Below are 72089 nucleotides of genomic sequence, written 5' to 3' on the forward strand. Positions count from 1 at the left end.
TCGCCACCGGTGCGAATCGCAAAATTCGTCCATTTGCGATTCCTAAATCACTATTTGGGATGCATCACTCAAAAACTACAGGAAATCGCTATTTTTTGCGATTTCTGAAAATGCAATGCATGAAACCTAAAAAAATTGCGAATTCGCAATTAGGAGGAAAATTTACCATGAGGTTGGACCTCATGGTAATTTGCGAAAAATCTGAAAAATGCAATTTTGAGCATTTTTCAAACTGTCATGTTGTGCACACACATGCCCTTAGGGCATGTGTGTGCACAACATATGTGCATAGATTGATTTCAGGGGTGCAGCAGGGTGTCCTTTGGACACCCCTGCACCCTTGAAATCGCAATCTCAATTTGTGATTAGCTAATTGCGAATCGCAAATTGAGATTGTCTTCCCATTCATTCCTATGGGCCTTTTGGCCCATAGGAATCAATGGGAAGGGAGTCCTTAACTGCGATTCGCAAATTGTGAATCGCAATTAAGGAAAAATAAGGAATCGCTAAAAAAAATTCGATTTTTTGATGCATTGCCGTTTGCGATTCCTTAATTGTGATTCCTCAATTTTCGCAATTAAGGAATCGCAAATGGCAGCAATGATGCATGTACCTGTATGTCCTTTCTCTAGAGGAGGACCTTCACATCTCTTTTTATCTGCATAGCTTTTATATTTCTTTTTGGCTTCTTCCAGATTTTTTATGGCAGTTTGGTGGACCTGTCTTAAGTGAGAGGCTACATCTCTGACTGCTGGGGCCGAAAGATCAGTTTGTTTTACTATCAAATTTAGATGACGACCATAGTTCAGATAAAATGGAGAATAACCAGTGGAGACGTGTTTTGCATTATTGTGGGCAAACTCTGCTGCCAACAAATAATCTGACCAGTTTCCGTCCTGCTTCAGGCGAAATAACTTCAGATACTGTTCTAATTCCTGGTTAACTCTCTACGTCTGCCCATCTGTTTCAGGATGATAACTGGTGGAAAACCTGGCTTCAATTCCCAACCCTTCCATAAAGGCCTTCCAGAAATGAGACTTGAATTGTGACCCCCCTGTCTGAAATAACAATCTTGGGAATCCCATGAATCTTCACTATTTGTGTTCTGAAATGAGTAGCAAGTTGCTTAGCAGTGGGAACCCCTTTTAAAGTCACAAAATGTGCCATCTTTGAAAATGTGTCCACTACCACTAGAATGGTGTTAAACTCCTGACTAAGAGTTAAATCTACTATGAAGTTTAGGGTGACTGTGTACCATGGATAGGGTGGTGTAGGCAAAGGTTGTAATAACCCCTTAGGACCTTGCCGTTCAGATTATCCCTGAGCGCAGATTTCACAGGTCTTGACATACTTCTCAATATTCTTAGTCATGTGTGGCCACCAATAAAGTCTTTTAACTAATTCCGCTGTCTTTGCTTCTCCTTTGGATGTATGATTAAACAACTACTGCCAAAACCACGAATACCTTAACCACGAAGGCTAAACAACGACCAATGCCAAATCACTACATTCTTTACAACGAATTCCTAAACCACGAATTAAACCACCTCGTGACACTATTTTAATAACAATACTTCTGTGTGTGATGGAAAATAGTAGTCTTTTGTGTGTTTTGTGCTTAGAGTTCTTTTTCACTTTTCTCAGAACTGCTTTTAAATATTTAGACGGGTATAGGAATAATGCCCTAATGACGTGATGTGTTCTGTGAAACATATGTTGTTGATAACGTTTTTTTAATGGAATATTTATTGAATTTGTACTTTATAGTGTGTGCTCAAGAATTCAGTTGAAATTGCTTTATGACTCGTGTTATGGCACTGATTAGGGATGTAGGGAAATATAAAGTAGGTTTTTCAAGCAGCTTCTGCCAAAAGCATTCGTTTAATGCCTTTGTTTTCCGAAGTGCCTGGGATGAAATCTTCTCTCAAACAAAAAGAATAAACTGGCGCACGTCCATCTGTTGGCCCCCCTCAAACCATTCATCACCGATTAAGTGCATTATATGAACGGCGCCTTCCTCCTGTAAACTCAGAAAATGGACTTCGCCTCAATGCATATGGCTGACATCTTAAGACAGTGTAAATACAATTCCGGCACAGCTTATTCCCCGATGTCTGTGAGCACAAATAGCCTCTACATAACCCCGAAGCCTAAAGTTCATGGGATGATTCATTAGCAATGCCTCTGCAGATACGTGCCACACATTACCAAGCTGGCAGGATGAAGGGGGTGAAGGTTGTGTGACAGAAGGAGCGGAGGGGAGAGACTCGTGTTTTAGGAAAGTCGTGGTAAGAAAAGTTGTGCATAAGGAAAGTCGTGTTTTAGGAAATTCGTGGTTCAGGATTCGTTGTTCAGGTAAGTAGTTATAAAAAATTCGTTGTTAAGGATGTTTCCCTTCTCCTTTGTGTCCTGCTAGCATACTATCATGGCACTCGTGCATTACTTGATTTTGTAACTCTTGGGTGGGCAAATACAAGGCTTCCTTATGATAAGGTAATTGATGTTGAATCTTTCTTCCTGCTTCTTCCTTGGCCCAATCTTGCATGGCTCCTGGACTCATGGCCTCAGAAATGTGTTCCTTAAAATCAATTGAGGTTGTGACACCAATAATACTTGTTCTCGGAATTATGGTTTGATTTTCCGTGTGACTCTTCTGATTTTCTGTGCCTAGTCTGGATAAGGCGTCAGCCTTCCCATTTTGAGCTCCTGGTCGGTAAGTGATTACAAAGTCGTAATCAGCAAAGTACAATGACCACCGCAACTGTCTTGGAGTGAGCAAGCTAGCTGATTTTAAGAATTTTAAATTGCGATGATCAGTGAATACTGTTTTTAAAGGCATCTTTAATGGCCAACAATTCTTTTTCGGTAATTGTGTGGTTAACTTCGGCGGGTGTCAGTTTTCTTGATCTGTAAGCGACTAGGTGTAACTGACCAGTTACCTTATAACGTTGAGATAACACCCCTCCGACTGCTCGATCAGAACCATCAGTTTCTACGTAAAATGTTTCCGAAGGGTCTGCATGTAGAAGTATCGGTGCGGTGGTGAAATCTCTCTTCAAAGACTTAAAAGCTGCTTCAGATTCTTTTGTCCATTCAAATTGAATTCCCTTTATGAGCAATCGTGTGAGGGGGAGTATTTTTCGTGTGAATTCACTGATAAATCTTCGATAGAAATTTGCGAATCCTATGAAGTTTTGGACCTCTTTCACACTTGCAGGGGATTTCCAGTCAATTACAGCTTTGATATTCCGCTCATCCATGTGTATTCCAGTTGGGGAAAGAACAAACCCCAAAAAATCCACCTGGGAAACATTGAATGCGCACTTTTCCAGTTTCACAAATAATTTGTTTTCTCTTAGTTTTTGTAAGACTTCTCTGACTTGTCCTTGATGTTTATTTTTGTCAGAGGAATAAATCAAAATATCATCAATGTACACAATCACAGATTGATCTCCGAATTCATTGAGGATATCATTAATAAAATGCTGGAAAGCAGCTGGGGCATTGCACAGACCATATGGCATAACTTGGTATTCGAATAACCCAAACCATGTTCTGAAAGCTGTTTTCCATTCATCGCCCTCGCGCATCCGAACAAGGTGGAAAGCCCCTCTCAGATCTAGCTTTGTGTATATTTGTGCTCCTTTTACCTGATCCAACAGGACAGAAATGAGAAGTAACGGATATCAATTCTTCTTGGTGATTTTGTTAATTGCGCAATAATCGATGCAAAGCCTCAAATCTCTTTCTTTCTTTGGCACGAAAAATAGAGGTGAAGATACAGGAGACTGTGAGGGTCGAATGAACCCATTCACCAAGTACTTGTCTAAGTACTCCTTCAAGTGCTGATGATCCTTTTCGGTCGGAGCGTAAACTGGACTGCAGGGTAAATTTGAGCCAGGCTCAAGATCTATTTTACAATCATATACTCGATGAGGAGGAAGTTGTTCTGCCTCCGTTTCGATGAATACATCTTCAAAGTCTCTGTAATCTTCTGGCATTTCCTGGGAGTTGATGACACACACTGATGCTCCGGTCAAACACAAGGAATGAGCTGGATTACACTCTTGAGTTTTTTCTTTCACTCCAAAACAGTTTCTTTGGCAGTAATCAGAATCCATTACTATTGTTCTGGAGCTCCAATTGATTGTTGGATTGTGCTCGATAACCCTTGGTAGACCTTGTGAGAAGTTGGCCTGATATGTGATGTCCACTATTCTAGTGGGCACCCTGTATCAGTCCAAACAACCCTCATGGTGATGGTTGTAAAGTCAACCTTATAGACCAGCTATCCTAGTGGTAGCATGGACAAGGCAGTCTTAGGCTAATACTTCAGAGAGCATGTGAAGCCAATTGTTTTACCAATAATAACCCCTTGAATATCAAATGAAAGGACACCACGCAAGGTATATATCAAATATATATGTATTTATTTCTGACACAACCCCTCTGCACTCTTTATGAGGTTAGAGTTCGAGATACAGAACAAGTTACTCAATAAGCATACTATAAGTTGCACAAATACAATTCTGCCCTAGGGACATCATGAACCATATACTAAAGAAGTGGTATAGGAGCCACTTCAGAACAGGTGAATAGGCCTAGGGCCTTCGAAATCGGTGGGGCTACACAGAGTAACCAAAGGTTAGGAAGCAGGAGTCCCACAGGATGCGTGTGCAGTGCTTAAACACACACGCGGGTTCTCGTAGACTTTCAATGGGAACGTAAAGTTTAGAAACTAGTTGATTTCGGACCTTCTGGGTGGACTACGGGAATACCCAGTTAAAGTAGGACACTTGGATAGTTATTACCCACGGGAGCACTGGAGTACTCGAGTTACCTCACCCTGGGAAGCCGGGTGCATAGGTGTGAAGTCGTGTCGGGTTTCGTCGTCGAATCCTATGGAGAGCTGCAAGAAGATGCTGCAGGCGACCAGGAGGAAGATGTCCGGGGGGATCCAAGGGTGGATCAAGGGAGTGAAGAACCTGAAAGCAGGGGGACAGAGTCTGGGTCACTAGCCAGTGACCAGGATGGAACCAGGACGGAACCAGGTGATGTCGAGATGCAATCAGGTGAAGAGGCGAAGTTTGTCTCTGCAGCCACGTGGACCAGGAGGCGTTGACGATGACCAGGATCTGGATACGGACTGTCCCATGAAAGCTTTTGCTGTTGGCAGTGTCGGCTTCCGGATCGGAGTCAACAAGCCTTGGCAAAGGCAACCCATGCAGGATGTGAAGATCGGCTTCTTGTACAGAACAGCAAGGTCTGTGGGGCTTCCCTTTTACAGGAAAGCAGGAGCAAGCCCAGAGCAACCAGGCAAGCAGCATTGATTCAAAATGAAGTCCTAAAGATGGCCACTAGCGTACAGGCTAGCAACCCCGAAGACGCGTTGAGGAGAAATGCAGGCACAGGCCCCACACGGCAGTCGTGGAGTGTGGAGGGCTGAGCTTCGGTGCACTTATTGCTCGGGGTTTGGACTTCTCAGGGTCCAATGCATAACTTCGAGGATGCCTCAGAAGCTGCAGAGTTAGCAAAAAGCAGGTACTGCAGGTTGTCCGGTCCCACGTCTCTCGTGTCTGCCACGGGTCTCAGCTTTGCTGTGGATGTGGGTCGGGGTCAGAGAAGTCTGGAAGTCCAGAGGCTGAGTCATTAAGTCTTTGGGCTCCGGTGGGAGCGTCGACAAAGCAAACCAGCAAGTCACTGATGGTGCCTGTTTGCACAGGGTGGTCACTCCTTGACCACAAGGGAGATGCTTCAGTCTTCGAGTTGCAGTAGAATGTCGAAGGTCCAGAGTTTTGTTTCAGAGTTTCAGATCAGGATAATCTAAAGTATCTAGACTCAGCTCCTAGCTTTATACGAATTAAAGGGGCTGGATTACCTGCTAGGTCCCTCCTATGGGGGGAACTGGGAAGGGGTTGGTTACACCCCTTTCCCTTTGTCCAGTTTTGCGCAAGAGCTGGGGCTGGAGTGCCCCAGCAACTGGTTTGAACAGGGCTATGCATGGATCACCTTGTGTGCACCAGGCAGTGTCTCATTTCATTCAACCCACCCTGCCCCAATACACTATAGCCTGTCTGGGAGGGTGCTAGCACCTATTAATGGTGGGAAAGGCACTCCTTAATTATCACATACAGTACTCCAAATTACTTTATAATCAACGAACATGATCATTCATGCGTGCTACAGAAGGAGATGCTGTGTCCAAACTGCATCTAGGGATTAAACATGCATTGAAATCAAGCGAGGCCGCTTGCCCTCTGTGCACTGTTGCAAAGTCCAGAATGGAAACTACTTCCCCAAATCTTATCAAAACGTATCAAAAAAATACAATGCAAATTATACTTCTGTTTTCATTTACGTGTTTTTACTAACAAATCATCAAGTATCATCATAGCATAGCATATAATTCATATGCAAGGATACATTAATGCATGAGTCAAATCAATCCAAACGACAATATTTGATCATAAGCGTTTGTATCATAACAAAGAACTGGTCATTTTTCTTGCCCTTGCCCAATGCATTTCGGGCCCTCCGGCCCTTCGTCAGGGGCGGTACCTAAAAAAGCAAAGAACATAAATTTTGTCACTGAACTGAGTGTGGTTCGTCAAAATGCAAAGTCCATAGCGAGTCACTGCGTGCATAATAAATACTGTGATAAAATTTTAACAAAAAATCAAGGTGGTTCAATTCCCTGGTCTGTTGCGTCATACTCACTCTAAGGCCAACTGATGCTTTGTGGTAAATGGACGTGTTCAGAAAATCAATGCGTAGGATGATATCAGCCACTCTGTGGGACAACACAATGCACCTTTGTCATAACTATGACCCGATAATTACGAATGAGCAAAAGACGCGACAATGTGCCTCACTACTTACTCGTAAAATAAGCACACACGTAGGGGTGCGGATTCTCACAAAAACAGCTGATCTACTTATGCAGAAACGAAAAGCTCGGAGACTTCTGGGTATATCACTCTGGCCACTACAAAAGGAAATCCATCTACAAAACAAAAAAGGAGGAATCACATATTCTAGATCAATGAATTCCATTTAGCCTGAGACATTTCTAAAAACGTGACTGTCGATATTGCCTGTCCGGGAGATAACCCGCGACTATCAACACAAATACAGGGAACTACTAAACGCACCTCTAAAGTTGCAGCTGCGCGGAACAATCGTTCTGCAATATACGGCGTGACGCTCTCCGAACGAAGAAAACTGCAAAATACAAACAAAGCTTAAGCGAGGCTGAACAACCTGTGTAAAAGCAGCGTCTAAGCTATCTATGTTCAAACGGCATCTACCTGTTTCTCGTGTCTGCCTCGCACTCAAAGTTCCTCGGGTCTAACCGCTCCTCTTCATTGTGATTCCCGGCACTCTGTGACCAGCCATATTTAAATAGCCGCCTCTAGTACCAATTGGCGCGATAATGACGTGGTTGCAATGCGCATCAATGTTCAACATAAACGACGGACTGGGACGAGACGGTGTCTCAAACCTATGTGCGTTGTGTAGACGCCATATTGGTGTGGTGCTGGATGTAAGCATGACAATGCAGGGGTGTATTTTTTTAAAACATTACCACAGTATTCAACAATACATGTATATAAAAAATTAAACATTACAGCAGAGGCTAGTAAAAGATATGCCTCGCGCGTTCTCATTCGTGCAAGTATCAAAGAAAACAAATAAAGTCTGCTCTGTCATTGATCCCTTTGGGATCTTGAGTCTGTAACTTTCTGATCCAAAAAATCTCACGCTGCAATAGAGTCTTAGTAAGACTTTTTCCAGGTGTGGGGATAACCATTTCGAGGATCTGGAATTTTAACTGGGCAATGGTATGTCTGTTTTTGTCCCAATGCACTGCCAGGCTGCTATTGGCATTCTTGTTACGGATGGTGCTTTTGTGTTCTGAAATTCGTATCTTTACTTTTCTCTCGGTCTTACCCACATATAATAGGCCACAAGGACATTTGATGGCATATATAACGTTGGACGAATTACAGTCCGCATTTACCCTGATGGGGATATTCTCACCAGTATGTGGATGTTTGACCGAATCCGTAACAATCACATTATTGCAGTGGGTGCAGTTCTGACATTTTTTCATACCTTTAACGTTTTCTACATTTCTCACAGTTTTTGCCTTCAATAATTCTCTGATGTTGCATGACCTTTTGTAGGCAAAAATAGGTCTGTCTGAGAACAGCCCTTTGAAATCCGTTTCATTGCTCAGCAGGTCCCAATGTGAATTAATACTCTTTTTGATTTCTTGTGAACTCGTAGAAAACTTGGAAACAAAAACCTGGCGGTGTAGTTGATCCTTGGTTTTTTTAAGCAAAAGTTGCTCCCTTGGTAGTTTCTCAACCTTGTCCTTAGCTGTTTGTAGTACAGTGATTGGGTACTTTTTAGACACATATTTGTTATGAATGGAGTTTAAATTCATCTGAAAAGACTCCTCTTGAGAACAAATTCTTTTAGCTCTTAACATTAATGAAAATGGCAAATTGTCAATCAGATTCTTGGAATGGAAGCTATTATATGCTAGAGCAGTGTTTTCATATTTTTGATTTGGCAGAACTCAACAGCACTGTTGGAACAGAAAATCACAGAGTTGAATTCATATGATGAGAATATCCAATTCACCCACAACATTGACAAAAAGGTTATTCCATACTTGGATGTACTAGTGAAGTTGAATGATGACACTTTGGAAACTGAAGTATACCATAAGGCCACAGACAAAAACACTGCTCTAGCATATAATAGCTTCCATTCCAAGAATCTGATTTTTAGAGAGAACAGCTGGGCTGTGGGTCTGATTAGCAGGCCCACAGCCACACTAGAGTCGAAAAACCAGTATATCAGAGCAAAAAGTGGGGGTGACCATAGGAAGCAGACCCTACTCTCCTACACAACCCCCCCCCCCCCCAACGCAGGGACAATAAACTAGTCTTGACCAGTTGAGTTTTCATGTTCTAAGTGGAAATATCTGGAGAGTCCATCTGCATTGCCATGGTCAGTTCCAGGTCTATGTTCCACTTTAAAGTCCATATCCTGTAGGGAAATGGACCACCTGAGTAGTTTGGGATTTTCACCCTTCATTTGATTTAGCCACAAGAGGGTCTGAATCTTGAAGTGAGTACCAAACAAGTATGGCCTCAGCTTCTTCAGGGCCCAAACCACAGCAAAGGCCTCCCTCTCAATAGCTGACCAACGTTTCTCTCAAGGGGTCAGCCTTCTGCTAATAAAAGCAATGGGCTGGTCTTGACCATCTTTATTCAGTTGAGATAGAACAGCTCCCACACCCAACTCAGAAGCATCTGTTTGGACAATGAATTCCTTGGAGTAATCTGGACTTTTCAGAATAGGTGTAGAGCCCATGGCCTGATTCAGGTCATCAAATGCCTTTTGACAGCTTACTGTCCACTGAACCTTTTTTGGCATTTTCTTTGAGGTTAAGTCATTAAGTGGAGTCACAATGGACCCATAGTTCTTAACAAACTTTCTGTAATACCCAGACAGGCCCCTAGAAAGCTCTGACCTGTGTTAGGGTGGTTGGAGGAGCCTAGTCCTTGATGGTCTGGATCTTGCTCTCCAGTGGTTGAACCTGACCCCCACCTACAAGGTGGCCCAGGTACACAACCTTACTCTGCCCTATCTGGCACTTAGTAGCCTTGATAGTTAGGCCTGCCTTTTGCAGGGCCTCCAAAACCTTCTTCAGGTGGATCAGGTGATCCTCCCAGGTGGAGCTAAAGACAGCAATATCATCTAGATAAGCTGCACAAAAGTCATTCAGCCCAGAAAGGACTTGGTTCACCAACCTTTGGAAAGTGGCAGGTGCATTCTTCAAGCCAAAGGGCATCACCACAAATTGGTAATGACCTTCTGGGGTTGAAAATGCTGTTTTGGCTTTTGCATCATCAGCTAGTCTGATTTGCCAGTAGCCTGCTGTCAAGTCAAATGTGCTCAAAAACTTGGCAGAAGCCAATCTGTCAATGAGCTCATCTGCCGTGGGTATTGGATGGGCATCTGTCCTAGTGACAGCATTGAGACCTCTGTAGTCCACAAACAACCTCATCTCTCTCTTACCATCTTGGATGTGAGGTTTTGGCACAAGGACTACTGGACTGGCCCAGGGGCTCTCTGAGGGCTCAATAACTCCCAATTCCAACATCTTTTGGACCTCTGTCCTTATACAGTCCCTGACATGGTCAGGTTGCCTGTAGATTTTACTCTTGACAGGCAGACTGTCACCAGTGTCCACCTCATGTGTGCACCAGTTTGTCTGACTTGGGGTCAGGGAAAACATATGCCTATAGGCCTGTTGAACTTGTCTGCAGTCCTGTTGCTGATGGTCGGTGAGGCTTGCCTGCCAAGGCCACTCAATCAACTGAACCATCATCAGGGTTCCGAGAAAGCAGGTCTGGGAGAGGGTCACTCTCCTCCTCCTGTCCCTCATCTGTAGCCATGAACAAGCCTGTGTCTGCCCTGTCAACATATGCCTTCAGTCTGTGGACATGAAGCACCCTGTGGGGGCTTCTGGGAGTCCCATGATCAACCAAATAGGTTACTTCTCCCTTTTGCTCAACAATAGTGTGCGATCCAGACCATTTGTCTTGGAGTGCTGCTGGGGCCACTGGCTCCAAAACCCACACTTTCTGTCCTGGCTGGTGAACAGTAACCCTGGGCGAAGCACTAGGCTACGCTCGCGGAGTTTGCGAAGTTTTCGCAACTTCGCACTACGCGAGCTGCACGTAGCACAGTGCGAACATGCGTAGTGCAGCGTAGCGTAGTGCAGCGGTCATTTTTTGCTTGTTCGTGGTCCTGAACGTCATGTTCGTGATCGTGAGCAAGCAAAATGACATCCCGGCGAGATTCTCAACGCGAGGAGGTCAGGTTTCTCATTTTTGAGTGGTCGTGCATGCTCGCGACCGCTCTCAATGAGAAACTACCTGTTCGCGTTGAGAAAGCTGCCGCTCGAGTAATAATCTACTCGAGCAGCAGAAAACTACAGCTCGCATTGTGCAAGATGCCGTTTTCAATGCTTGCACAGTGCCGGATGCTTGTCCGCACTGTGCAATCATTGAAAACACATCTTGCACAGTGCGAACATGCTACTACGCAGCTCGCGTAGTGCTACGTGAAGTTCGCGTAGTGCGAAGTGCACTTCGCGAAGCTTCGCGTAGCGCTACTTCGCGAACTACGCCCACCCTTAGTAAACAGTCAGCACAGCCTTTTGGTCATGCCAGGCTTTTTGAAGTTCCTGTCTAGCCTCAAGGTTTTTAGAAGCCTTTTTCATATACTCAGCCGCTTACAAAGGAGATTGCTTTGCCCTTGCTGCAACCTGACTCGGAGGTCTCTGGAGGAATCCCTGGTGTTCACTTATCACGACCCCCGCTCCGCGGGTGCCGCTCACTGGGCTGGAAACTTTGGCATTTGCCTACAGGGCTGTACTGAGGGACTGCGAGGACCAGCAGGCTTTCCCAATCACAGCTGCAGCCACTTCCCTCAGCGCCCATGCCCCTGCCTGCTTACCAGGATTGTTATTTAATCTCTTCGCGGCTCCCGTACCACGGGTGCCGCTTACAAAGGAGATTGCTTTGCCCTTGCTGTGACCTGACTCGGAGGTCTCTGGAGGAATCCCTGGTGTTCACTTATCGCGACCCCCGCTCCGCGGGTGCCGCTCACTGGGCTGGGAACTTCGGCATTGGACTACAGGGCTGTACTGAGGGACTGCGAGGACCAGCAGGCTTTCCCAATCACAGCTGCAGCCTCTTCCCTCAGCGCCCACGCCCCTGTCTGGAAAGCTTAAGACTGATCCCATTTCCCCGTGACGCGCGACCCACGCGGGTGTGCGCCGGGCGAAGCACGGGCCAAGGGTGGCCCCGTTTTAGCCCGTTAAAGAACGGAAAAGACCGGACCGGGCCTCCGCTCTTTCATCCTCCCTTTTCATCTGCTTCATTTTCTACCCAGTTAATTGTATTTGTATGCATGCTTGAAGGTATTATATTTCCCCTGTAGTATTGTTAAATTTGTTTGAAGTAAAAGGGAAATGTCTACCCGCGAGAGTAGGAGCAAAGCTGCATTGGGAGGGCCCCAGTTGATAGGTACCCTGGATAATTTTATTATACGGGCCAACTCTGTGATAGACCAGGGCATCAACTTAATGGAGCGAAGGGTGTCACAGGATTTAGCTTTGGCTAAAAGATCGTCAATGGGGCACATTGCATCTGCACGTACTCCTGAGCACACAAATAGACCAAATCTTGTACAGACACAAGTGACAGTGCATGATATTCCCCGCGTCACAGTAGAACCCCAATTACAAGTGTTGCCCCCACCGGACACTCCTACGATAAGTGCTCCAGACATCACATTTGAACCCATTTCAGTAGGGGTACTGGATGAAACAGCTAAGAGACAATTGATGGAGAGACGGGAGGGAGCAATTCCAAAAAGAAAACGAGCCAATAATAATTGCCCCGGCAATAGAAAAGCCAAAGTAGCGAAAGCCGGGTGCAGCGGTGGTACTGTTAGCAAGGATGGGGTAGAGCAGGGACACGATTCGATGGATGGGCAGGTAGTGCATGTAGATACACCAATTAATATTCCTGTAACAAGAGATCTATATGAAGTTGTAGCTAATGCCCCTGGTCCAATGGTCGAAATGGCTGGCCCCTTAGTGAACATCTTGAGGAAGTTGCTTGAAACTTTCCTTACCCCATTAGAAAATAGACTAATAAGTACTGAAAGCAAGCTCCATGTCCTGGAAAAGGGTGTAAAAATTCTGACAAGAGCTAGATTGGAAAAGTCGCCTGTTGAAACTTCTTTGACTAGTACACCCAAAGGCCAATCAATGAATAAATGTGTGTTGTCTGGGGAAAAACAAGATCTCAACCCACCCAATGCCCCCGGTAAGAAGTCACTAGAGAAAATACCGGTAATAAAAGAATACCCCAGTTAAATAACGGATGGTAGCAAAACTAATACCATCAACCTTAATGCTAACAAGGTCCCGATAGAGAAGGAAGCAAAGGGAGATATTACCATTAACCTCCCCCCAGAAGCTTGCCCCAATGTAGTGGTTTTGACAGGGGTTGCTGTACTGGACTAATCAACCAGGGAGCCTTTTTGGGCACTGAAAAATAAGGTATCCCACTGGCTTAATACCAACCGCCCTCTACCTCCACACCTAACAAGTAAAATTTTAATGGTGCGTAGGGTGCCATGGGTGGGGTATAATAGGAAAACAACCCATGGAGACTGCATAGTTGTGAATTTTAAAGAGCCTTGAACAGTAAATTACATTTTTTCATGGGGAGCGCAGAATAGTGGGAGTGATATAGTGACTAGACCGCTCTCATATTTCTACGCACCGGAGGAGCAGTATGACTGTGGTGGAAATTGGAGTAGGGTTAGCCACTCCGTGAGAGGTGGGATGGAACATGGGGGACATAGGTATATTGGTAACTGGGGAGGGCCTCCTACAACCAATAGGTTTAGCTGCTTAGAAGCAGTAGATTGACTATAACCTACTAGGGAGAAACTAGCTGGCACTCGCAGGGCTGCATATCTACCAAATATTAGGACTAAACGCGTCACTAAAATTGTAAAGGCCAGAGTGTCTAATGTGGGACAAGATAAAATTACCTCTGGTAATCATTGCAGCTCACAGGGAGAACTATGTTTCAGGAATACTGATCCAGGTGAGGATGGGTTGTGGCTAGACTGTGTTCAGGAGGATGTTGGACCTGAAGCTGTGTATGCCCAGGAGAAGCGATGGTGTAGTAAGGGTTCAGTTTCACACCTAGTAGAGATGACAAGCAAATATAGGGTGGGCGCTTGTGGGCTCCCTCCGGTAGATAAGGACAGGCCTGGTAACATAGGTACGGAGACTGTGCATAGGAGGGATGTCTCAAAAGCTCAGTACCAACCAAACAACTGTATCAGTAAAGTCCTAGACATGAGCTTAATATCCTGGAATATAGCCGGGCTCAGGAAAAACTTGAATGACCCAGACTGGTCTAATTATATAGAGACAAGTGCAATCTGTCTCCTTCAGGAAACTTGGTCACTTGACAGTCCCCATAGGGTGGGATACAAGACCTTTGGATTAAACGCAATTCCCTCTGTAAGAGGGAGACCCTCAGGTGGCCTTATCATTTGGATAAGTGTTACCTTGAAATAAAAGGTTGTAGTAATTGACACCAATTCCAATGATATTTTGGCTCTAAAAATTAGTACATATGATGGGAAGGTGGTTTATCTAATTAATATCTATAACCGACCCTCTGTATTATCTAGAGAGTCATTGACCCTCGGGGAGCTGTGTTATTTCCTTGATAGGTTGGTGGACAAGCACCCTGTAATCATTGCTGGGGATCTGAATTGTAGTTACGAGCCAATCCTCGGCCTTGAAGACATATTTGAGAAAAGAGGATAGTGCAAACAATATACCCTTGCTAGGAAATATAGACCCTGTACACTGCTCAGTTTTAGCAGTCCAGATAATGAAGCTGGCAGCTGAACACGGCTTCAGGGCATGCAATGGCCGCCTTCCAGCGGATATATTAAAAAAGCCAACCTTTCAAAGGAATAACTCAAAAAGTAACCTAGATTTTATAATTGTTTCCTTGGATATTTGGCACTATATGATCGATTTGGAGGTTAAAAACAGGTCCGAAAGCGACCATTATCCACTGGACCTATCACTTGACCCCAGTTTGTTCAATGGGGTCGGGGCTGGTATTGATAGTATTACTGATAGCCAAACAGCATGGCGTGATGAAATCTTAGTCAGTAACAATAGGCGTGTATTAAGATGGTCACACATACTGGAGCATGGTGAGATTTTGGCGGAAATTTATACACTCTTTGCCAATATGTTTTCCCCTTATGTAACTGCATCATTGGAGGCTGATAGCCCGGCAAACTTTATGGATGCCCATAATAAGTTCTTTGCACTACTTAAAAATTTAGTGACAAAATTGCCCAAAAAAGCGTGTCAAAAGATAAATAACCTATCACATAGTAAGCCTTGGCAAAAGACAGCCTCTTAGCGGCAGCAAAAAAAAAACTGCTGCAGATATTAGACAGGCAAGGAAGGACTATAAGCAGATACAAGAGGCTGAAAGAAGAACCTGGGAAGAAGCAAGTTGGGCAGATTTGCTGTTAGCTGCCAAATCAAAAGATAATGTTGGTTTCTGGAGAATGGTAGTGAATGGCAATCATATAGGAAAAATAGTAAAAGACGTATACCTAGATGAACAGACCTGGGTTACTCACTTCACTGAGCTATTCAAAAAACCTGTTTTAGCTATTACTGCCAGGAAGGATGCTCCATGGTTAATTCCTTCTACAACTGAACTTGATTTTAGCTTAGAGGAAACAGAAACAGCAATCAATGGGGTTAAAAATGGTAATGCACCAGGTCTTGCTAAGGTCCCAGGTGACCTATATAAACATGATCTATGTGTGTGGTGGGCCTCTTATATAAATTATTTATGTAACACACTGGCATCTGGGGTTGATTTTCCGGATAGTTGGAGGGGTGCTGAGATTGTTTTAATTTTTAAAAAGGGTGATAGGTTTGATCCTGCAAACTATCGTCCAATCAGTTTAATGGACATCTTGCAAAAAATGTACTCCCGGCATATCTTAGCCAAAGTCTTAGCCAAAGTAAACTTATGGTTGGAGGATAATTTGATACTTACCAAGTTTTAAGCAGGGTTTAGAAATAGTGTAAGCACGGTGGACCAGGTCTTTAGGTTTTGCTGTCTCTATTGGAAATACGTGCACATGAGGAAAGGTCATCTCTATGTTGCATTTGTTGACCTTAGAGCAGCATTTGACCTGGTTCCGCGAGATCTTCTCTGGGATACTTTGCATGCGCAAGGGTTGTCACCAGCTTGCTTAATCAGATAATAAAGTTGCATGCTAAGAATTTTGCGAAGGTACGTTGGGGGTCTAACGGGGAACTTACTCAGCATATTCCAATTGAGCGTGGGGTCCGTCAAGGCTGTGTACTGGCCCCAACGCTCTTTTCACTATATGTGAACGATATTCCCACACATCTCTCAGGCTGCACCAAAGACTCTCCTAAATTGAATGGAAAAAGTCCCAGCCTTGCTATTTGCAGACGACACCATATTGATTTCGCAAACTCCCAAAGGTCTTCAGGCGCTTTTATACTCTTTCAAACAGTATTGCGACAAAAAAGGGCTAGAGATAAATGTAAAAAAAAACTAAATACATGGCCCTTAATTCTAAAAAAACGCAAACAACAAACCTGGTACTTAATGGCCAAAAACTTCAATCAGTCCAGAGTTTTATTTATTTGGGGGTCTCCATCGATTCCAAATTTACATGGAAGACACAGGTCGAGAAGAGTAAATTAATATTAACACAGAATACCATCCCAATTATAAAGAAGCATGGTATTAACACTAGTAAAGCCATAACACCGTCTCTTGAGATATTTAAATTCAAGGCCCAGCCTGCCGCTTTGTATGGGGCAGAAATCTGGGAACCAATGTCTAAGAACTCATTTGCAATTTGTGAAAACAAATTCCTGAGAAATCTTGTGAAAATGCCGAATGGCACCCCTTTAGTTCCATTGATGATGGATTTGAATGTGAGACGTACAGACCATTATTCCATTCTTAGGTCCTTAAGTTATTGGGTGAGAATCTGGTCTATACCTGAACTCATAGAATATAGGAATGGTCTAATAGAAATCATGAGCCTAGACGTGCTAAATGTAAACCCTTGGCTTAAACACGTCCGTTTTTGGTTCAAGAAAATTGGGTTGCCTCAGTTCTGGGATACCCCGGGAAACTTACCCCAAAATGCTAAAAAATTAGTGAAAACTGTTTTTTGGGGATATATTGCATACATTACGGCAAATGAGCATAAAGGTGGAAAATTAACCAATAATTTTCTGGTTTTCAAGGATATTCCTTGTTTTGTGCATTTTCTTGACGAAATTGAGCCCCCACTAGCCAAATGCCTTTTTTTGAAGTTTAGGTATGGTATTCTTATGCACAATACAACCCTGTCTAGATGGGCTAGGGAGGCCAATGTGGAAAGTAATAATGCCACCAAAAGTGACGTCTGCACTATGTGTCAAGATAATGTCAAGGAAGATGAACAGCACATTTTCTTCTTTTGTCCTGCTTATGTTGTGGCTAGAAGGAAATGGATTAAACATTTATGTAATCTTCTAGGCGTAAGAACTTGTAAGGAGGCCCTTAGGATTGTTAAATCCAATACTAGAAGAACGATAGTATTTAGTATCAGTAGATTCCTTTTCTCAATAAACTTCACCCGAAAAAGGAATGGTTGTAATTGTAAAACTGGCTGTACTAAGTATATATGATTCTATTATCCTACTGCCCTTATGACGTTGTGCTAATTTTTACCAATGTATTCTATACAGTATTTTATGATACGATTTTCTTGCCCCTCCTTGTATTCTACCTCATATTGAAGGTGTTACCTTTTTTTAATATGGAATTGTTTTATACTTGAGATTTTAAACATACTGTTGATTCATGTATCTTTTATGGCTCGATTTGTGCCGAAATAAAGATGAAATTGAATTGAATATACTGAGCCATCCTGGAGCGGAGACCAAGTACATAGTCCACTATGTCTTGCTTAGGCTTTTTGAGAGGTAACTCCCATCCTTCCTTCACAAGACACAGGGGTCCTCTTACAGGATGCCCAAACAAAAGTTCAAAGAGGCTGTAGCCAACCCCCTTTTGTGGGACCTCTCTGTAGGCAAACAGGCAGGGCAGAAGGATGTCCCATCTTCGCCTAAGCTTTTCAGGTAAACCCTTGATCATGCCCTTCAATGTCTTGTTGAATCTCTCCACAAGACCATTGCATTGTGGATGATAGGGTGTAGTGAACTTATAGTTAACACCACATTCCTTCCACATAACAGTTAGGTACCCAGACATGAAGTTTGCACCTCTGTCTGAGACAACCTCCTTCGGAAAACCCACTCTTGAGAAAACTCCCAGGAGGGCTCTTGCCACAACAGGTGCTGTTGTGGTCCTTAGGGGAATAGCTTCGAGGTATCTGGTGGCATGATCCACTACCACCAGAATAATTCTGTGCCCAGAGGCTGTTTGGGGATCCATTAGTCCAACAATGTATATCCCAACTCTTTCAAAGGGAACCCCCACCACAGGTAGTGGTATAAGGGGGGCCTTTGTTGTTCCACCTGACTTGCCACTGGCTTGGCAGGTTTCACAGGAGTGACAAAACTCATTGTTATCTTCTGACATATGGGGCCAGTGAAAGTGAGGGACAAGCCTGTTCCAAGTCTTGTTCTGGCCAAGATGTCCTGCTAGGGGAATATCATGGGCTAAGGTAAGAAGGAAGCCCCTGAATGCCAAGGGTATGACCAACCTCCTGGAAGCACCAGGCTTGGGGTCTTTAGCCTCAGAATAAAGGAGCCCTTCATCCCAATATAATATATGGGTACCTGTAGCATTCCCTGCAGCCTCAGCAGCAGCTTGCTGTCTGAGGGGTTCAAGAGAGGGGCAATCTAATTGGGCCTGCCCCAGGTCTGCCCTTGAAGGTCCCCCTGTCCCAAGAAAATTAACCTGATCAGGTTCAAGCTCTTCTAGGACAGTTCCTTCTTGGGTCTCACACTCAGCTTCCTGGGAGGATTGCTCCTCAACCTGGGGCAAGGGGGAAGACACTGCCTTAACCCTTTTTCTCTTTCTCTTGGAAGGCAACTGGTCCATAGTTTCAGGATCCAGTGCCTGTTCGGTTTGACACTTTTTGGCTTGTGACCTGGTCACAGCAAGGGCATGTGCAGATATGCCCAGCATCTCTGCATGAGTCCTATACTCCACTTCAGACCAGACTGAAGTCTCTAAATCATTGCCCAACAGACATTCAACAGGGAGGTCTCAACTTACAACAACCTTTTTGAGGCCAGTTACCCCTCCCCAGGAGAAGTTAACAGTTGCCATACTATGGGTGGTAGTGGCATTGCTAACATTGGTCACCAGGTAATTTTCACCCAGTATGATCTGTCCAGGGTCCACAAAGTTAGGCGTCACCATGGTGACACTGGCACATGTGTCCCTGTAGGCCTGAGCCATCTTATTGTTAATTAAAGGTGTCTGCCTGTACTTGCCCAAGTTATTGGGACTCACAGTAGAGGACATAGCCATGTCCATATCACAGACAAGAACAGCTTGAGTTGGTACTCTGACTAGGCCAGAGTCCATCTCAGTTCCCAGGGTCAACCCTACTGCACCCTTCTGTTGAGAACTACCACTATTAGCTGCACTAGGGGGAACATTTGCCTTAGGGGCAATGGTGGTTGGAGCTGTCTCCTTTTTGGCGCAATCACTGGTCCAGTGAGTATTACTTTTACAGATATTGCACCAGGGTTTTCTTTGGCCATCTTTCTTTTTGGATTTCTTGGAACCCCCCTCAGTAGAAGCTTTTGGGGGACCTGTTGAAGACTTCTGGTCTTTTACTTTCTGATCCCCACACTTTTGGTCTGGCTTCTTCTGATCACCACCTTGGTTCTGGGTTTTCTGCTTTACCCTGGTTCTGACCCATGTGTCTGCTTTCTTTCCCAATTCTTGGGTAGAGGTCAGATCAGAGTCAATCAGGTGCTGATGTAGTAACTGGTTCTGACAATTATTAAGTATTTGTTCTCTCATGATCAAATTATACAATCCTGTATAGTCCTTAACTTTACTGCCCAGCAACCAGCCTTCCAGAGCCTTAGTGGCACAATCTTCAAAATCATTCCAGTCCTGAGTCTGTGCCTTCTGGGTATCCCTGAACAGCACCCTATACTGTTCAGTGGTTAGGCCAAACCCATCAATCAGAGCACTCTTCAGGACTGTGTAGTTGTTAGCATCCTCATCACTAACTGTGAGGAGCTTGTTTCTACCTTTTTCTGAAAAGGAGAGCCATAAGATTGCTGCCCACTGACTTTGGGGTACCTGCTGTACTTTGCAAGCTCTCTCCAAAGCAGTAATCCATTTGTGGATGTCATCCCCAACTTTGTAGGGTGGGACAATCTTGCTTAGGTTTCTATTATCATAGGACCTATCTTTATCCTTGGGGATAATGCTGCCACCAGTGGGTTCTAACCCACTTAACATTTGCTCTCTTGCAAGAGCAAGTCTCTCTTTGGCTAGGGCAAGTTCTTGCCTCTCAATCCTCAGATTGACTTCTATTATTCTGGCCTGATGTTCTCTTCTCTCAGAGGAAGTCATTCTTCTAACAACATCTGACCCTAAGGAGGCACCAGAGTGGAGAGATTCACTGGATAGGGATCTCCTTCTTCTGTGCTCAGTGTTAAACCTGCTTGCGGGGCTGGAAGGTACTAGGTCCTCTCCAGTCCCATGTAGGTTTAGATTAGCCTGGTTACCTTCTCCCACTAAGACCTGATTATTGTCATCCTCCCCAGAGTCCACCTCTTACTCACTCTCATCAACGAGATTGTGATCAGGGGAATCTTCTGCTGAGGGCTGTCCCTCATATGCATTAACTGACAGGCCTGTATTAGAGGCTTTCTGAGCATCATATTCTTCCATGAGCTCAATCGGGTGCTTGAGGGTAGGGTTGGAACCCTGTTTTAACCTCCTAGATGTGCACAAGTGCCTCAAATCATGGAAGGTTAGGGAATCATATCTGGAAGGTATCCTTGTAGGATCTACCTCCACTGGGAGAGAACTACCTGGTTCTGCTCTCAGAGACATGATCTAGTGAGGTGTGGTGTGTGCACCTACCTACACTAAGTGTTACCTACTAGAACCTCTCCAGGAGTTGTAGTCAGTAGAACTTAAGTATTTTAAGACTTGTGTTTATATGTGCCTCAAGGTACCTTAATGTGATCTTTCAAATGATATCTCAAGATATTATGGTAAAACAATCAGCAAGCTCTTATCCCAACTGCTGCACACCAATGTGAGAAGTTGGCCTGATATGTGATGTCCACTATTCTAGTGGGCACCCTGTATCAGTCCAAACAACCCTTATGGTGATGGTGGTGAAGTCAACCTTATAGACCAGCTATCCTAGTGGTAGCATGGACAAAGCAGTCCTAGGCTAAAACTTTAGAGAGCATGTGAAGCCAATTGTTTTACCTATAATAACCCCTTGAATATCAAATGAAAGGACACCACACAAGGTATATATCAAATATATATGTATTTATTTCTAACACAACCACTCTGCACTCTTTATGAGGTCAGAGTTTGAGATACAGCACAAGTTACTCAATAAGCATAAGTTGCACAAATACAATTCTGCCCTAGGGACCTCATGAACCATATACTAAAGAAGTGGTATGAGAGCCACTTCAGAACAGGTGAACATGCCTAGGGCCTTGGAAATCAGTGGGGCTACACAGAGTAACCAAAGGTTAGGAAGAAGGAGTCCCACAGGATGTGTGTGCAGTGCTTAAAAACACACGTAGGTTCTCATAGACTTTCAATGGGAATGTAAAGTTTAGAAACTAGTTGATTTCGGACCTTCCAGGTGGACTACGGGAATACCCAGTTAAAGTAGGACATTTGGATAGTTATTACCCACGGGATCACTGGAGTACGCAAGTTACCTGACCCTGCGAAGCCGGGTGCACAGGTGTGAAGTTGTGTCGGGTTTCGTCGTCGAATCCTATGGAGAGCTGCAAGAAGATGCTGCAGGCGACCAGGAGGAAGATGTCTGGGTGGATCCAAGGGTGGATTGAGGGAGTGAAGAACCTGAAAGCAGAGGGGACAGAGTCTGGGTCACTAGCCAGTGACCAGGATGGAACCAGAACGGGGCAGGTGATGTCGAGAGGCAATCAGGTGAAGCGGCGAAGCTTGTCTCTGCAACCACGTAGACCAGGAGGCGTCAACGATGACCAGGAGCTGGATACGGACTGTACCACAAAGGCTTTCGTTGTTGGCAGTATCGGCCTTTCGGATCGGAGTCAACAAGCCTTGGCAAAGGCAACCCATGCAGGATGTGAAGATCAGCTTCTTGTAGAGACCAGCAAGGTCTGTGGGGCTTCCCTTTTACAGGAAAGCAGGAGCAAGCCCAGGGCAACCAGGCAAGCAGCGTTGATTCAAAATGGAGTCTTCAAGATGGCCACTAGCCAACAGTCTAGCAACCGCGAAGACGCGTTTAGGAGAAATTCAGGCACAGGCCCCACACGGCACTCGTGTGGTATATAAATAAATAATACCGGATCTATTTTTGAATGAATGAATGAATAACAGATAGCTCAATAAAATAAGAGTCAAGATTCGAGGTAGTAGGAGTTTCTGCAGGTTTATTACAGCATAAGGACAGGATCAGGACAACCTGCAAAGGAACAGAGGTGACAGGGCCCAGCAGGACAACTGGGGCCCAGCAGCTGCCGGGGCTTGATCTGGGATGAGCGCGCTAACTTTTAATAACAATACATCAACTTATATACATAGCGCAAACACATAGCATTACATTGCAGTAGGCGTAGCAGTGGGTGGAGCAGAAGGCGTGACGGGTAGCAGTCGCGAGAGATAACAGTAAAAGTAGGTGTAACTGGGCGTATACATAGACATGTGGTGCAAACGTAACAGAATATGTCATGAATGGGCGGAATCATTGGAGGGGGCTACCTAAGGAGCCGGGACCTCTAACCTAATGGTGCGCGAAAACTGGCAATGACGTATTACTAGGAGAAGCTGGGGGCTACGAACTCTGTGCTAGGAGCAGAGACTAAAGTCTGGAGGGTCGGAGCGACATGTACCTAAACCCTATCTGGTATCTGATGTTTAGGGAACATGTTGATATAAACTAGAAGTCATGAGGGGAAAAGCTAACTTGATTCTAAGACTGGACCATGCATTATTCTACATGTAGTGCGTGATGAAGAATATTAAATGACCATTTAAATACAGTATTTCTCTAACATGGAGACGAGAAGGCTAGACAATGACGGAAACTATTGATGCAGTTCAGTAGCTTAGGAATGCAGAGAAGGAGGACTGAACTGATAGCTGGAATCATAACATACTTTTGGCAGACTCAGAGGCAGAGCCAAGCTGCACCGGGCACTGCGAGGCAGGAAGTAAGTGAAGGGTCGAGGATACAGGTGGGGGCTGTATCGCTCCTCCGCGAGGCTTTCAGGAGACAGGAGCTGAATCTGATGTCCGGGCACGTTTGAGGCCTGGAAACGGGGACTTTACAATGGAATAACGTGCACACTGGGAAACGTGGCAACGTAGCTTTACATAGGCCTGATATTCGTGGTATTCACGAGGACTGGAAACTAGCATACTAAAGGTGGACACAACTATAATTGCGTCATTAATCGGACATGGGGAATAACATATGCATATTGGTCATGCACACATAACATATGATGGATGAGGCGTAGGGACACAGAACATGGCAAAATTTACTTTTCCACATTCCCTCCTTGTCACTACGTTTCCATCAGGAAACATCAATTTTCATGATACCATCTATCATTTCATACAGTACCATTTGCTCGTCTCGAATTGTCTTGGAACGGGATTTAGAACGGGGCTTGGGACTAGGAATACAAGAGGTAGCACACATGCTGCAAATCGCAGGGCCACATTGTATACAGAGACAGCAGCTAAATATGATCGCTACTGCAATACCTAGAAAGGACAGGACTTTCCATCCCCATGCGGAAATTATATTCCAGAACCAACCGGACCATGTCCAGGTGCCTGGATCTTGGTGTAACAGATGGGCAATTTTATGGAGTCTGGTTATAGCTGAATAAACAGACGGCGCGTTATTTGGAATGAAAATGCAGCAACTAGATCCGATGACTCTACAGGCCCCGCCCCTATCGGCCAGTATGACGTCAAGGACGAGACGATTTTGCAAAACGACAAATCTCATAGCAGATTGTTCTTCGGTTAAGTTACCTAGAGCAGAGGCAGTCTCATTTACTACTGCTTCAAGGGTTCTTGTTAACCTACGGATCAGTTTACTATTCTGGACAGGTCCTACAAAGAAGAAGAAACCTTTATTGAAATCTGTATATTGTTCTAGAGTAGTTTCAGTATAATCGACAATTGGGGACTCCCTTCTATGTCTAATGTGTACTAGATGTGTGTTTCTGTGATAATCAGATGGGGCTAGGAAAACAGGTGGCAGTAGGAAAGCAATGTAACAGGTTCCCTCCCAATCGAGGGGCAGACGAACATATGCGGTCTGACCACAAATAAAATAAGAATGACGTGAAGCTTTGAAGATAGATTTCCTACTGTCACTATACTTGACAATAGTAGTACAATCACTATGTCCTACGTGTACGGAACCATAATTACGGACACATAATTCACCTTTGACAGGTAGTACTGAAATAGCAGGTAAGTCTGGAGTAGTATCAGACTGAACATTTAGGACCATGAAATTCGACGAATAATTACCTAAATTGTATACTTCATTTTCTAGATCTAAACCTGTTCTGTGGGGGAGACCTTGCTTGTCTGGGAAACATGTACTGTTAAGAAAAGACATATCTGTTGAGGATGACGTTAACGTGGACCATGCTCCACATGAACCATTATGTGAGAATGGATAAGGAAAGAGTGGTAGAACTCCCTTCGGTGTCTGAAAAGGGGGGAGTCGACCACACACCCAACAATTAGTGGCATTGCTGGTCTGGTGTGAGTAATGTAACATACGGATGAAAGAATTGTTGCGCATAGCGAGGCGGTATGAATATTCGTGAGGAGGCAGATCACTAAACGTGTGCTCTACTGTAGTATTAGCAGACATATTTACATGAGGAACTGGAAAATACAGATAGAACGCATAGCTGGTGCAGGAAATCATAATGCTGATGAATAATATGAAACTTAGAAAAACGATACATTGAATTGAACTTCGACTAACTCTCTCACTATGGGGGTCTATTTTATACATGTCAGAAACAGTCTAACCGTTTCACCTAGGGGAGGACTTATACAATCAAACTGACTGACTTATTTTACTAGACCTGAGCTTTAACTTATACTCCTGTTGCGGAGTTTTCTCTAACAAGGGAGGGGCTGTAGTAATAATGTCTTGTGCGGGACAGTCCTTAAGAGCAATATTCTGGCAGTCTTTAAGATCTTGGGAATCCTTGGAAATGTTTTTAGAAACCGGTTTCAATCCATTAAAAAGTTTAACATGAGAAAGGTGGATCCATCCTTTTCTGCCTTCCAACTTGACGGCAGTACGGGTGGTCAAGAGGACCTGACGTGGCTCCTTCCAACGTGGTTCCAGCGGACTTGATCTGTCAAAATTTCTGATCATCACCAGGGAGCCTGGAACGATTTCATGTGGTGCTACCTCGGTATTGTCTGGAAAGGCGGCAGCAACCTGTGAACGACATGAGTTGAGGGCAGACATCAAGGAAGCTAGGTAATCTGTCAGCATATTACATGAAACATCGGTAATACTTCGGGGTCTAGGAGTACCCCACATGTTAGGGGGGCGGCCGAATACGACCTCATACGGGGACAGACCTGATCTGGAATGTGCGACCATGCGCATATAAAACAAAAGCGACTGGCAGAGCTACTAGCCAGTCCACACCTTTTTCTTTACAAACTTTGGCAATACGGATTTTCAGGGTCTGATTATGTCTCTCGACTAGACCGGCTGCTTCAGGATGGCGTACACAATGGAACTTCCACTGGTACCCTAACAAAAGGGAAACGTGCTTCATTAACTCTGAGGAGAATGGCTGACCGTTATCAGAATATACGACTCTAGGGAGTCCGTATCTAGGGAAGAATTCACGAACCAACTGCTTGGCAGTGGTCGCGGCTGTGTAATCTGGGACTGGATATGCTTCTGTCCATCTGGACAAAGCGCATACAACTACAAGGACATACTTGAAACCTCGACATCGCTCCATCTGAATATAATCCATCTGGAGGACCTCAAAAGGGTGGTCAGGGGGCTGGAAACCACCTTGTTCCACCGGGACACTTTTACCTGGATTAAACTGACAACATATCATACAGGTACGGACTTTCTGCTTGGCTGCAGCTCGTAAATGCTTGTTGAACCAAATGTTCTGGATACTGTCTAACATAGCTTTTTCTCCTAAATGTGCTGGACTATGTGCGGTATTGATAATGACTTGAACCATAGAATCGGGGAGAAACCATGTGGCTCTACCCTTCGTTAACCATCCTTGATCTGTCTGGACCCCTCCTTGTTCGGACCATTTCTTGATTTCTTCGGGAGTAGCATGTAACTGGATATCTATGACATCTTGTGTAGGGTCCTTAACTGTCATGCATGTAATCGGATCTGGAATATGTGTCAGGTTAACTGGAATGTCTGGAGTCTGTGCTGTAAGCTTGGCTGTGCGGTCTGCTAGATCATTACCTTGGGAAATAATGTCTGTAACTTTCGTATGTGCTTTGCATTTCATGATAGCAATAGATGTCGGTAAATGTATGGCATCTAACAGGGCTTGAATAAGGAGACCATGCTGAATCTTGGTTCCATGAGAAGTCATGAAACCTCTCTCCTGCCAGAGCACTCCGAAGTCGTGTACAACTCCGAATGCGTAACGTGAATCTGTGTAAACATTAACTTTCAGGTTCTTGGCATGTATACAGGCTTGTGTCAGAGCGACTAGCTCTGCTGCTTGAGCGGACAGGGTATCAATACGGTGTGTTTCAATAACTTCGGTGTCCGTAGTCACTGCATACGCGGCGACTAGTTCTCCCGTACTAGTTCTCATACATGAACCATCCACATAAAGTGTCAGGTCAGGATCTGGTAACGGAATGTCTGTCAGATCTTGTCTTGGCTTTGTCGTAATATTAACTACTTCCACACAGTCATGTGGGTCAGGATTTAAACTAACTGATGGTAACAGTGTAGCAGGATTCAGGACGTTGCAGCGTCTAATATCTATGTGTGGCTGGAACAGTGTCAATTCATAACCTGTTAAACGTGCAATTGTCAAGTGTTGAGTCTGTGTTCTGTTTAAAAGAACTTCTACGGAGTGTGGAACTTGTACTGTCAGGGAATGTCCTAAAACTATGGAATCACTTTGTCTGATAGCTAGTGCTGTGGCTGCAACTGACTTGAGGCACGCAGGCAACGCCTGGGCGACTGGATCTAATGTGCTCGAAAAATAAGCACAGGGCTTGTATTGTCCTGCTTGATCTTGTGTGAGAACAGATAATGCTGTACCTTCGCGTTCAGTAACGAAAAGTGTAAAAGGCTTACTGTAGTTCGGTGTAGCTAGAACTGGAGCTTGACATAGGGCTTTCTTTAACTCGTTGAAACTAAGTGTATGTTCAGATGTCCAAGGGAGGACAGTCGATACGGCTGCCTCCTGTGTCGTTAACTGTATCAGTGGCTTGGCTAGAAATGCATACTGGGGAATCCATTGTCTACAATAAGAAGTAAGGCCGATAAAGGCACGTACCTCCTTCTGGGTTCTGGGCTGGGGAAGACTCGCTATTAACTGGATACGGTCGGGTGTCAACTGCCTACCCCTCTTGGACAGCAAGTGTCCTAAGTATACCACTTGCTGAACACAGAATTGAAGCTTCGAAGGTGACACCTTGTGCCCCATCTCGGCTAGGAAATACAGAACTGTCAGGGATGCTCGCTCGCAAGCACGTTCAGAACGGGCTGTGATCAGTAGATCATCGACATACTGGAGCAGGGCAGTGTCAGTTGGCATGTGAATATTGTCTAGTTGTCTCTTGAGTGCTTGACTGTAAATACTAGGACTTTCTGTAAAACCTTGAGGAGCGCGTGTAAACATATAGCTCCTTCCATTTAAACAAAATCCGAAAAGAAACTGGCTGTCTGGATGAATTGGAACACTAAAAAATGCATTCTTGAGGTCAATAACAGTGAAGAACGTGGCTTCGGAATCGATGGCTGTCAATAGGGAAGAGATGTCTGGGACAACTGGGTACTGCGGAATAATACATTTATTAAGCTCTCGTAAATCAATCACTAATCGATATACTGGGGGTGCATTTGGATCAGTACGTTTCATGACTGGAATGATCGGAGAATTGCATACATTGGAGTCAGTTTCTACAACTACTCCTTGAGCCATGAGCTCGTCAATAATTTTGGATAAGGCTGCTACAGCCTCGGGTGGCAATCTGTACTGTCTGATTCGGGGTAACACTACACCTGGTTTGAGAGTCACACGATGGGGTGTGATTTGCATGTAACCTACATCAGTTGGACCTTGCGCCCATAAATGCTGCGGAACATTAGACAATCTTGAATCAAAATCTCGTAATACATAGTGACCCTTAAAGTCACGTAGGAACAGACGTATTCCCTCTGGGGAACAGCAAATAACTGCACCTAATTCTTTCAGTGTCTTAATGCCTAATAGGTTTTCTGGACATGACTTAGTAAGTAACAGATCAGTAGTGCGGGACAATGGACCTACTTCTAGAGTGACTGGCTTTGATATCTCATTTATAATGGGTTTTCCTGAAAATCCAAGGGAAACATTTCTTGAGCCTGAGAGCGGAGCCCCTGGAACTTCGGCGTGACTAATTGTGGTCCTACTTGCCCCTGTATCGATCAAAAACTTTCTGTCTTTCCCTAATACTTGACTGTGAACATAGGGACCTTCTTGATCTACAGGAATCTCGATGAGAGGCAAGCCTACCTCCCTCTCTAGGCTGTTTCATGAATATGGCTGGTACTCTGGATACTCTGTCTGAGCATACTGGTACATCTGCGATGTAACGTGCTGTGTTGCAGCGATGGGCTGCGGTGCTGTAACTGTCTGTGGTGCATTCTGCGGCTGAGGAATCTGTGAAACTTGTTCTTGTCTAGGCGGACGTGGTCTTTCTTTAGTCTTACCAGTAGCTATATTATGTTTCAGAACTGCACACTCGTTTATAAAATGACCTGGCTGTTTACAATAATTGCAGTTCCCTTTAACGGGAGTTGCAGGATGACTGGCTTGATTCGGACCCCTCTTCTGACTGTCTTGAGGAACAGATTGTGCAACTAGCACTTTCATTTTCGTATCTTTCATACGTTTTCTCTCGTGTTCTTGCTCTTCCCTAATTCTATTCTGGTGATACTGAAGCATCTGGAGCATCTGAGACGGAGTATTTGCTTGCCAGGTGCTTTCGACTTTCAAAACTCGATTTTTAATTTGTGGACTTGAATTCTCGACTAATTTGGTAACAAAAAGATGAGGGTATGACTCACTACTTGTCTTGAGACCACTATTGATACTGAAACATTTTTCAAATCTAGAATAAAAATCACTAATATCTTCATCTTGTTTCTGTTTACAGGCTGAGATTGCATCCCAGTCTTCTTTCCTAGTTGTCAATAATCTGGGTAAAACTTGAATCAGTAATTCTGGTAATTCTTTACATCTATCTCCAAGACCGGTACCTGGTACTCGTGCCTTGTCTTCAGCTTCTAGAACTGCCCAATCGATCTTTTTCTCTCCCACCTCCCATTCCTTTTCCTTTAACTTTTCATACACTCCTGCGGGTAACAGGACCTTTAACATTTTAATGATATCTGGGTAAGTATATTCTCCCATACGGAGCATGTCTTTTAATTCTCTATGGAACCCTGCTGGATCTTTGTCATGACAGGGAATTAATTTCTTCATTTCAAGAAGTTCCATCTTTGTGATTGGAGTGTATACAAACACTCGTTGCATTACGCCACCCGCCCCTTGGACTGGGTGGACTTCTCGTAACGGATTCTGTCTGTCTATGTAGAATGATTTACTTTCTGGGGGTGAGACATGAACAAAATGCGGGTTCAGAAACGTTCTATATTTGTGACGCTGTTCTAGAATGACACTAATTAAATCGGTACCTAGACCTCTCCATCTATACTGGAGTAACTCGTTCAGAATATCATGCAACGGACCTGGATCAGAATGTTGACCCTCATACAGAGTAATGAGGTGCTGGATCATATACATACCCACCAGTCGTTGCTCGGCTGGGGGCAGTTTCAGAAACATTTGTGCCACTATTTCGTCTGGAAAAGTGGTAGAATCAGTAATCCATCGGACTGCTGATCGGGCTAGTTCTTGTTCATGCATAGTACTTAACTCACTATAACCGATTCGTGATTTCAGGATGTGATCGGTAACTTGAAATACTTGTTCTAGAGAACCTTGTTCTGGTGCTGGATGATGAAAAATAGACTTGTGTTCTAGACGTAAATGGCGATCTGGAAATCTGGATTTTCCTACATACGCTATTCTGGCGGGATTCTCGTTCTCTTCCTCTTCAGGATCAGAGATACTTTCTTTCTCGCTTACTTGTGCTGCTTTACGTTGTTCGTGTATCTTTATTATTTCTTTACGGATTTTCTTGTACATACTCTCCATGGCACTAATGGTTTTGTGCTTACCCTCGGCTATATTATCACTCCACCTTGTCAGGATTCTCATTTCGGCGGAATCTTTAGACGGGTAATCTTGTTCTCTTATTAGACAATTGATCAGGAACTTTAATATCATGAGCTGGATCTCGGCTTTCCTTTGAGACATAATCTCGCCAATACTTTCTGGATCATCCCCTGTACGGATGAAACGATATATTCTGTCTAGATCTTCTTTCATATTCGGCAAGGTGACTAGATACTCGGTCACTCTCCTTACACGTAAGGAATATAAAACCATATTGTATTCGCCTGGAACTGGATCATAGACACATTCAGTAAGGGTTTGCCTGATTTCTGTAACAGACTGATGTTTAGGCGTGCGCTGTAACGCTTGAGCATGTAATTCGAGTAATGTTGAACGCTTGTGTGGCGGCGGGGTTTGAGGAAGACCTCCTCCTGCGGCCCCTAGACTAGAATCGTCTACTGACATTCTTCGTCCTGGCAGGGTCGGTAATTGTAACGTGGGCTGGACTTGTATGGCGGACTGGGCCGGGGGAGCTGTTAAGGGCACCCCGGTGTCTGAAGGAGCAGGAAGTGCCTGATTTACAGGGACTGGCGGAGCGCGAACAGGATTTGCATATTCTGGGACTGTGTCGTCCAAGTAGGACGAAATAAAAATATCAGCTGCGGTCGGTTTGTGACGTAGCTTGGTCGGAACTAACGGTGGCGGGAAATTACTAGATGCCTCTGGGGTCGCTTTTGGCACACCTTCGGCAAGGAGAGGATACATACCCTTAATAAGGGCATGCCTCTGTCTGTCTGACTGTTCGGCTTTGACTTGTTCACCTATCTCGATTAATTCTCTTTCTTGGGCTCGTTCCTGGGATTCTCTACTTAACTCTGACTTTCTGACTTCTTTCTCGGTTCTTCTATGAGCTTCCTTACGCCATAACTCGATGGCATCTTTCTGTGACTGTCTGGCTTTCTTTTTCCATAATGCTTCTTCTACTCGCATGATACATTCGGCATCCCATGTACCCGATACGGGCCATCTATACTTTTCTTCTAACTGTTTGGTATACTCTACCCATAAATCTAGATACATTATGGCGCTTATGCCATGTTTCTGATACATAAAGTGACCTGGACTGTCCCTAGGCGGAACAGGAACCGCTTCCTCTAACAGACCCTTTCTAGTTTTTATCTGACGTAACTTGGAAAATATAGGCATGACTGAACTGTAATTTGGACACAATACAATACACAATAAAAACACAAAATCACGTCGCACTCATACCACAACAGTAAAATACATAAAGAACATTATAAATAACAGTTCGAACAGAATATTACCTGAAATACTGAGAACAGAAACAGAACAGAATTTCTCGAGAACGGAACAGACTAGAGTTACTGGATGCACTGCTGTAACAGTACGGAACATACCGGTCCCATAAAGGGACGCATCAAGACCCGTATCCACCTAGGTGAACACTTCGTTTGTGAGTCTGGGCACCACCAACCCACGGACCAGGAGTCAATTTAGATTGGTCCTGTCTAGATACTACCCCAGCAATGGTACTCACCGGGCAGAACGGAACGGAAGGCCTCGGACTGGACTGGACGACGGACGACGAACTTCGGACTTCAGTTACAGGTGGGCCTCCGGATACCTCGGACCTTGGACTCTCGGCTTGGGCTCTGGTCGGGACTCGCCGCGTTCCTCCACCGTCTCGTTCGGATGCTGGACCGCCTCCTCCGTCTCCTCCGTGGGCCTGAGGGATACTTGGAGCAGAAATATCTGCCAGTGCACGGTATGGTTCCGTCACGACTGCAGAGGGTCAGGGGGTCGGCGTGGCTTCACCGACGCGTGGGGAAAGGGCAAGTCCCTATTCGGGCGCCATTATGTGGTATATAAATAAATAATACCGGATCTATTTTTGAATGAATGAATGAATAACAGATAGCTCAATAAAATAAGAGTCAAGATTCGAGGTAGTAGGAGTTTCTGCAGGTTTATTACAGCATAAGGACAGGATCAGGACAACCTGCAAAGGAACAGAGGTGACAGGGCCCAGCAGGACAACTGGGGCCCAGCAGCTGCCGGGGCTTGATCTGGGATGAGCGCGCTAACTTTTAATAACAATACATCAACTTATATACATAGCGCAAACACATAGCATTACATTGCAGTAGGCGTAGCAGTGGGTGGAGCAGAAGGCGTGACGGGTAGCAGTCGCGAGAGATAACAGTAAAAGTAGGTGTAACTGGGCGTATACATAGACATGTGGTGCAAACGTAACAGAATATGTCATGAATGGGCGGAATCATTGGAGGGGGCTACCTAAGGAGCCGGGACCTCTAACCTAATGGTGCGCGAAAACTGGCAATGACGTATTACTAGGAGAAGCTGGGGGCTACGAACTCTGTGCTAGGAGCAGAGACTAAAGTCTGGAGGGTCGGAGCGACATGTACCTAAACCCTATCTGGTATCTGATGTTTAGGGAACATGTTGATATAAACTAGAAGTCATGAGGGGAAAAGCTAACTTGATTCTAAGACTGGACCATGCATTATTCTACATGTAGTGCGTGATGAAGAATATTAAATGACCATTTAAATACAGTATTTCTCTAACATGGAGACGAGAAGGCTAGACAATGACGGAAACTATTGATGCAGTTCAGTAGCTTAGGAATGCAGAGAAGGAGGACTGAACTGATAGCTGGAATCATAACATACTTTTGGCAGACTCAGAGGCAGAGCCAAGCTGCACCGGGCACTGCGAGGCAGGAAGTAAGTGAAGGGTCGAGGATACAGGTGGGGGCTGTATCGCTCCTCCGCGAGGCTTTCAGGAGACAGGAGCTGAATCTGATGTCCGGGCACGTTTGAGGCCTGGAAACGGGGACTTTACAATGGAATAACGTGCACACTGGGAAACGTGGCAACGTAGCTTTACATAGGCCTGATATTCGTGGTATTCACGAGGACTGGAAACTAGCATACTAAAGGTGGACACAACTATAATTGCGTCATTAATCGGACATGGGGAATAACATATGCATATTGGTCATGCACACATAACATATGATGGATGAGGCGTAGGGACACAGAACATGGCAAAATTTACTTTTCCACATGTGGAGGGCTGAGCTTCGGTGCACTTACTGCTCGGTGTTTGGACTTATCAGGGTCCAGTGCACAACTTCAAGGATGCCTCAAAATCTGCAAAGTTAGCAAAAAGCAGGCACTACAGGTTGTCCGGTACCACGTCTCTCGTGTCCACCACGGGTCTCAGCTTTGCTGTGGATGTGGGTCGGGGTCAGAGAAGTCTGGAAGTCCAGAGGCTGCATCGCTAAGTCTTCGGGCTCCGGCGGGAGCGTCGACAAAGCAAACCAGCAAGTCACTGATGGTGCCTGTTTGCACAGGGTGGTCACTCCTTGACCACAAGGGAGATTCTTCAGTCTTCTAGTTGCAGTAGAATGTCAAAGGTCCAGAGTTTCGTTTCAGAGTTTCAGTTCATGATAATCTAAAGTCTCTAGACTCAGCTCCTAGCTTTATATGAACTAAAGGGGCTGGATTACCTGCTAGGTCCCTCCTATGGGTGGAACCTTGGAAGGGGGTGGTTACACCCCTTTCCCTTTGTCCAGTTTCGCCCCAGAGCTGCGGCTGGAGTGCCCCAGCAACTGGTTTGAACCGGACTATGCATGGGGCACCTTGTGTGCCCCAGGCAGTGTCTCATTTCATTCAACCCACCCTGCCCCAATACACTATAGCCTGTCTGGGGAGGTGGGCAGGAAACCTATTGTCCAGCCTCCCCTGCCGGTGTTTCGTCCAGCAGATGGAGGTCAGACTCATGTCTGTGGCAGCAGCATCCATTTTGTGATGCTGAGGCTCTGTTTAACTTTAACTGGGTAAAGCTACAACTACATGTCTTCTCCCTCTAGAAGGGTGGAATGCTACCCCCGCTGGCGGGGGTGGGGGGTAGTATTCCAAAGCGTATGACACCTTACACGACATGTTTCAATAAAGCCAAACCAAAGTTAGCATTAACCGCGAGGATTATAATGCACCTAAGAGTATATGGTATGGCTATATCATAGAACAGCTATAAGGACATGGTTACGAAAGCTGCAAACAGGCTCAGCTCATGCTTGAGCACCATCTCACATAACACCAAGCACTCTGCCTCCAGGATTGTTAAGGCCTGCCATAGGAGTGACTTATAGGTATATATGTGTCTATATGTAAGGGTAGGTATTAGGGATACTATACCTAAGCAAGGGGTGATTACACGACCTTGCCCCAGCTGGGTAAACAGCCAGTTGTGTTAGTTTGGGTGGCCAGCCAGGGGTGGCATAATACATGCTGAAGCCCCTGGTAGGCCATGGATGTGAAAGGGCGAGATTTTGATCGATACCTTATATCTATTGATCTAAACCTCGATCTGGTCGACTGAACCTTTGTTGCCTGTCTTGGAGGAAAACAGTACACCCATTTCCAAGTTAGTTCACCCAATAAAAGACTCTGCTCCCAAAGATCACGGACAACTTCTAGTTTTCAAAAGTTTATTGTAAAGATATAATGAGCTGCAAATACAGGCATCTCAGAATGAGATTCACGAGATACACAGGTCCAATTACATACATGTGCTCTCGGAAAGCCCTCAGACGAGCAACAGAAATCACTAACACAAGTTCTAAGAATAATAAAGCTATCAGCATTGACGCATATCTCTCCTTCATTTAGGTTGGAGGAAAACGCAAAGGTTAGGCTGTCCCTACCCTGCTCTGGATGGTATCCCTACTTAACCAAGCCCCAACCTAACAAAGGTGTCAGCAGTGAATGACCCCCAAGGGAAGTCACCCACTCTAAGTCTCTTGGTGAAAACCTATAGTTCTCCAGTCATGACCCCTCACTGCCTACCCATCCGCTCTCTAAAGGGTCCTCAGGTATCTGCTCTAACTCCACCCAGGGGTGCTGTCCCTAATACAAAACAGTCAACAACATTTGAGACGCCCCTTTCGAGACGCCCCTCACGTGGTGCATCTTCTGGCTTTTTCCATGATGCTTTGTATTGGGCCTCAGACGTTAGAGTTGACCTTGCTTCTCAGACTCTTCTCCGGCCCGCTGATACCCCTTAAACATTCCGGAACCCTCCTCCATGTCTGGGCCGTCTACTGAACAGACCTCTATTCATTCATTTATAATTGGATCCCCCCTTATCCTTTGCAGACAGATATCTGCAGCCAAGAACCCAACTCTCATATACTTCTAAAAAGGCTTGCAACATTTCTCAGCCCAGACATGTACGTGTAAATCAATGCTAAAACATTTCAGGCCTACAATATTTCTCATAACGATTATAACATTCAACTTCTTCATTAATTAAAGCATGTTAATACTCTTATTCTATTATTTAGTAAACATTTCTATAAATCATGGCCCATTACTGCAATGACCAAAATATTAATACAATCTGTGTCGTGAAAAGAACCATCTTCCCTTTCCCTCCAGCTCTGGCCCTGAGGCCTACCACGTTCTGCGTTTAACCACCTACCATCTTACATGTTAACAGCTACACGACATAGATTAAGAAATAATCACGTCTACTAAAATCATATAATGTCACACATTTCTGTATTAATTCCACTTCTACTTAAATCTCTATATTAGCTATACATTTTTGAATATATTTGCAGATACTATTAGCACTCATGGCATTTCTCTTCATGATTTGTGCTTACTTACAGGTAAGTGTGATGTACTCATACATTTAAATCAGTTTGCGCTCTCTCAGTTCCCCCCTTTGATGACCTCTCGGGGTCATCACTAACATTTAAACTGAAGTTATGGGTAGCATTCTCTGCGCTTCCAGAGCCCTCAGGCTCCTGTACTGATTATCTTGTATGGCAGCCAATCTCCGCAACTGCTCTCTTTGGGCCCTGTCTGACCTTCTTGCTCTGTACCATTTGAATACCCTCACCAATCCCCACAATATGATCCCACAGATCAATATTATGATGATAGGCTTTAGAATATACCATACAAAGCTTTTGCCTAAGGTGGAAAACCACCCTCCAACTGTACTCATTCCGTGGCCCACCTTTTCCCAGACATTTTCTCTACTCAAGTCTTCGATCTCCTTGTGAATATTAGTTATGTTCTTAATAACTTTCTCAAGGGGCTTCGAATTGTCTGGAATGTAAGTGCAACATTCCTGGACCTTCAAAGCCTTACAGACTCCGCCCTCTTTTGCTAGTAGGACATCTAGTGCAAGACGATTTTGAAGAACCATAGCCCTTATCGATTGCATCTCTCCTTCTACCAGCATTAAGGACTGAGCAGTGCTGGCAGACAACCTGTCGACAACTGTTGCCAGTCGCCTAATTTTAACATCATTAAGGATTATTCCCAAAAGAGGGAACATAGCTCCAAAGACATCTCCAACCATTTCGGCATCACCTACATCTCTCCTTCCCCTCGATGATGTCTGACCCTCAATGATCACTAAGTCTTGTGCATGATATATTTTGGGGAAGACAATTGCCAAGTAACATGATCCATACCAGTTGTCAGGTAGTCTCACATAAGCATTTCTTCCACATACAAAATACACATTTGGAATCACTTGCATTCCCTTCAGGAAATCCTTAGTGTAGTACTCTAAATTAAAAGCATGTTCACAGTCAACTTCTCCAACGTATACATTTTCATAATACGTTTTGGCTCTGTGAAGACATAACTTTCCTCTCTGCGCTTTATCTAAAGCTATTGGACCACTACTACCCTTTCTCTGGTGTGACTTCTCTTCCTCGGTCCAATCTGTTTTCCCTTGTCCTGATTTTTTCAAAATCTTTTGTCTTCTGTAACGATCATCCACCTGCCCTATGAACTTCTTCTCGACTTCTGACACCTTGCATGTCAGGTTATTTCTACGGGCATGTGAAGTATCTAAGGTAATCCAAGGAATGAAGAACTTGGCCAATCTGTCTTCACTCTTCCAGTAATCCCATTTGTTCATCTGCTTATAATTTGGGACTTCTGGCAACACTGAATCATAATTGGAGAAATAGTATTCAAAACTATCTCTCTCATAAAATATACTAAGCAATAAGCTACATGTAATGCCATATGTCAGCGGGAGGTGATGATATCGAATTCCTTCATCTACAGACGCAGGCAACTGCATGCAGACGTAGCAATCCTTAACCTCCATGGCATCCACGTATTCATATAAAAGTTTAGCATAAGCATTTGACCTAAAGTCTCCTTGGGACTCGTCTACGTGTAACCTGCGGGCTTCTGCAGCTAATAACGCTTTCTCTTGAGTGTTTTCCCTTTTCTCACCAGCAACAGTGGGTGTAAGCGTTTCTGCAGAATTCACATCAGTTACCCTTGCCTCTTCCTCATGTCCCTTTACATAAGAAATTGTTACCACTAAAGCTATTAATATTATCACTCCCACTATTAGTGTACCTATTATACATTTAGCTCTGCGGTTCGGGGTGCCGGCCTCCATTTCGTCAGACAATATAGCTCTCTCTTTATCTTTGCAAAAAGTTCTTTCCCTCTCGTTCCTTTACAGTCTCTTTTCAATCCTTTTGTCTTTAGAATCCACACAACTGGAGGCTGACAACCTTCTTCGCAAAAGTCCTTTAACAGTTCAAAAAAGACAACCCTAACCCTTCTCCATCAACTCAAGGGGAGTTCCCTAAAATTCTCTGCTTCCTGGGCGCTAGGTAATCTTCTTTTTCTGCTTGCTTTATTTACAAAGTCCTTTAACAGTCTACTATCAGATTTGTGGTTGCAGCTTCAATAGCATAGTTCAGTATTTCCAAACGAAGAGTGTGCTCTTCATGTGCTGTTATCGTTGTACCAAAGTCGGGGAATTGCAATTCTGTAAGAAACATGTGTTTTAACTTGCTGAGGCGGGGAGGTCTGGGGAGCATGAATGTTAGTGACCCTTCTTGTTCGACACCGGGTACCAACAGTCGTATTTCCACGGTGATAATGGGCTCAGAACTGGACACCACCACCGCTCGGATCCTCCCTGTCTCCGGTTTCACCGACATTTGTCGCCAGATATGTCCACTCAGGTGTGGAGTATCTTCTGTTAGGCACACGCACTCTTCTTGACCTTCTTCGGTCTGGTGCTTCAGCGCCCTGAGCACCTTCTTCCGGATCTGAGTCTTCTGATATCGGAGGAAGGGTTGCTTCTGGAGTTGACCTCAGGCTAGAGCTCCTTCTTTGCGGCCAATTAGCTTCTCCACGTGCCCTTCTACTCCTTCTTCTTCTTTTCTGTTCTCGCTCTCTCTCAGACCTGTCAGGGTCTGACTCGTACTCCCAGCTACTTTCTCCTTCTGTAGCGTCTTCTGTTTCGCTGTTGTACTGACCGTCCTCAGCTTGGTCAGACTCGTTCCCTCCTTCCGCTGGCACCTCTACAGCTTGGCTAGCCCCCTCTATGGCTTCTCGGTCCTCAGCTGGACGTCTATCCGAGAGAGGAGCTGTTTCCAGAGGTGCTGGAACCCTTCGCGTATGTGACGCGTGGATCCAATTGGGCAGGCCTCCCACCTTTACAGCTGTGTTTGTGATCAGGATGACCTGGAAGGGCCCACGCCAACGAATATCCAAGCAGCTTCTTCTCACATGTTTCTTCACCAGGACCCAGTCCCCAGGGTACAGGTCATGGCACGGGCCCTGGCACGCTGGAACCTCGGCAGCCTGCACCTGGAGGGACACAGAACGCATGGCGTCAGACAGCCCCTTACAATAGTCCAGGATCATATCATCTGTGATATTTAACAGTGCAGTAGCTGGGATAGATGGCAGCCTCATTGCTCTCCCCATTAACACCTCATGTGGTGACAACCCTGTTCTTCTGTCTGGGGTACTACGAAGGCTCATGAGGACCAATGGCAGGGCATCAGGCCAACTCAGGGTCGTTGAGGAACAAACTTTGGCTATTCTGGCCTTGATAGTGCCATTGATCTGCTCCACAATTCCTGAGGCTTCTGGTCGGTAACTGCAATGCAGCTTTTGGTCAATATTTAGTGCTACACAGATCATCTTCACAAGCTCGCTGTTAAAATGTGTTCCCCTATCTGATTCCAAAAAGGCCGGCACCCCGAAGCGAGGAATGAGTTCTCTAAGCAGTAACTTGGCCACTGTGAGGGTGTCGCACCTACGTGTAGGGTATGCCTCAACCCATCTGGAGAACACACAAACAACCACCAGGACATAGCGGAGGCGGTTGCACCTTGGCATTTCAATGAAATCTATCTGCATTCGATTGAATGGACCTCCAGACCTTCCTATGTGACTTAGTGCAACTGGTGTTCTTTTCCCTACGTTCAGCTGCTGGCAGGTCACACAACGCTGGCACACTGCTTCTGCTGCTATTCTAAACTTAGGATTGTACCAAGTCTGTCTAAACACTCTCAGCATAGCATCTCTCCCTAAGTGTACGGGACCATGTATGAGCCTAGCCATTGGACTCACCATCTCATTGGGCAACACTGCTCTGCCGTCTGCTGAGACCCAAAAATGGGTCTCACCCATTACACATCCTGCCTTTTCCCATGTTTCTTTTTCAGAATCAGGAGCATTTTCTTGCATGGTTGACAGTTCATCCCAAGTATCAACAGTTTCCAGTATCATGGCTAATTCAGTTCTTACATTTATTCCACCCACATCCACCTCTGTGAAAGAGTACCCTTGTTCCGCGCAATACCGCGCAACTTCATCAGCATATCTATTGCCTTTCGAAACAAAGTCCTCATTTCTGGTATGTGCGGTGCACTTTACAACTGCGATACTTGCTGGGCATTGCAACGCCTCTAACAACAGGCGCACAAACTCTCCATTGCGAATGGGAGAGCCTGAAGAGGTCATGAACCCTCTTTGAGACCATAACTGCCCGTAATCATGAACTACCCCATACCCATATTGGCTGTCGGTGTATATGGTAACTCGAATTTGATTGCCTGCTAAGCAAGCACGTGTCAGGGCAATAATCTCGGCTACCTGAGCGGAGTGTACTCCTTCCAGGCACCCAGCTTCCACAACTCCTTCAATTGTACAAACAGCATAAGCTGCTCTCAACTGCCCAACTTCGTCTCTTACACATGAGCCATCGACAAAGAAAACTTCGTCTGGGTCGGTCAGTGGCTCATCTACGATGTCGGGTCTGGGTTTGGTGCATAGTTCAGTCACATCGAGACAGTCATGGTCTGTACATTCATCATCATCATCGATATCATTTGGAAGTGGCATCAAAGTAGCAGGGTTCAAAACAGAGCATCTCTTGAGGGTCACATTCTCTGCAGCAAGAATAACTTGCTCATAGCGCGTGAGCCTGCTGTTGGTCAGATGCTGTGTTTTGGTCCTGGTCATCAACAGTTCAACAGAATGGGGCACGCACACCTCTAACGGGTGCCCCATGACGATATTTTCACATCTTTCAATGCTGACACCCGTTGCAGCAACGGATTTGAGACATCCGGGCAACGCTGCGGCTACTGGGTCTAAAGTAGCCGAGAAATAAGCAACTGGTCTACGGGCATTCCCATGGATTTGGACCAACACAGACAACGCACAACCTTCTCTCTCACAACAGTAAAGAAAAAATTGTTTATTGTAATCAGGCATTCCCAATGCCGGAGCGCGACACAGGTCCTCTCGCAGCTGTAAGAATGCCATCAAACAGTCTTTGTCCCATGGTACCGGATCGCTCACCTCCTTGTGCGTCAGTTTTTGCAAGGGCTTTGCTTTCAGTGAAAAGTTCACGATCCACTGTCGGCAATAACCCACCATCCCTAGGAACATCCTGACCTCTCTCTGTGTCTTAGGCGCATTCATTTTCATGATTGCCTCTATCCTGTCTGGTGACACCTTTCGTTTGCCTTTCTCTATTCTGTGTCCCAAGTACTGCACCTCTGTCAGGCAGTACTGCAATTTTCCCGGGGACACCTTGTGCCCATTGGCAGCTAGGTGATTTAACAAAGCAATGGAGTCCTCCCTGCAAGCTTCTTCTGTTTCTGACGCCACGAGGAGGTCGTCTATGTACTGGACCAGAACTGACTTCTGGGGCAGCACTAGACTTTCAAGATTTTTCTTCAAAAGCTGGTTAAAGATCGATGGGCTCTCTGTATACCCTTGAGGGATACGACACCATGTTAGGACGCGATTTTCCAGCTTAAATGCGAAAAGAAAATGGCTATCTTCGTCCAAAGGGATCGAAAAGAAAGCCTGACAAAGATCGATCACTGTGAACCACTCTGCTTGGAATGGAATCTGAAACAGTATCACTGATGGATTCGGTACCACTGGACAACACGAAACGACTATGTTATTAATCTTTCGAAGGTCCTGCACTATCCGAAATTTCCCATTTGGTTTCTGCAGACCCATAATCGGGGAGTTGCATGGACTACCCACGATTTCTTTCAGTATTCCCTGTTTAATCATGGACTCGATCACGGGTTTTATGCCTGCAATTGTTTCTGGAGTCAATTTATATTGGGGTGTTCTTGGGAACTCAGCATGCGGTTTCACTACAATTTTCACTGGGTCCACCCCTTTGACCAATCCAATCTCTTCCCCAGTGAAATCCCATACTTCTGGTGCTACTGTCTCTCTCAAGTCCCAGGGAAGCTCGTCTACTGTCAAAGTAGGGTACAGCTCCACACATATTCTTGAGTTTGCAACTTTGAAATCCGCGTCATCATCATTGGTCAACACCTCCACTCCCTGAGGTGTACAATATATAGTACAATTCAATTTACACAACAGGTCTCTTCCTAGCAGACACACAGGGCTTGAATCGCAAACCACAAATTGGTGCTCATCGCTGTACTTCCCTATTTTCACCTGTACCGGTTCTGTCAATTGGCTGGTTATTCTCCTATTTGCGACCCCTACCACCTGTATGGTCTCTCCAGACATGGGCAGGTCTGGAACTGCAGCTGATCTGATCGTGGATCTAGTGGCTCCTGTGTCCACCAGAAATGTCGTAGGGCACCCTGCTACTTCTGCTTCCACATAGGGTCCCCTCTGATCCACCTCTAAGGCTGCCCCAAGGGTGCAGTCTTCTCTTTCCACTCTCTGTCCAGTTAATGGGTCCACATAATAGCACTCTTCACCTTCCACAAACAGGGGCATTTGTCTATAGGTCTTACCCATACTCCCTACTCGAGGAGGTTGCGGGAACTGGGCTCGGGGAGGAGCCCCCCCCCCTTTGAGCACCTTTCCTTGGTATGGCGTCGCCCCTCTTGTAGGTGCGCTCTGGACCTCTTCCTCCTCTATCTCTTGCTCTCCTATCTCTACATTGTAGGGGCACTCGCGTTTCCAATGCCCCAGCTCGTTACACTGGTGGCACCTAGTCGTTTTCTTCAAGGTAGCTATGTCTATTCTGGGTCTAAAGGTAGAACTCTCCTCATTGCCCTTGTTCTGACTGTACTGCTTCTTTCCTCCTGTACCTGTTCCTTGCTGTTGTTGCTGCGGTCCCCCCTTTCCTGCTGCCTGCATCTGTACCACCATCAACTTTTCTTTTAGTTTCTTAGCCTTGGAGTCTATCTCATCACAGCAGTACCTGGCATATCTCAGTATTTCGTCTAGGGGTTTAGTTTGCCAACAAATCGAGTGTTGCTGAATCATTAAACTAATATCCGGTCTCAGTCCCAGAACGAACTTGGACACGAATTGCCCTATGTCTTTTGGATCCATTACATCCAAGCCGCTATACTGTTTAAACGCCTTCAGCAATCTCTCGTAATATTCGTGGACTGTCTCTTTGGGTTCCTGTCTCGTTCGGTCTATTCTGACCCAATCTATGTCTTGCATTGGCACTTTCTCCTTCAGCCAAGTCATCACTCTCTCGAATTTTGCCATCACGATCTCGGACGGCCCATTAGTCTTAGCATCTCTCTCTGGCTCCGTTGTGGGCCACTCAGCGCTAACCTTGCATGCTGTCCACAGATCTCCTGGTACTACAATGTCAAACAGCGTGTTCAGATCTATCCATAGGACCTTTGAGATTTTTACAAACCTCTCGACTTGCTTGTACCACTCCACAGGGTTTTCCCGTAATTTGGGGAAGGAGGTGGTAAAAGCAGCTAAATCTCCCCTACTCCAAGGGACATGTACATAGTTCCCATTTGCAACTTCACGCAAAGGGTAAGCTTCTATTCCCTGCTGTCCTGGTGTCATACCAAGCATGCTTCTTCTGCCGGTCCCTTTCTTGGACCACCTCTCTTCCCACTTATCTAGTGCCCTCCATGTCCTTATTCCAGCAATCAGTTCCCTTATGTGCGTTTTCAGCCCAATCGTTCTCCTCTCATCTAGGTCTCGATCTGTGTAATGTAGCCTGTGGTTACCCTGTAATGCTTTGGTTCTTGACAAGTCCACCATATATTTGCCTGCTAGTTCGACTAACTTCTCATGGACTGCTCTCGCTTTTCGAGTAATGTCCTTTGCCATATACAGTATTTCATCCTGTTCATACATTTCCATTCTTTCTAAAGGCAGGGTACCATCTACCATGTCATCCAGGTCTGACCTTAAGCTGGAGACATCAAGTCTCTTGGCTTTTATCTCAGCTCGCAATATGTCTTTCGAAGGGGGCTCACTGGTCTCCCTACCATCCCAACTTCGAGCTCTGCGTTTGGGCTCAGGAGAGTTAATGGGTGGTCTCCCTTGCTCCCATCTCTCCAGGTCCCATGCTCGGCCATCCGATCTTGGAAGGTGATGGAACACGGGCCTGTTACCCCCACTCTTGCTCTGCCCACTCTCTTCTTCTTCTCTCCTCTCACCGTACACCTCTCTGTTATTTTCCCTCTGGTCGCTACACTCCCTTTGCCTCGTATCGCTCAGTATCCGATACGATCCTTCCTGGTTCCCCATATTCCCTGGGCTGCGCTCATTTCCATCATCACAGGGTCTATGGTGCGACCTCTCACAACTCCCATTCAGTTCTCTGGTGCCAGGCACACAGTGTGGACACTTAAAGCTGTTTCTGTACTCTTGTGCTCTCCTCTCCTCTTCACTGAGTATTGGGCGCGCCACCCTCCCATTCCCGGGGCCCCCGTTTTCCAGGTCTGTTCTACCTCCGCTCCGGGCCCAATGGGTGACTCCCCTACTCTCTCTCTCTCTACAATCCCACTCCGGGCTACTCTCCCCAGCCCCGCAGTGAGTCCGTGCTCTGCTGTCCTGACTTTCCCTTTCTGCTTCCGCAGCTATGATGCACTTTTGAGCCTTCACTGCCTCATCCCACTGCTTCATGTACTCATTTAGCTCTTGAAAGGATTTTCGTCCAGATCCCCTCAGATCCATTGGCCATCTAGGGCCCCCAGGATCTCCTCCTGGGTCCCCTGCTGTGTGCATCGGGGTGCTCCACTCTCTGGGTATCGGCATCTGACTTGGGGAATTAGTGGTATCGTTCCTCCTTGCCATCCCTGCTCTTTCTCTTTCCTTCTGTTTCCGTTCTTCCCCTCTTGCTCTTTCTTGGTCATATATCGATATTATAGGACCTATGGTAACAGGTACCTGTAGTGCATCTGGTAATGGGTAGGATGTGGCGCTTTCCGTTTCCGGCGCTCTTTGTACCACAAACCTACCGACTACCTGTTGCACCTGACTAGGCTGAGACAGCTCTTTCTTTGGCTCAGGATCCCACTCTGAACTGGGAAGCGGTCTATGCTCTCCTGCATTGCCCCCCTTTTCTCCTTCAGTATTCTCGACCTCACCCCCTGCCCTATTATACGGGGGTGGCCTGTCTGTCAGTAATCTGTTTATCAGGCTGTCCTCTGTTTCGCTCTCATCATCTTCTTCCAGGGGACTTTTATTTACTGGCGCCTCTAACACTGGGTACAGTTTATTTATTTCCATGTTATGCACTCTCCATCTTTTAGCATCCGCATCCCACCTGGCATCCTGCACTGCCCTTACCGATCGTTTCACCCTTTCTTGCCGTCTGTTCATATTCTTTTCATGCGCTGCCCTAATCCATGCATCAAGAGCTTCAAACTGGGTTGGTCTAGGCAAGGGTCTCATTGAGGTCATGACTGATTTTAATCGATGTAACACCTCTAATCTGAACGTCCCGTACTTCGGGAACGTCAGTTCCTCATTTCCTTCAGTAATCTTACTCCACTCTGATATCCAAAGGATTGTATGCAACCCAACATTTACTGCCATGTAACGAGCTGGCGTACCCTCCGGCGGGGCTTCTTCCCCTTCATACGATCCCCGCTTCTCTTTCTTGAACACCGCTTTCAGCCACTTAAAACACTTCATAATTATGCGCACAAAATCCAGCCTCGCTACTCTGTTTACTTCCTGATGACAATCCACCAATCCTGTCGCGGCTTTGCTAGCTTGGCCTATCGCAGCGCGGTCTTTCTCCGATCGGCCAATCACGTCGCGACCCTGTCTGACGTGTTCGCTAGCTGGCCTATCACAGCGCGGTCTTTCTCCGGTCGGCCAATCACAGCGCGACACTTTCTGACGTCACTTTTCTCCGCTTCGCAGCAGCACCCCTCCTTTCTCAACTCGTCTCCCGGTTATGCATGCGTCCCATTCATACACCGAAAAATGACTACTTCCGACCAAGCGGTCACTTCTCTCTCGACTGTACGTCCACAGTCTATCTGTAATTGTCAACAACTGACGAAATGTCTATCGTCTCTCTGATAGGTTGCTTACACACACAGTAACTTCCGACCAGCGTCCGTTACTCACGCACTCACTCTTACGTTCCCCCTATCTCGGTCTTTCGGGTGATCAATGGTACCTCATGACCCCCTTCACACTAGTTGACAATTACTCTGGGTGTCCGATACACCCGAACCACTTAAGCTCTCCTTGAACTTAAGATTTCCACCGGTTGCGCGCGCTCACAACCTGTTCCACAGTCACTCTACAGACATTCAACTCCGCCAGACATTACAACATAGATACAATACAAAACACCGCAATCTAACACGCATAACCCTTTATACTCACTCTCGACCGATACTGCTGCTTTTTCTGTCTCACGTCATCCGGATCTTCTTCTGCGGGCTGTTCTTCCGATCATCGATTTCTAGGGGCCTTGGGGTAAGCTAACCTGGCCTAGGTTACCGTCCTCAAGAAGGCAACCATCCTCTATAGCTACCAACTGAAAGGGCGAGATTTTGATCGATACCTTATATCTATTGATCTAAACCTCGATCTGGTCGACTGAACCTTTGTTGCCTGTCTTGGAGGAAAACAGTACACCCATTTCCAAGTTAGTTCACCCAATAAAAGACTCTGCTCCCAAAGATCACGGACAACTTCTAGTTTTCAAAAGTTTATTGTAAAGATATAATGAGCTGCAAATACAGGCATCTCAGAATGAGATTCACGAGATACACAGGTCCAATTACATACATGTGCTCTCGGAAAGCCCTCAGACGAGCAACAGAAATCACTAACACAAGTTCTAAGAATAATAAAGCTATCAGCATTGACGCATATCTCTCCTTCATTTAGGTTGGAGGAAAACGCAAAGGTTAGGCTGTCCCTACCCTGCTCTGGATGGTATCCCTACTTAACCAAGCCCCAACCTAACAAAGGTGTCAGCAGTGAATGACCCCCAAGGGAAGTCACCCACTCTAAGTCTCTTGGTGAAAACCTATAGTTCTCCAGTCATGACCCCTCACTGCCTACCCATCCGCTCTCTAAAGGGTCCTCAGGTATCTGCTCTAACTCCACCCAGGGGTGCTGTCCCTAATACAAAACAGTCAACAACATTTGAGACGCCCCTTTCGAGACGCCCCTCACGTGGTGCATCTTCTGGCTTTTTCCATGATGCTTTGTATTGGGCCTCAGACGTTAGAGTTGACCTTGCTTCTCAGACTCTTCTCCGGCCCGCTGATACCCCTTAAACATTCCGGAACCCTCCTCCATGTCTGGGCCGTCTACTGAACAGACCTCTATTCATTCATTTATAATTGGATCCCCCCTTATCCTTTGCAGACAGATATCTGCAGCCAAGAACCCAACTCTCATATACTTCTAAAAAGGCTTGCAACATTTCTCAGCCCAGACATGTACGTGTAAATCAATGCTAAAACATTTCAGGCCTACAATATTTCTCATAACGATTATAACATTCAACTTCTTCATTAATTAAAGCATGTTAATACTCTTATTCTATTATTTAGTAAACATTTCTATAAATCATGGCCCATTACTGCAATGACCAAAATATTAATACAATCTGTGTCGTGAAAAGAACCATCTTCCCTTTCCCTCCAGCTCTGGCCCTGAGGCCTACCACGTTCTGCGTTTAACCACCTACCATCTTACATGTTAACAGCTACACGACATAGATTAAGAAATAATCACGTCTACTAAAATCATATAATGTCACACATTTCTGTATTAATTCCACTTCTACTTAAATCTCTATATTAGCTATACATTTTTGAATATATTTGCAGATACTATTAGCACTCATGGCATTTCTCTTCATGATTTGTGCTTACTTACAGGTAAGTGTGATGTACTCATACATTTAAATCAGTTTGCGCTCTCTCAGATGCACCTATGCTCTGGGTACCTATGGTACACTATACAGGGGCTCACAAAGGTGACCCAATACCCAATTGGTTATGTACCTAAAGTACATGGTATGAATTTAGGGAGAGAACAGCTGGGCTGTGGGTCTGATTAGCAGGCCCACAGCCACACTAGAGTCGAAAAACCAGAATATCAGAGCAAAAAGTGGGGGTGACGATAGGAGGCAGACCTTACTCTCCTACAGACCTAATATGAGCTGAAACTGGGATGCATCAATTAGGTTAAATTGAATTGCTTCCTCGTGGCCATCGTTAGAAATTAGTCACATCTGTTCCGTATGACTTACGATAGGCCCAGTGGAGAGATTTGTTCCATCTACAGGCTGGACTGGTTCACTCTTTGATTTCTTGATTGCTTGCAATCCCACCTTGTCCGCGAACTTCAAATCACAAAAGTTTCCAGTGGCTCCAGAAGGAGTAGTTTCTGTCCTGTAACTCCAGTTCTGTAGTAGAGGTATCTCTGTTATAGTCATAATCTAGTGAATAGTCCCGCCCATGTGCATGGACCCCAGGGCAATCAAAAATAATCTCTTAAGTTGTCAAAAAGTGCAGACCTGCACAAACACTTAAGAGAGAATTTAAAGACAGATAATGCAGCCTATATCCACAGGCTACACTGTCCAGTACTTCAACTAGAAATTCCACCACAAAAAACAAACCACAAACAGCACAGCCTGTCCAGCTTTCCTCACAGAGAAAAGCTTTCCTTTACCAGAAAAAGCCTCTGGAATGATAGAGAGGAAGGAGTGGACAGACAAGCCCCATAGGCTGCCATTATGTGGCTCAAAACAGGATACTGTGCCTTTAAGAGAACTTTCCAGAACTCTCTCAGTATCCCAGAATGCACAGCAGGTCCCTTTTACTTTCAGTTCTTTTTGAAGGCGTAACACGCCAAACCTGTAGCATTCCTTACATGAATACCTTTCTCCACCGGGGAGGAGGGCGGGCGCTTATGACTATAACAGAGATACCCCTACTACAGAACTGGAGTTACAGGACAGAAACTACTCCTTCTGTAGTAGGGGATCTCTGTGTATAGTCATAATCTAGTGAATAGAATGGCAAGCCCATCCCCACACCTAGCGGCGGTGGAGAGAAGAGAAGTAACACCACTACTGTGCGAACAGATTTCGCAGTGAAGCCTGCCCAACCTGAGCGTCTGCCCTGGCATCTGTGTCCAGACAGTAATATTTAGAAAAGGTATGGACCGACTTCCAAGTGGCCGCTTTGCAGATTTCTGCAATTGGAACATTACGCAGCAAAGCAGTCGTGGCAGCTTTGCCCCTGGTGGAATGAGCCATAGGTTTACCCCGTAAGGTCTTATTAGCCTTTTGGTAACACAATTGTATACAGGACACAATCCACCTAGAGATGGACTGTTTTGAGGTAGCAAGACCTGTCCTGACTGATCCATAATTGATAAACAATTAATCTGACCTACGAATAACTTTGGTTTTATCCAGATAAAATTTCAACACCCTCCTAACATCCAGGGAATGCAGAGACCTTTCCGCTGGAGATGAAGGATTCTGAAAAAACGTAGGTAATGTTATGGTCTGGTTAACATGGAAATCCGAGATAACCTTTGGAAGAAATTTAGGGTGAGTACGCATAACAACCTTAGCAGCATGAAATACAGTATAAGGTTCTTGGCAACACAACGCCAGAATTTCACTCACCCTGCGGGCCGATGTAATGGCCACGAGGAACGCCGCCTTCCAGGACAGGTGCTGCAACGAAGCCTTATGAGTAGGTTCAAAAGGCTCCTTCATCAATCTGGACTGCACCACATTCAATTCCCATGAAGGAGAAGGAAGCCGAACAGGAGGGAACACTTTCTTCAAGCCTTCCAAAAAATCCTTGACCACAGGGATCTAGAAAAAGGAAGTCTGTGAAGGGCATTTCCTGTAGGCAGTCAATGCAGCTAGATGAACCTTAACGGAATGGACATTAAGGCCAGACTGCGCCAAATGTAAAAGATACGGAAGGATGACATCCTCCTTGCACGTCGTTGGATCATAGTTCTTGGACTTACACCAGATGCAGAACCTCTTCCACTTGTAAGCATAGGAAGTCCTAGTGTAAGGTCGCTTAGCCTCCTTCAGTATGTCCATACAGTGTTCTGGTAGATTCAAATGGCCATCCTGCACTATCTCAGGAGCCATGCCGCCAAACTCAAGGACGAGAGGTTGGGGTGTACCATCTGCCCCCCGAACTTCATGAGAAGGTCCGTCCGACAAGGCAGCCGTATGTGAGGAAGGAGAGACCGGTGAAGCAGGTCCGTGAACCACCACTGTCTGGGCCACTCCGGGGCAATGAGGATCATCCGCGCCCGGGATCGGGCCAGCTTGATGAGCAGCGCCGGAATCAGGGAAATGGGTGGAAAAGCGTACAGAAAGCTGTTTGACCAGTTTATCCATAGCGTATTCCCCAGCATTCCCTGCTGGTAGTACCTGGAGGCGAAGTCTCGGCATTTGCTGTTTTCGGCGGTGGCGAACAGATCTACGTCTGGAGTCCCCCACCTTGCGAAGACTTCTCCTAGTTCTTCGTCGTTTATGACCCATTCGTGGTTTTCCTGAATCAGTCTGCTCAGTGCATCCGCCTGAACATTCTGCACACCTGGCAGATGGGTAGCCGTTATCGTCAGTCCTCTGGCTAGAAGCCAATGCTAGATCGCCTGCGTCTCCTTTGACAGGGTGCGCGATCTTGAGCCCCCCTGCTTGTTGAGGTAATACATCGTGGTCGTATTGTCCGTCTGTACAAGCAGAGAGTTGGTCTGGAAGGACGGATGAAAGGCCTTCAGTGCCAAGTGAACAGCTCTGAGTTCCAGGAAGTTGATGTGATACGTGGACTCCGTCGGAGACAACGTTCCTTGTATCTGTAAGTCTCTGAAGTGCGCTCCCCAGCCGTGGAGAGACGCATCCGTCACGATAGTCTGTGTGGGAATGTCCTTGTGGAAGGGAACCCCTCTGAGGAGATTCTCCGCTGAACACCACCACTTCAGAGACTGAAGAGCATGCAGAGACAGTCGTATCTTGTCGTCCCAAGACTCCTTCCTCTGATCCCACTGATCCTCCAAGCACTCCTGCAATGGTCTCATGTGCAGCCGTGCGTGTGGCATGAGGAAGATACAAGAGGCCATCGACCCCAGTAGAGAAGACACCATCCTCACTGTTATAGATGGAGCGGTCATAAGAGCCTGAGCATTCCGAAGGAGTGATAATCGTCGCTCCTCCGAAGGAGACACGCTTGCTGACAGCGTATTGATGGAGGCTCCCAAGTACTGCATGCACTGGACCAGAGTCGGGACAGACTTGGACATGTTGATGTGCAACCCCAACCTGTTCAAGAGAACGCACGCCCTTTGAAAGTGTGCTTGAGCTTCCGAGAAGGAGGAGGCCTTGATCAACCAATCGTCCAGGTACGGGTAGACAAACACCTTGTACTTTCTCAGGTATGCCGCTACCACTGCCATGCACTTCGAGAATGTTCTGGGCGAACATCCTGTGTTTGCGTGCAATGGACACATGGAAGTACGCATCCTGTAGGTCTATAGCACATAGCCAGTCTCCCCGCTGCAGCTGAGGATAAATCTGATGCAACGACAGCATGCGAAATTTCTCTCTGCGAATCCACTTGTTTGCTTGTCGCAAATCCAGAATGGGCCTGAACTCGTTCTTGTCCTTCTTGCGAACCAGAAAGAACCTTGAGTACAGACCTCTTCCCCTTTGAGACAGAGGTACGTCTTCTATCGCCCTTTTCCTTAACAGGGTATCGGCCTCCGCCTGGAGCTCGCGCAGCTGAAACTGCGAGCTGGCCGGTGGAATTGCTGGAGGCGGGCTGGTGAACCGATGACTGTATCCATTGCAAACAATATTCAGCACCCACTTGTCCTGAGTAATTTTTCTCCACTCTGCCAGAAAAAATGGAATGCTTCTCCCCACCGGAGCGGGTAAGGGATGCAGGGGAAGTAACCGCTCAGGGACTAGACCCAGCCGGGCCTTTGGTCGCAGCTGCGGACTGCTGGCCGCCTCTGCCCTTCTGGCGCTTCTGGAAGGGCCTCCGGAACTGCTGCTGCTGTTGTTGCTGCTGTCCCGAAGCCTGCCTTCGCCATCTGCCTTGCGCACCGAACCGTCTCTGGAACGGGCGGTAGGTCTTCTTCTCCTTGGGCTTCTCCAACCCGACAGCCATCAGGGTCTCGGCCTCTGCTTTCATGCGGGCCATCTCATCGTCCGCATGCTTGCCAAACAGGGTTTCCCCAGAGAAAGGCAGGTTGGCCACCCTCTGTTGAGCCTCTGGCTTGAGAGATGTCAGGCAAAGCCAGGCATGGCGCCGTTGGTTGACACCATGGCAGTACCCAGGTGCCGCCAGAAGAGACGCATCCGCTGCCGCGCTGATGAGTTGGTTTGACACCAACATCCCCTCATTCAGGATCTCCTGAAAGTCCTCTTTCTTCTCTCGAGGAAGCTGCTCAGCGAATTGCTGGAGGGACTCCCATAGGGCCTGATCGTACCGCCCTAGCAAAGCCGAGGCACTTGCAGCCTTCATTGCAGTAGAAGCCGTCCCACAGACCTTCCTGCCCGCCGAGTCCAACCAGCGGCTTTCCTTTATGAGGGGGCACTGTAGAGTACGGGTGGTGGCATGCTGCTTCCTAGCTGCCGTCACTATGACTGAGTCCGGTGTCGGATCCATCCTGAGAAACGCCGGGTCAGAATCTGGCGCCTGGTACTTCTTAAGGAGCCTGGAGGGCACTGCCTTTGTCACCGCCGGAGTAAGAAACAACTCCTTGGCGGGCTCTATCAATCCCGGTACTAGAGGCAGCAACGGCCGAGACAGGTGCTTCTTATGAAGCGTCCCGAAAATCACGGACGTCGTGGACGTGGGCACCGTCACCGTGATGCCCAGCTTAGCTGCACCCCTCAGCAGAACCTATTGGAATGAGACGATGTCGTCCACTGGCGACACCCTCGTCCCCGGGGATTCCGACAAAGACGGAGAGTATCCGTGCGGGATCTGGACCTGCGCCTCCTGTGGCGTCGTCTTGATCTTGTTGATGACCGATGACGACTCCTCGACCTCCCCCTCCGGCCGGAGCGAGAGCGCGACCTCCTCGGCTTTGGACGCTCCTCAGGTCTCAAAGGAGCAGGTGACTGCGGCCTGACCGGGAGCCTCAGCTGAGGAGTCCCCTTAGGCGGCGTCGGGTACCATGGTAGTGAGGCCGACCGGACGGGATCACAGGTGGTCCAGGAGGGGGGTGCAGAGGATGGGCATGTGGAGGAACCAGTGGTGGTGGAAGCGGAGGCGGAGGAGGGGTCCGCGGCGGAGGTTCCTTGGGCAAGGGCGGAGGAGGAGTAGTTGGCCTCAGCTGAGGAGGTGTATATACCTCGGAACACAGAGCCCTATGACCCCCTCTGCTTCTTAGGCGAAGGAGAGCCTATCGGCGAACGTCGCCGGCGCGCTCCAGCGGACCCAGGAGAATCCCTAGTACCAGAACTCCTTCCGCTCTTCCTTGGTGTCGAAGAACGCCGTCTTGACGTCAAGGAACGCCGTCTCTACGTCGACCGGCGTCAACGACTCGATGTTGAGCTTCGCTTGGACGCCGAACGTCTCCTCCGTGATGGCGACCGTCGCCCTCTTGACTTCGAACGTCTCTGTCTCGACGTCGACCGTCTCATCCTCAACGGCAAACGTCTCCTCGGCGTCGACGTCCTTCTCGATGTCGAGGAGCCCCTCGATGCCGACCTCATCCTCTTCGGCGATGGCGATTGGCGGTGTCGCCTCGACGGCGAGCGCTGACGTCGGGCCGAACTCTCACCACGTCGATGACTCGACGCCGCCGACGACGTCGATGACTCCGACGACGGCGATCTCGACGGTGGCCTGTTCAGTCCCCTCGACCTCGAACTTCGACGCCGCTTCGACCCAGAGCCCTGCGGAGACGGGGAACAGACTGCTGTCATCCCTCTTGACGCCGTTGTCGATGCAATCGACGGCGGCGGAGGATGGGGACGCTTGCTGGTCTTCCTGCCCCCAGGGAGCCCCCCAGAGGCCTCAGCATGGGCAGATGGAACATGCCCAGACCCACCTTGTGCCTTCAGTCTTCTATCTTCCAGGCCTTGGAGCCTGATCTTCATCCTGTCCCTCAGGGTCCTGGAAGAGAAGCCCTGGCAAATGTCACACTCCTCTGGGACATGAGATGAGGGAAGGCAGATGATGCACACCTCGTGTGGGTCAGACTTGGCCTTCTTCCTTGAACACTCTGGGCATTTGTCAAACAAAGCAGGCATTTTGACAAATAAAAGGGTGCTCAGAAACACACACAAGGAAGAAAACACCAAAGTACTTCAAATGGAAGTACTCAAACACTTGAAAAAGTGAAAAACTCCCTAAAGAAACCCTAAAAAGGGAGAGCTCAATGCTCCAGGGTCCTGCTAGCAGGAGCCGGAAAAAAGAACTGAAAGTAAAAGGGACCTGCTGTGCATTCTGGGATACTGAGAGAGTTCTGGAAAGTTCTCTTAAAGGCACAGTATCCTGTTTTGAGCCACATAATGGCAGCCTATGGGGCTTGTCTGTCCACTCCTTCCTCTCTATCATTCCAGAGGCTTTTTCTGGTAAAGGAAAGCTTTTCTCTGTGAGGAAAGCTGGACAGGCTGTGCTGTTTTTGGTTTGATTTTTGTGGTGGAATTTCTAGTTGAAGTACTGGACAGTGTAGCCTGTGGATATAGGCTGCATTATCTGTCTTTAAATTCTCTTTTAAGTGTCTGTGCAGGTCTGCATTTTTTGACAATTTAAGAGATTATTTTTGATTGCTCCGGGGTCCACGCACATGGGCGGGACTATTCACTAGATTATGACTATACACAGAGATCCCCTACTACAGAATCTATCATTACTGAAACCTCTGTCAGCGTTACTTGTCGAAACTTAACTACCATGGACAAAATTAAATGTGGGACTGATGACTGTAAGGTATTGGCCACCTGATGTTGTTTTGGAGTCGATTTTTGATTTGCACCCGCCTGTTCAACTCCCTCTATAGGTGGTGCTGCAAGTTTTCCTTCAGCTTGAATTAGGACTTCTTTGAACAACCTCTAACAAAATGTCCACCCGAACCACATTACATGAATAAATTGCCTGCTCTCCTTTTATCTTTTTCTTCCTTTTTTTAAAGGACCCCTTTTCATTCCCATTTGCATGGGTTTTGAACCTTGTTGTCCTTCCGTGCTTCTACTACTGTCTGATCGAACTCTATAGAATCTTGGGACTATTTGTCTGAATTCTTTTCTCTTCTAGCCCTCCCTTTCACCTTGGCGGAAGTCAATTTCTAACACTAGGTCCACTAGCGCTGAAATTTCCAAAGGTCAATTTGGTATTTGAGCTAACACATCTTTGAGTTCGTCCCTTAATCCACGATATGTTCCACGAAGGTCTCTTAGATCCAGCGGGACTGGTCAGGTGGTAATCCCTAAAGTAAAGAAGGCTAAAATGGGAGGTCGTTCTTTTCAGGTCCTGGCTGCCCAGAACTGGAATAAACTCCCTCTAACACTAAGGCTAGAAAGCTCGGAAGCTAAATTCAGAAAGCTGCTCAAAACACACCTGTTTACTTCGTATCACCGTGTGGTGCACTGCTGTGGTAATTGCCACCCCCCCCTTTCACTTAGCGCGGGGACACGCCGAGATGGTGTAACCATGCGCTTTATACCTTTCTTTATTATTATTATTAAAAATCTGCAGCTCTTTTACTCTCGGGTCAGTCCATCTCCACCACCAGCTTATTAAACTGTGCCAAGTATGCCACTAGGTCTCGGTTTCCCTGCCGTAAATCAACCAATTCATTATCAACCGCTTGAGAGATTCTTTGTCTGTCAAAAATCCAAAGAAATTCCTGTTTGAACTCTTCATAGTTGCGCAATAGAGGATCGTCTCTGGTAACCAGGGGCATGGACCAGGACGCTGCGTCGTCGCTTAAGTATGACAGAACAAAGGCCACTCTAGACTGCGCAAATGGGAAAGGTGATACATGAAGTGTAGGGAGCACTATGTGATGAATATTTGTGCTTTTTGTGGATCCCCACTAAATTGCTCAGGTGGGGCTAACGGAATAACTGGGGACAATGAATAGATTACCTTTGTTGTCATTCTATTTGTACCTTCCATTGAAGGAGCCAAAGCTTCTCGCCCTGAACTAAAAGGTTGCCTCAATCTCTGGGCTAGTTCTGCGGTTTTCTTCCTAGAGTTAATTACTTATTGTCTAAGACTCTGATTTTCCTCTCTAACAGCGTCCAACTCTTTCTGTATAGTATCTAAGACCGTTCCTAAGGTCTGCAAGTTTAGTCCTTCTTCCATTTCAGTTCGGGTGCAAGTATATTACGTGGGCACTTCACTCTGTCAGACTCTATATAATTATGTCAAAACACGATATATTTTCATACCATGAACTTGCACAGGAACAGAGATGCTAAGTTCCCGAATCCCTCCTGAAGATACCCCGGAGGTCAGAATATACCTAGCCTCCAGACTACCCCTAAGGGGGAAGGGGGAGTGGATAAAACAATAAACAAAGAATAGACTGGTCCTGGAACTTTTTCTCCTTGTTTCTTCTATTTTCTTAGTCCGACCAGCAGACCTTTATCCTTCTCTGAGTACCTAAAATGTAAACACAAGAATTGCCTACTATTCTATCCTATCTAAACCTACTCTATTCTTACTCTATTTTACCTACCCTTAGTTTCCAAGATCTGTGCTTCTCTTCTGTCTTTTCTGTTAGTGTTCTTTTCTTCCTAACATCTATTTTGCACACAGTGTGTTGCTAAACTTATAATACAAGACTTTATTTTTTATTCACTCTTAACCTTTCCTATTTAATTCCTTTATTCATATATCTAGGTATGATGCTCTACTTACTTCTCCTACTGCGTTTCTCTATTCTTATAATGCTTCTTTACTTTTTCTTTTTTTTTCCTTATTTAATATTCTTTTCTTTACTTTGTGTTCCTTAACCTCTAAAACAAATATTTCCTTAATAATCAGTACCTTCTCTATTGCATATAGCGATGATCTATTCTACATTATTTCTCTACTTACTTCTTATTAGTGCAGCTATCTTATATATGGCTTCTAAATGTTTCCTTCTATGTATTCTTCTTCTTATCGAACCATCTGTACATTATTTCTACCTATTGAGCAATTATGTTTAAATTCTTTTCTTTTTCCTTACAGATTTCAATTGTCGTTTTTCTCCTCAGATTTACTGATAGGTATCTATTTACATTTCTCTGTTGTCTTTTCTTAAACATCAAGCATTACTGATAGTTATACATATGTATCGTCTTGTCACTTAGCTCTGGTTCTTTCCCTTGTTGTTTCTTCTTTAACTCTTCACAGGAAACGCTGTGTGAAGAACTTCTTCTCAGTTTAGGAATCACAGTCTTTAATCGCAGCAGGATGTGAGGAGGAGCGACGACGTAGGTCTCTGGAAACGCTCACTCCTCCGTGACTGCCAAAAATTGGAGCCGATGCTGGAGCTGACTTTTCTACTCCCGACAAAGCCTGCGGACGAGGAACCGGACGGAAACCCGGCGAAAATACTAATTTATGGCAAAGTACATGGAGGTTCTCAAAATAGGTGCGTATGCCGAAAATCCTTTAGTGAAGTGTGCATTGCTGTCAGCGCTCGCGCACCACCTAATCTCTCTGCACCTGTGGGCATATGAGCTAGACCGCAGAACAGCTTTCGAAATCGGCGGCCATCTTGAGATTCCGATTTCGAACAAGCATTGCCCAATTGTTGGTTCTCGGCCATCTTTTGTGTGCTAAGCCAAGACCTGTACTTATTACTGCCAACACTCGATCTGGAGGTCTGACATCCAGCAGTTGCGTGCCTGTGGGATGGCATTGCCCCCAGCTGGAGGTTCCTCTGGCAGCGGGAGTGGAGCCAGGTGTGGGAGATGGTGTGGGTTAATGGTGGGGGTGGGGTGTTGGTGCTGGTCTGGTACTGGTGGTGGGAAGTTTGCAATTCGTAGTGGGCATGCTGGGCACGGAGGGAGACAGGATCGCAGAAGATATGTGTGGGAAGGTGCGCATCCTGGGGTTGGAGAACAGCTGTTGTGGTGCTTGCCACGGGCTTGGAGCGCGGTTGGGCATACAAAGGGATCGATCTGGCACGGTGGGTTTGGTTCCAGAGGGTAGGTGCGGGTGGGTTGCGGTGAAGTGTGGGGGGTTTGGTGGTGGCGAGGCAAAGGACTAGAGGTCGGGGGTGGAGCTTGAGAGGGAGGACAGTGCAGCGGGATGCTGGATGATTTTGTGAGTTGCGGAGTGGTCAGTGGTGCCCGCTAAGCAACGGTGGGCAATGTCGGGACCGAGGGGGTAGAGGTGGCGCTATGCACGGAGTGGACAGGTATTGGAGCAGATCACCTTACAGTGATCCTACGCAGATGATTTGGTCATCTCGGAGTCGAGCATGGGAGTAGGTTGAGTGGGAGCAGCGGGGGGGGGCTGCTGCGGGAGCCTCGGCTTGGGAGTGGTGCATTTGGTGGTTGGATGCAGGAGCAGAGGGGCCCTGGGTTCAGAACTGCCGACACTGGAGCAGGGGAATAATGTTTATATCTTGGCGTGGCTCAACAACATCCTGTGATCCTGGGCAGATTATTAATCACCCACAGTATCGAAAAAGAGGAATTCGGCTTGGGGTGACTAATGGGCAAGCAGTCCTGTACCGGAGTGTCCTAACCAAACCCTGGCCTGAACAGCCTCCGTACCTGGGACCAGGTGTGGCCACCAGGCGGAAAGGCAACCCGCGGGGGTGGGGAGGGGGTGGCCTGCCTGTGTCCGGGACTCTGTTCCGCCTGCAGCGGGGAGCACTGTGTCTCTAGGGCTATGCTTGTCCCTGGGCGGGTTTTCGCCCCTTGATAATGATCCACCAGCTTCATCTCACTCCTGGGGGCCTGGGTTTAGTGTTGCGGCACCAACCCTCAGTCCTGTGAATATGGACTAATCTCTTAATCTCACTGTGCATAACAAATTGAACGCGGCATGTGTAACTAAACTCCATGTCATTATGTCAAGCCCGCGCCATTTAAAACTTCAAGAATACAGTGCATGGCTCACTTTCTCAGACAAGGGGTCTGTGGCTGAGCAGGCAGCAGTGCTCTCCCTGATGGTGTCGTAAGTACAATTTTCAGGCCCAGCAGGGGGCTGTGTCCACCGGGGGTTGGTCGTCTTTGCCGGTGGTGGGTTCAAGGGGAGCGGCGCAGGCAGAGGGCCCGTTGTGTGGTGTACCCGTGCCCCAATGGGAGGCGAGGAGGGCTATTGTGGAAAGCAACACCGCTGCCCTGACGCCGTTTAGGTCGTGCTCCGTGTGCTGCTGCTCGACCTTTTTCATGGTGAGACACGGGGGAGGTTAGCTGTTAGGTCAGTCACCTTTCGTGTTCTGGTGCTCCCTGACCTGCACGGCGTCAGGCTTGCCCCATCAGGTAGTTTCGTGACCCCGCTTTGCCCGGTGGCAACAGGGTTCACCCATCGGGGTCAGTGCGCTACGATCCGCGGCCCACAGGGGCTATTTGGGAGTGTGGCCGGTCCCGAGCTCCCCACCGCGTTCCGTGGTAACGTTCCAGGGTACTCTCTGGAAGATTCGGGCAAGTTGCCTATCTGGTCCCGGGTATGCTGACCTCGAGAGCCTGACCCTGCCCCCATTGGCAAGTGTGGCCTTTCCCGCTCTTCATCCGGGCTGCATGCAACATATGTCTAGCACCAAAAGGCACAGAATAGAGCATTGCTCGTGACACCGTCCTTGCCGCTGTATTGTTGAAGTCTTCATACCCATGTATTATTGCAAGCAGTGGGCTGTCGACGGGGAGTGGGAATGCAAGTTTCAAGCGCAGTGGCCGTACTTCATCGTGTGACTTTGCACAATTCACTCCTCTCCTCGTGCCTACAACAAGATTTTCCACCAGGGGGTGCCCCGAGTTGCGTTTGTCAGAAAGGGGGGCATAGAGGGAGGGTCAAGTGCTCCTCCACTGGGCTAAAGTGCATTTGCTCGGCGAACGACAAGGCATGGCGCGCATTGGTTGCCAGGGCACCGCAAACTTGCCCTGCCAGTGGTGGCACAGACCAGTTCGATATCTGATACAAGGGTAACAATTTACCACACTTTTATTACTTACAGGCTTGCCCCTTTCGGCTCTGCCATGAGGTGTGGGGGGCTGCACGGAAGGTAAATGGCAAAGGAAATGGGAAGCGATCTGGGTCTGAGGTATTTTCACTCTCATCAGTTAATGTATAGCTTTATGATTTAGTTTTTGTTTCAGTTGCATTGCTGATCACCACTCAGATGGGGTGGCGACAGCTTGTCCAGACACGAACCTTGACTGTGCAGCAGGTGCCGTGGGTGGTCGAGAGCCACTCAGGAATAATAGCGGGCGGCTGCACACCGCACCCTAAAGCGGGCGGCTATACCGCACCCCTATGGCAGCGCCAAGCCATTGATTTATCCCTACTGCTCTGTGCGAGCCTTGTCAGTGAAGCGGGCAGCTGCCACAGAAGCAGAGCGGTCCCCAGAAATGCTTTCAGCAGATATGAGTTGTTGTAGGTGTGGGAACCAGTGTCAGCCTTGAATGTGTAAGGGATATGTCCTGGGTTGCCAGTATAAAGATATGTTGGCTGAACACACAAATCGGCTTTATTTTGGAACTGAGAAAAGTGTTTGCCCTAGCACTGCACTGCGATACTGGTCAATTAAGGGAGGAGCTTACATTGGCTCTGTATCAGTCGTGAAGATTTGCAATTCCAGTCACAGTTACAGCTTCATAATTGTACTGTAAAGCTTGAAGGACCCCTTCCATGCAGCTGGTCACTTTTTTTTTTTGCAGAGCTTTATATAGCGCGAACTAGACCCGAACCCAATCAGGTAGCACATATTTTCCAGTTACGTTAAATGAGGACACACTTTCATTTTAGGCACGGGGAGATTAAGTGATTTGCCGAGAATCACAGGAGGTTTTGGCGTCGTTACCGAGACTCGAACCCAGATCCCCAGGTCCGAGGTCGAGCGCCCTAGCCGTTAGGCCAACTCCTCTCCCCAACTCCTCTCAGTTTCCTCCGTCAGTTAAATTACTAGGGCATTGCTTAGAACATGGGATTAGGAAATCCTAACATATAACTCTACACCCACCACAGGCTGTATCGGTGTGTGTGGGGGGAGGCGCTCTGGCGTCTGTCCTTTCAACTGGAATCGTACAGCGCTATGGGCCCTCCCGTTGCTGGTACGTCGCTGCAGTGGTACGTCACCGTAGGGGTGCTGTGCCCTACCGGGTGCATTCTCTGACAGCTGTTTTCTTCGTCTTCACTGCTTGAGTATGCTCTCGAGAAAGTATCACTCATGCTGGTGAACCATTCACTCATTACACAGAATATTACAAAAATGTCACACATAGCAATCCAAATCTCTGGTAGCTATGATCAATGTGTTGGATCCCATATCCTCTGCCATACATATTCTAACCAGATCCTCTAATGCTACGTGGAAACGCGCCAGTTACGTCACCCGAGTCCTGGGATCGGTCTCAGCCGCATGCACCCGCAGCCCGTGTGCTAGTGAGCTGCAGTTTTGAATGTTTTGGTGTTAAGAGTTGCCTGTGGAGGGTTAGCTGATGCGGTTACCCCATAGCGCAGCTGCTGTGATGTATATGAATGGCAGCACAGAAGGAGCCAAGGTCAGGATAGCTGGGTGCGTCGTGTGCCCTTTCCTTCTTGGACTCTACACGGGCGAGCAGTGACTTGGGCAGAGCTCCTCGCTGCAACCAGCGCGTCATTCTAATCCGTGTTTTAATAGGCACGGCACAGCACAAGACCTGCATAATGTCTTATATCCTCCACTGACCTCCCTATACCTGCACACCCATCTCTCACTCCCTCCTCCCCCGGCCTGCACCACATGATGAGTGTCACCCTTCCTTAACATTGGGGTCATCTTGGTTAGATTCTTGTCCCGGCGGAAAAAGCAGGGGCTCCAACTATCACGAAAACCCTAAAAAAGTCGGTCCTCAGAGGAGCGGTAGGACCAGGGAGCAATAAAACTGACCAAGACAGCAGCATCAATGGAGTCACTGCAGATGAACACACACAAATATCTGGAATATTTGACTCAGGATGGATAGCTAGAACTCTAAACAACAACGAATGACACATCGACCACAAGCCAAAGGAAGATGTTTACGACTCATTAAAAATATGCTCATGGAACATCAATGGCCTGGCTTCCAAAATAACTGACTCAGATTTCATGAACTACATCAGAAAATTTGACATTGTGGCACTCCAAGAGACATGGCTTGTAGACCCACCCAACCTCCATGGTTACTTACGTTTTTACTCAGCCGCAACTAGGACGGCAAAATATGGGCACTCCAAAGGCGGCCTAGTAACGTATATTTTGGTTACAAGTGTGCTGACGGCAAAAGAAGAGGGGCCATCCTCTACAGCTGCCCTGGCTGTAAATATTTGCTTGCCACAACTCAAACAAAGCACTACTGAGACCGACTTCCTTCCAATAAATGCCTATATTAATCCAAGAAGGAAGGGGAAAGCAGCTAAAGATCTCTGCAGCTTTATGGAGACACATATAAGGGAAAGATCTACACCAAATGTTGTTCTTACTGGGGACTTCAATCTTAACCTCATGGGTGCGACACAGGAAGATGTACAACTAACCCAAAACGCAATTTGGGATATCCCAATACAAGCAATTTCACAGATATCCAAAAAAACTAAATTAGGCAATAGGACGCTGGAAAATCTGGAATATTTTAATATCAGGGCTCTCAATGGTAGGACCTCTGGAGATAATCCTCCAGTCGCAACCTTTCACACAACAAAAATGAGTAGCATTCTAGACTATACTTTTTTATCATTACCCTTTTTTCAGTTTCTAAAATCATACCGGATCGGCTGCAGCGGGGACAGCGACCACTGCCCCCAAGAAATTACCATCAAGACCATAAAACCAAATTTTGAGCAATCAAAAATGTCAAAAGAGTTAACTCAAACCATCAACTTTAAAAAAATTAAATATTCAGCAGTAACAGATGGAACGCTAGTGGAAAGGGCTAAACAGCACTTCGAGAGCCGCGCCGGGCATAGTGAAATTACGAAATGGGAACATTTTACAAGTACTATGTCTATGTATGCTACAAGATCTAAGCCTCAGTCGCAACTGGGGGATGCAAATTTTTGCAAATTCTCTCGAGAAGACAAAAGAAAAATAAAAGACATAAAGAAATCGATCTACTGTACAATGAGAGAACTCCAACGGAAACCCATGGATATCGTAAAGCAAGACCACGTACGAAAACTAAAATCAACACTAAAAAAATTAAAATGGGAAGCAAACAAATCAGCTGAGGATAATCTATGGGCGAGACTCCACTCCGATATCAAACGGAATGACGGAGCAAGGTTCTGGAAATCAATAAATGCATTCATAAGACCTTCGCACCATGGGGTCTCATCAAACATCTCAGAGGATATTTGGGCAAGCTTTCTATGCACCCACTTCAGTCAGGCTGAAGGAAATAGCCAGCACTGCCAGCCTGCCACTTGTAAAAATCTAACAACAATTAACGATACAAGGCACTCAGAACTCTATACTCCAAATGACATCGAGAACTTGCCGAACTTACAAAGTATCATCCAACGCCAAATCAAAAAAGGAAGAAAGGAGGGAGCACCAGGGCCAAACGGTATACCTCCTATTCTTTACAAACAAGATGTGTCAGGCTGGGCAGCAGCCTTGGAACCCCTCTTTCTGGAAATCAGACAATTCAATACAATACCAAGATCCTGGAGGGGCTCCATCATCTCCCCAATCTATAAGGCAGGAGATAAGGCTTCCCCACTTAACTATCGACTGGTGGCTCTAATCGATAACGAGGCAAAATATTTTGCAGGTACCCTACTAGAAGAGCTGACAGATTGGGCAACAGAGAGATCGCTAATCCCAGTCAATCAGACAGGCTTCACTAAGTCAGTAGGCACGATGACGAATATCTTGAGCATGGGCATGCTCATTGACAAAGCAGAATTTAACAAAATACCAATCCATTTCTGCTTCATCGACTACAAGGCCGCATTTGATAGCATAAACCGGAAGCTTTTGTGGTCTAAATTAAATGACTGGGGGATCTCGAGACCCCTGCTGGACCTGCTCATTAACCTGCACACAGAGACCTGGGTACAAATAAAAATAGGGGACGGATCCGCCTTGTCAAGGCCCATACAGACCAATAGGGGCCTAAAGCAAGGCTGTGTCCTGGCCCCCACGCTTTTCAACCTGTTTCTAGGCGACCTAGACCCAATTCTAAATGGTTGTAACTCCCACGCCCCTAAACTAGGAGGGCTCCAGCTACCTTGTCTACTATACGCAGACGACATCGTCCTAATAAGCCACACTAAGGTAGGACTTCAACATCTTTTGGATGCAACACAAAAGTATTCTGGCAAGAACGATCTTACAATAAACCTGGAGAAAACCCAAACAATGACCATCAGCAAGAAAAAAAGGAAACCAACATCATGGCATTGGAATACGACAAGAATTGAAGACACTCCAATATACAAATATCTAGGAGTGAAGATTGATAAAGGCGGGCAGTTCTCGGTTCAGAGAACAAGCATACGAGGGAGAGGACTTTCACTGGCGATTTCGCTGAAGTCGCTAAATCACAAACTTTCTGGCCCCTCTCTCCTACCCTTGACTCAAGTAATCCGTGCAAAACTTCTCCCAACAATTACTTACGGGAGCGAGGCACTCAGAGGAAGGGATGCCAAGACCCTTGACAACACTATAATAGCTGCATACAGAACCATTTTTAGCCTACCCAGGCAAACCTCACCCGCCCAAATCAGGCTCGAATTTGGCATCGACCAACAGTCCCTGGCAAGGCAGGGAGCCTATATGATAGCCTGGGACAAAGTGAGGAAAGCAAAACAAGGAACTCTGAACGAACATCTGTGGAAGGAGCTAGAACAACATCCTTCCTCAGCAGCAGCCAAGTACCTCACGGGCAGCCTAGCTAATCTAGGTCTAGAACAGCTCTGGAACACCCCAACAAACCACATAACATTAAAAAAAACTGGTTAAAAAATCAGTAAAATTACAATCATGGCTGCAAGACAAAGAAGCTCTCTCGAAAAGAACACATGGCTGGCTGACCCTAAATTCATACACTACTAAGGTACAACAGCGCTACCTGGCCGAGGGATACTCCAAAAGTGTCAAGATGTGCTTTTTAAGGCACAGGTTGGGCCTGCTACCTTGCACTCAAAACCTCCCACGCTGGCTCAAAATCAAAGCTGACCCCCTGTGTCGGCTATGCGGGTTGGCACAAGAGGATATGCTGCATTTGATATGCTCTTGTGAAAAACTACAGGACGAAAGGAAACGCTGGCTAAAGCATCACTTCAATCGAAAAGGGATCCGTACAAGAAGGACGGCGGTCCTTGCTTGCTTTCATCCTAATGACCCTGGCTTGAATTGCAGCTTTGTAAAATTTCTGAGGGCAGTTGAAAAGAAGATGCCTAAAAACCTAACCTACAACTGTCCCAGTTCAACCGACCTGACATCGCTCTGCTGACCATTATTACGAGCTCATGAGGACACTGAGCAATACCTCACAAATACGAAGTCCAATAACTCCCTTTTAAACTTCATTGAATGTGAACTTTTTAACTCTTAATTCTTTTATAATGCAGTTTTATGCTCTCTCCTTTTAATCAATGTTATATTGCAATGGTTTTAAGTAACTATGCTAAATAAAGATCACTTACTCACTTAATCTTGGTTAGATGGGGCTAATCTGGTGCGGGCTACAGGGGGATATCTGTTCTTCATGAAGCAAACAAGTCAGTTGGCTGGGGAGCTCGTTCTTACAGCATCCTGGTCGCAGGAAGATGGACCAGACTACACAGAGGGAGTTTGGGTGACAGTGGCGCCAAGTATGGAGAGAGCGCTAGGGGGAAGACTGAGGTGCCATCATACTTGGGTGAAAGGCGACCGGGTCACGCATTCCCCTAATTGGTACGGGGAAGGCAACAAGAATTGCATGTTGGCGGGAAGGAACAGTAGCAGTTTTCAATAGTCTTTCAAGGAAGCCACCTCAGTGCTTATATATTGGTGCAACTATCAACCTTTGACAAAGGTAATAGTAGGGATGGTGATGGGTCCAATGCTTCTGTTGTTTAAATAGACAGACACAGGACAGAAGTGCCAGAAGGGTGCGGCATACTGACATGAAAGATTACAGCCCATTTTTTATCAATGCTTAAGAGAGTCTCCTCGTCCAAGCCAGAATCTTGGGGCCACCGGGTGGCTCAAACAAGTGTGTTTTAGCGGACAGATGGCACATGTGCTATGGTGCAGGATATTTGTTCCACCTCGTGACAGCCTGAGGGGGACGACTTGTACGGAAGAGAATTTACGTTGTATGCGTGGTCCCGGGGGTCGGTAGATGAGGGTGCCTCTGAGGGTGGTTTTGGGGTCCGTGTGGATCTGGAAGTGCAGGTGTTCGGCGGTTGTCAGGGTGTCGTCGGTGTTGGTCTCGATGCAGATGGTGTCTCTGTAGATGATGGCGATGCCTCCTCCAGTCTGGCTGCCACGGTCTCTTCGGGTGATCTTGTAGCCCTCTGGGATGGCGATGCCGATGTCGGGCGCTGAGGAGTCGTTCATCCAGGTTTCGGTGAGGAAGGCGACGTCAGGAGCTGTGGTGTCGAGGAGGTTCCAGAGTTCGATGGCGTGTCTGTGGACGGAGCGGGTGTTGAGTAGGATGCACTTGAGGTGGTTGCTGCTGGTGTTCGGCTTGGCGGGCGCTGGTGCGGGGCAGGTCCGGATGCAGGTGAACTTGCAGGCGTGGCAGCTGAAGGGTCCGTGGGTTCGTCTCGGGGTGGCTCGGTAGCATCCCGGGATTCGGCCGGTGTTGAGTGCGTTGAGGGTGGCGGCGTCGTACGTCCGGCGGGGGCCAGGGGTCTTGGCCCTGGGCGCGGTCCAGGCGCGGACGGGCGCAGACGGGCTTACCTTTGGCGCACCCTCGGCACTCAGTCGGTGCTCCCGCTGCGCGCGTCCGCTGCGCGGTCGCTCTGGGGGCGTCATAAAAAGGGAGCCGGTCGGGAGGGTCTGCGGGAGGGCGGGAGCGGGAGCCAAGCGGCTGGCGGGGGGGCGGGGCCGCGGGCTAGGGCGGCGGGAAAATCTGGCGCGGCCTCGGCGGGCCTCGGGTGGCTGGGGTGGCGGGAAAATCTGGCGCGGCCTCGGCGGGCCTCGGGTGGCTGGGGTGGCGGGAGGCTGGAGTGCTCGGCGTCCCTCGGTGGCTGGGGCTGAGCAGGCAGGCACAGGAGCGTGGGGGTGACCAGGCCAGGAGGCGCTGTGGGAACAATGCAACGGTAACGGGGTTGTGTGGACACTTTCCGGGACTTTACAGCTGATATTTCCGATTTTCCAAACAATTTTCAGAAACTGGTGATGCGGGTCAAACAGTTTGAGGTGTGGGCCAGGGGAGCCAGTAAATCTAGGTCATGGGTTGTAGAGCACCTATCAGCAATAGCGTACCATTCAAAGCTAACGGGTTTTGACAATCCGACTAAAGGTTTTGTCCTTAGGGAAGCCTTGAAAGGTTGGACCAAAGGGGAAAGCAAAAAACAGGATCACAGGTCCCCAATTGATTTTAACACACAAAACAATATCATTCACCACCTCCCTTTAGTTTGCCACTCTGACTTTGAAAGTACACTGTTTCGGGTAACCTTTGCACTGGCCTTCTTTGGGGCCTTTCGCATTAGCGAACTAGTAGCCAAAACAAAAGGGGATAAAAGCAGCAGGGCCCTGTTGGTTAAGGGCATATGCCTAAGCACACACAAGGTATCCTTACGGGCGAGACGTTCTAAGGCAGATCAACTGGCAAGGGGACAGTGCATTACACTGAATAAGATGGAGGGGCTCAGCCCACATTGCCCAGTTAAGCTTCTGGCAGGGTACATGGAAGAACAGGAGGGGGTCAACGGCAACAACTACCTTCTCACCCATAAAGATGGAACCCCAGTGACACTTTATCAGTTTAAAAGGGTGTTACCAGCAACGTATTGCTTTCACATTGGGGCAGTCACCACAGCCTTCCAGGAGGGCATGTCAGCAAACATAATAAAACAAATAGGAAGATGGGAATCAGATAGGTTTCAGGTTTACATTCGCCTAAACACCCAACAGAATAAGTATTAAGAGGCAGGTTTGGGGGTGATTGAGTTTTAGGGGATGTTCTACACTTATGTACACCAAGTTACACTTTGATAAAGGGCTTATTCAAGACTCATTACACAACCTTTCTGTGCTTCTGTTCTACTCCACAGAGTGTGAAACCATGTGGGTCATTGGGCACTCTTATGTGTTCATGGCTGCAAACAGAGCTCCCAATATTGGGTGCAATGCGGAGTTCCCGTTTCAACGTACAAAGGTGTGATAGTTTTGAAAGAATTGGGGAGCGTCATTCAAGCATTCCGCACTCACTCAGAGGACCTGGATGTTTTAGTAATTCATCTGGGGGGAAATTACTTTCCAGTGATGGGGAGGGGTAAGCTGCTTCACATGCTAAACAAAGATCTCACCATTTTAGCCAGGAACATGGATACCACAGAAGTTCTATGGTCCGAGATCTTTCCCAGAAGGGTTTGGGCTAGTACTCACTCCCAAATGGGCATAGAGTTGTCAAGGAAGAGGCTAAACAGCCTCATGGCCGGATTTCTTTGGTGGGCAGGCTTAGGCAGCATTAGGTACAAAAGGGGGTGGTGATGAACGGAGCATCTGAACCAATCAAACACTCACACCCAGTCGAAGGCTATTCGGGCAGGACTGTTCCCATGAGGCACAGGGTCAGACTGATTTGCATATGGCCATGTCTGAACTGGGGTGGCAGAGTGGGCTAAAGAACGGTGATAGATTAAACTCATATCTGTTGACTGGGTGTGAGTGTTTGATTGGTTCAGATGCTCCGTCCATCACCCCCCCCCCCCCTTTGTACCACTTAGGCAGCATTAGGCACACACTGATTATATTGCGTCATCCCCATTATTACAGTGCAGATGGGGTATATCTATCTGATACTGAAACAGATCTCCTGCTATGGAATATGCTAGCGGCATTGAATGCAAGGGGCTGTTGGTAGTTCTGAAGAATTGGACCACAGTTATGGCGGGGGGGCCTTATTGGCATCGATAGCTCCCAGCAAGGCATGACAGTACTTACACAGTGATCCAACAAGAACAAAACAGGTTGCAAAACGGGAACAGACCACAAACGGAACAGTCAGGACCCAGGGGGGACTGGCAAGCTCCCCATTGGCCTTTGTTCACATGAACCGGAAGCAAACAATTAAGTACACAATTAAGGGCAGAGCGTGTGGCATGGAAGAAGTTGGGTACTGGTTACCGGGTCACCTTCGCAGAGAGGGGTGGAGGGAAAATTCAACCAGGGTCTGGGAGGCTAGAAGTACATATGCATGCCCACGTAACAAACGTTTAGACACCGGAAGTAAATAGTCACGTGGTCGGATTGAGGACAAACGCTGACCCGGAAGGAAATATGTGGACACTGGAAGTGAAAGGTCACAAGGCGGGGTCAGATGCAGATGGTTACCCAGAAGTGTGTGAGCCCCGGGAATGAAAAGGTCATCCGGTTGGGTTCGAAGCAGACGCTTACACGAGAAGAGTGTGGGGCAACCGGAAGTAAAAGGTTACTCGGTCGGGATGGAAGCGGAAGCTTGCCCGGAGTGAAAGTGAAGTGTTGCGTCCCGAGGTGAGAGGTCACCGGGAAAATGGGGCGGGCACTGAATGGAAGGCACAGTGCGGAGGTTATGGGTCAAGGACACAGGCTCACATAACAAAATTAATGGTGTTTAAAGGATCGATAGTAAGTTGAAAAATGCCTAATAAACTGCAGCCTCAATTCTTCCATAAAAACGTGAATTTGCTGTGGTCTGAATTTATTGGGATCCGGGTGGTGCGACTAGGTGGGGGTGCCTCTGCTAAGCGTGTGTGGGCCTGTATGTGAGTACACTTGTGGAATCCTTGTTTACGTGCATGCCCCACTCGGGTATGGGATTTCTGCTTACCACTTTTGGGGTCCAACAGCCGCCACTGGGAGGCGGATTGTACACAAATGAAGCCTGTGACTTTCACCCCCTCTTCTGCATGCTTCTCTAGACGCTAGCTTTTATTTCTCCAATTTTTTTTTCACTTCGTTAGTCCTTCTCAAAGTCAATCTCCTTTTAGTCGCCCCCTTCCCCAGCCTCCCTCCGCCTCTCGCTACCTTCGCTCTTCCCATTGCATACACGCTCCTCCTTTCTCGGCACCCTCTCTCTTCTCTCTTCCTTTAAATGCCCTCAGTCCCCTTCCTTCACCTCAATTCTCCACCCCCCGCTGCCCTCTCCATCCTGTCAGGTGTACATGTTAATGACATTATATGACCCTTCTCCCGCCCAGGCCCAGGATGCTCGGCGGTGGGGGAGGGGCTTCCCTGCAGATGGCCCGGGTTGCTCCTGCCACCGACGAGCCATCTTCCCCATTCCACACCCGAAAAACAAAGTTTTGGATGCAACTCAACCCTCGGACTTCAAAATAGGGTCTAGGTATTCATGGCTTTCTCGTACTTTGGAATACAAGGGGATGAGCCGGCCCTCCTCGTGATTCGCCAGTGTGAGACAGCAGAAGCGCAGCAGAAGGTGCATGGGCGTGGCGTCAGGGAGGGCGGTTGGCTTCAGCTCCAGCTCCGCCGGACGGGTATAGCATACAGCGGCCCAAAGTATGTAAATGGACCGAGAGGAAAGCGAGAACGTCGGAAAACGCAATCGGAATATGCAGTCCGCCAACTGTGAGCATTAAGGTCCTGAAACAGTGCCAGACGAGCGAGTTATCGGGTGTAAGAACTGCAATCACCCGAGGCACCCAAAATGGCGGCTCCCGGTCACTGAGACCGAGTATCAGAGAGACGACTACTGATGCAAGGCGAGGGCTGAAATACGAGGACAACTTCAGCACAGACAGCAGGACCAGCGCGAAACCCAAAGTGGAAGCCCCGGTGCGTTCTGCACTTAACACGGACGGCACCGCGTTTGCGTTCCACTGTGCCCAAAAATGGCGGCGTAAGTGGAACGCACAGACCCAGAGACGGCGGCGGTGAGCAACGGGGAGCACGGAGCTATTGCAATGCTGGTAGGACTGTAGTAAAAGTGTGCCGGGCGAGAATGAGGCAGTGGTGGTACTTATAACGCTGGAGAGTGCAAGGAGGGTAAACGGCAGGTACAGGAGACGGCTGGAACTGCTATTTGCGATGCGCTGTAAGTACTTATGACCGGGAGTGCTACAAGAGAGGGGGGCGCACCTACGGTACACGGAGCAAGTGGAATGTACTTATACCGCACTACCTGGACTGTGATTTTGTTCCTCACTCTGACTGACGATGTTTAGAAACCTCAACAAGCTGAATGCTGCTTGAGATCGAGTTATCTGCCATCTGAGGTAAGTGCATGACTGCATAGGGACCCTCCACCTCTACCTGGGTTTCTATGGAAGATCTTGCGTCACTAGGGATAAGGTGGGTACCCCGCTCGGGAGAGGCCTGACTTCAAATTGGCGCTGCGTTCAGTGCAGGATGCCTCTTAACCTGTTCCCCAGCCTGTGTCTCTCATACCAATGTCCAGTGCAACGAGTCTCCTAGTGGGGATAAAACTCAGCCCTAGTTGTTATACTGGCCACTTGTTGATTCCTATTGCCTGAAAGAAGCCCATGTCCATTCATGAACGCCTGACCTTAAGATGGCGGAATTAGAGACTGCTCTCTACATTGCCATTATCAGTGCTCCTCGCCCGAGCCTGTGCCCCTGCAGCAGCTAATTGCACCCCTATTGCTATTTGTAGGGGCCCCTGGCACATTATGATCCCTGTCTCTGTCTGATCCTTCGTGGACACGAGTGTGCCCTTCAACACGGTGGAGAGCTGGGAGCAGACCCGAGAGCAGGTGAGAGCCTCGACGCCGCGCACAGCACGCACCTGCACGCCTAATTACTGAGCTACATCAAGTGAGCTCACA

The sequence above is a fragment of the Lissotriton helveticus genome, chromosome 5_1 (genome assembly GCF_964261635.1).
Source record: "Lissotriton helveticus chromosome 5_1, aLisHel1.1, whole genome shotgun sequence".
Classification (NCBI taxonomy): Eukaryota; Metazoa; Chordata; class Amphibia; order Caudata; family Salamandridae; genus Lissotriton; species Lissotriton helveticus.